Consider the following 68407-nt stretch of genomic DNA (forward strand, 5'->3'; position numbering starts at 1 on the left):
TGCCAGACCCCCAGACCCCCAGCACCCCTGCCTGCCATGTGCCTGGTGAACCCCAATAAAAAACCTGCAAAAACCACTGAGGACTCTGACTCCTCCTTTACCTGGTCTGCATGGGATCCTAGAAAACCTGCCCTGTGTCCGTTCCCGACCTTACACCTCCCCTCAGACACTAAGGAGAGGCAGAGGCAGGGGGGGCGGACGAGGGGCTGCGCGCATGACTTGGGCCCCACCTGCAGACGCGCGTGGTCTGGGAGAGGCAGAGCCTCTTGCTGCTGCTCGTGCCGGCTCTCCGCGGACCCCGCCGTGCTCACACCCCGCCTTTCTTCCAGGCCTGGCCAGCTGCCCAGGAGATAAATGTGGGCTTTGTCAGACGCTGAGCACAGGCAGGGCCTTTGGGCAAATATATTTTCTTACAGTCATGTTGGGAAGAACACAAGCACTTCGGAGTGATCTGTTCTGAGAACGGTTCACATTTCAGGTTTAAAAAGCTGGTGACAAACGCAAATCATCCAAAGAGGGGCGCCCCCCTCCCCCATTCAGGCTTAGCTTACATGTCTTTCTTCGGGAAAAGGCGATGACTTTCGGGACAGGAAGTGAGGCCCCAGGTGATGGTGGTTACAGGGAGACTCTGCGGGAAGGAGGCCTGGAGAGGGTTCCAGCTGGCACTTTGGTAAATAGCAACGAGCTGTGTGGTCGGGGCTGCTAACCTGCTCCCGGGGTGAGGCGTGTGCCACGGCTGACCAGCCCGTAGGGCCCTGCGGGGGAGGCAGGGGAGGTGTTGAGGCTGTCTCTCATTGCCGGGCAGATTCTGAGCCCCTCCAACTCTGTCAACCCCAGACCCAGGACGCCCCCAGGTGGGATTCCGTGGCCCTGGGTGCAGTGGGCCGGGACCCTGGTTGCGGCTCTTCACAGCCGCCCGCGGCGGTCTTCCCGCTGTGTGCTCACTCCCTCCAGCCGCTGCCGTCTCCCCCATGGGGACCCCGAGGACCCCTAATGCTTGTTAGTGACCCTCCTGGCTGGACTTTCCTCCCCCTCTGCACTGCGGACAAGCAGGGGGCCCGTTGCTGTCGGCCTGTGGGGTGGGCTGTTAGCTGATGGCTGCGTGTTCAGCTCTGGCCACAGACGCCAGGAAACCTCCACGAACCAGCCCTGGGGCTGCAGGCACGTTTTTTCCAGAGACTCCATGATCTTCCTCACCCGGTATCTGCTGGGCCCTGTGGGGCCAGCCTGAAATAGATTTTGTTTTAAGAGGACTCTTCTGGCTACAATGGAGGGGATCCCAGTGAAGCAGATGAGGTGGCAGGAAGGGTATAAACAAATCGGGCTTGGGTGGCACCAGCCTGCAGTAGCACCGGAGCAGCAGAACCTCCAGCCCGGAGCATCGAGACTCCGGCTCTTCAGACACTGGCACCCAAGTCTCCACCAGGTGACAGAGCAATTCTGGGGTTGACTAGGGCCCATCCCTCCCACCTTCGTCAGAGCCCCACGAGGTCCATTTACCTGTGCTCATGTGGCTGTGTGTTGGGGGGACACGGCCCCAAGCAGCTCCCACCCTCGGTGGCCCCACCTCCGGGCTAGTAATGGCTTGGGGCGTGGGCACCTGGGGCCCACAGGGAGGCAGGGAGAGGACACCTGGTCCAGTTCCCTCGCTCCTAGAGACACAAGCAAGAGATGGCCCTTCTGCTTCTGGATGTGACACCCGGACTCCATCTTGCAACCACAGGGAAGGGGTCTGCAAGGACCGCCCGCAGTGCGAGGAAGGAGGAGCTAAGAGAGCAGCATCCTGGGCCCGGCCCGGCTGTGGCGGCCCTGCAGCTGTTCTGCCACTGGACTCCACACGAGGCCGGGCCTGCTCGGGCGTGAGCTGTGGAGCTGGAGCTCTCAGTCCATCTGTAGTCGGGGAATCGTAGCTGATGCAAGGATATGAAACGTCCTTCAGTGAACTTTCCCCATGGCTCTGAAAATTCTGCCTCGCGTGTCACCCCTGTTGGGGATAATCAGAGGACAACTCCGAACCCAGAAGGGAATAAAGTCGGCAGCAGGGCACGAGAGAGATGGCCTCCTGCTGCCGGGCGCTGGGCACGGGGAGGTAAGGCCCCACGAGGAGCCCCTGGGAAAGGGAAAAAACGGGTTTAATGACATCAACAGCTTTTAAAAGCAGTGACAAAAAAGACAGAAATAATTTAAAAAGAGAAAAAAGCACTGACGTTTAGCTCGGATGGACACGGAGGGCAGCCCCTCCAGGGCAGCCCGAAAAGCAGAAGCAAAGCTGGTACCACGGCAGCGGGTTAGATGTGTCTGTGTGCTGGGGGGCTTGGGGGGGGGGGCTGCCGGAACTTTCCAGCCAGCGAGAGCCCAGGAGAGGCATGAGCAGATCTCCCACCCAGGCGGCCTCACTTTGGTGCACAAAACACCACTGTGCCTTTTACTTTACTGTGTTGTTTTATTTCAGCAAATAAAAAATATCACTAAGGGCGTTCGTAGGTTCCCGCGTGAGCGTTCCCTCGCTGGGCTGGCCGAGAGAGGTCTGCCCGGGGCTGTCCAGGGCTGTCCAGGACTGGTCACCAGGTCACCAGCTCCGAAACCTGTCGGCGACCCATGTGTCCCCAACATGGTTCGGTGAGGTCACTTTGGCATTTCGCTGAATGCTGTCCGGGGAGGACCCCTGGAACCCATGCCCGACAACTCCCACCCGCAGTGGCTAGTTCCAGCTGCGTCCTAACCCCCGCAGAGGGGCCTCACCCGCGAGGTTAGGGTCTCATGAGGCGCACCCGGAGGCTCCTAACTCCCCATCCCATTGTTTTCTTTTCATGTGGGGGGAGGTCAGAGTGGAGTTTGGCTTTTGGCTGAAGGAATGCTCCCCTCCTGCCTGCATCCAAGTAGTTACAGAAGCTTCCAGAAACTCCATGAGGGCGGAATAAGAGTGTGTGTTATTAGACTGGACATGTAGCTGGACCTGACACTTCCACGAGGCCCCCCTGAATCCTTCCAGCTCTGTGTTGGGGGCTGAGCCTTCAAGTCCGCCCTCCTGGGCTGCTGCCTGAGCCATGTCCTCAGCTCGGAGGCAGCTGTGGGGGCACCTGCGGTCACCTTTGTGGCACCTGGCCTGAGAGCTTCCTGTCAAAAGGTATAGAAATTGCGAGAACCGAGCATATCTGTGTATAATAATCCCCATTTACATCTACGCACACGAGATAAAGGAAGCCTAGGAAACAGGGGGGCACGGCCCCAGCCGGTGGGGGCGACGTGGGGCACGGCCCGGGCTACATGTCGTACAGCCTCAGCTGCTCCTGCACGTCGCCGTCCGACATCTCCCCGAACGTCTCCTTGTTGTCCTTCATCAGCTTGAAGATGGCGGCCAGCTGTTCCTTCTGCACTCTGTCGAGAAGAAAGGATAAAGAGGAAAAAGCTGCTCCCGTCCCAGGCGGGCGCCATGAGCCCTGGAGCCGGGCGCTCTGGTTGGGCCCCTGCTTGCTCTGGAAAGAAACCAAACCCCTCACTACGCAGCAGCTGGCTGGGCCTGAAAATGCCCCCCAGGGTCCTGAGTGTTGGGTTTACCCTGGAGATGTGGGGTGACGTTGTCACCCAGGCCTCTGGAGCCTCACACCCTCCCCCCACCTCCTTCAGTGCCGAGATGCTGCCCACCGCACCAGGGAAGCAGAGGGCCACCGAGAGAATGGCGCCCACGAAGAATCCGCAGAACCAGCCTCTGACTGGGGACGAGCCAAAAGCATAGAAGGATGCCTGGTTGGCTGGGAAATGGGCGCACGCAGATGTGCACCCCAGGGGCAAAGGTGGGGTTCCACTGCCTAGAGGAAGAGACGCTTTTTTCTGACTTGCACAGAGACCTTGTGGTCAGCAGGGCCTGGTCAGCCAGGCGGGAGCTGAGCTTGTGCCCCCTGACCTGGGTGGGGCAGCCGGACCCGGGCGGGGCAGCCGGACGTGGGTGAGTTCTGTTAGCTGCCATCCGAACCCCACGCAGCAACGCCCAGGAGTATAAACACGACAGGGTGGGGTGACATTGGCTGCACTAAGCAGGGAAGGGGTGGCGCTTGTTTGTTCCTCTCCAGTGTGGGGTGCTGCTCAGCGTGGCCCGGTGCCGAGGGCTGGCACCTGCACCCCGCTCAGTTCCTCCCTCCACGCCACCCACGGGCTTGGCACTGGCCCCTTCAGGGGACCTAAACCAGACCTCTGGGTTGCTCCCTGCAGCCAGGGGGATGGTCGCTGTGCGGCTCAGCACAGCGCTCCCTGCGGAGGGCACACGCCGCCCAGCCCGGGAGGGCGCCCAGCCTCTCCCAGTCCTGCTGACCCCTGCCCGCCCATCCTGCACACAGCTGCCTCTCAGAGCAGTAGGCTCCCGCCTTGGTCACCCCAGAAAGTGACCTCTACAGTCTATGTGCGTCCAGAGAGCAAGCACCTGTGACCAGCGCCTGGACCTGCAGCCTGAGAAGTGCTGTGGGCGGGAGGGGAGGGCTGGGCCCCTGCGAGATGCGCCAGCAGCGCCCCGGTGTGCCTCAGGGGTGGGCACTCGCCTCCTTCAAGAGGGTGGGCCTGGCTTGTGCTCCCCTGGGGGCAGAGGCATCCAGACCAGAGAAAGAACGCCCGTCTGAGTGCGTTCCAAGAGATGACGTTCAAAAACAAAAACAAAGCAAAACTGAAAAATCACAGAGTCACGGAGATCACCTACGCAGCGTTTATTGGACCGAACCAAGGCTGAACACGCAGATCCAGGCCTGGGGAGACGCGGGGCCGTGCCCAAGGCACATTCGGGAAGTTTCCAGAGAAACCTCGGGAATGAACCTGGAGGGGTCGCCCCTCACTGTCGGGAAGACGGGCCTGGACCAGGGCCCCGCTGGGGGCCGTGCCTCGTGGGAGCGTCCATCGCCCTCCCCCCGCCCCGCGTCTGCGTCTGCGTGGCCTGTTCTCAGCGCCTGAACCAGAGGAAAAGGTCCCCGGGAAGTGAGCCGCCCGGGGGCTGAACCGGGCATTTCCTGGCCTCCCAGTAAATGGAAAACATTCTCCATAAATGTACTGCTCAAAAAATGTTTCAGGAACACTAAGAACCAGAGGTTGTGGGTAGAAATCTTGTCAAGTATAAAATCCCAAGAAGCTAATCCGGGGCGGAGTGGACGGCGGGGCAGATTCGAGCCCATCCCTGACCCCGGCGGAAGGCCCGGCCAGGCAGGCCCTCGGCGGACACTCTTATTATTGCTTCTCCTAAGTGAAGGCGCAGGGTGGGCCGGGCTGGCGAGGACGGCTCGAGGCCTCCTAGTGATGAGGCTCCCCTACATGAAAACTCTGGGTGACGGAAGCTGCCGCCGGCACTGGGCCCAGGGGTCAGCGGGCGCCTCTCGCCCCACAGCCCAGGCAGCCACGGAGGAGGAGGGACGTGGCCCCCGGGCAGGAGGGCGGCGGCGCCCTGGCCAGTCGGGAGCACGGGGGCCGCCTCTTCGTCCTTCGACCTGTCTTTTGTGGTTGCTTCAGTGAAGGAAGGGGCAGGAAGGCTGGGCTGGAACTGGTTGGGAAACGACTACGTGCCAGCCTTGATGGCATCTACGCCATGAAGGGTGTGTGGGGAACAAGGTGAGTGATAAGAAAAAGTCTGGGGTGAGTGCAACCCCGAAAACCCCCCAGCTTAGCACCCAGAGGGACAGCCCAGGGCATCCCCAGAGGCCCAGCCGGGGGCTGCGGGCGGGGCTGGGTCCCAGCAGGTCTACGGGCGAGATGCACCCCGGAGCCAGCTGGGCTCCTCTGGGCGCTGCGCTTTCTGTCTCAAAGCTTTAAAGATGCCAAAAGGAAAAGCCTCCAGGAGGAAGCTAAGGCTAGCGCCATATTCTTCGGTTCTGTGAAGAGAAATAGGGAGAAAAGAGAATTGATGTCACTCGCGCCATCTTCCGCGCTGGGGGGACGGGGGCGAGGAAGGAGCATGTTTGGCGTTGCAGAAGCCGGGCTGGGCCCCGGGGCCTCGGCAGGGCAGTGGCTCTCACGGCAGCAGGACAGTCTCTCCACGGGCCTCCCACCGCCCGGTCAGGGGGTCAGGCAGAGGGCAGCCTGGTGCTCCCGGTCCCGGGCAGTGAGGCTGCGCTGGGGATGTCCCCCCACTGGGTGATTTCCTATTCTGCAGGCTGGGATTTGCCCCTGGGGGTCACTGGCCCCGAGGGTGGGGAGCCCATCACTGCCAAGCACCCACGGGAGTGCCCTCTGCCGGGCCCAGGCCCGAGAAGGCAGGCATCTGGCGTGCTTCTCTGGCGCCCTCTTCCGGATGTCAGGGTCAGAGCACCTTCTGGAAAACCACACCGGCCCTCCCGCAGGCCCCGGTCCAGTCTCCTCTTACCCTCGCCCATGATGCCGTGTGGACACCTTCTACCTAGTCATGTCCACGTCCAGAAAGGTCAGCCCCGAGCTGCGGACCTTCAGAGGAGTGGGTGCTGGGGCCCTGGGGCCTCAGTGGTCAGAGTGGGCCTGGTCGACCACCTGTGTTCCCTCTTCTCTGGACCAGAAGGTGGGAAGAACAGGGGGCAGAGAGGGGTGGACAAACTGCTTTTTCTTTTTCCTGCCCGACGAGAAGCCATCTGAGCTCGCCGCCTCACTAGCTCCAGGGGCCCGGGGACAGCCCGTGGCAGGGAGCACAACCACCAGCCTGCAAGCCCACCGCCCCAACCGCACCCTGAGCCAGAGGCGGCACCTCCCAGAGAAGCTGCGACAGAAGCCAAGGGCGCCCAGCCAGGCCCAGGCTACGCTGAGGACACGTGCTCTGGCTGCAGCCCAAGGGGAGCCCCCGGAGCCGCCCCAGAGCCGGGTCTTCCCTAAGCAGCAGCGAGCGGCCTCTGGGTTTACAGACCTCAGCACTTTCTGTGCGTCGGGCAGGAGCCTGACCTGGGAGCACCGGGAGGAAGCAGCTGGGCCTCGTACTTTCTGTCCTGCTGTCCTGCAAACGTGACTATGGCCTTTGAGGACGGTGTTTCCCTAAAGATCTAGATTCCAGACACTGGTACGTGGGCCAAGTTAATAAATCTGCGGTCGGGAATTCACAGCGTTTATCGAACTAGCTGCCACCTGACCGGGCCCCAGCGTCAGGACAGGCAGAGACGGTCGGAACGTCTCAGTTGTTGCTGGTGGTTTTAGCGAATGGACGATGACATACGTGTCCTTTCCCCACGACTCTGGGCATTATTGGGTGTCAGCTGCCCTGTCCCTGGGGAACTATCACGCCGTCGATGAAAGGACAAAGCCAAGCAGCCTCTGCAACCCCAAGCATCACCACGCAGGGACAGGAGGGGCCACGCAGGGGGCGGGCACCGCGCGGGCAGCACATGCAGGGGCGGGAGGCGTGAGATGACACAGGCAGGCATGCGGGATGGCCGCGGGGGGCATGCAGGGTGTGGGGGGGTGATGGAAATGGACATGGACTCCAGCGCCACCCGGTGACGACCACATCCTCAGCGGGGCCACACTGGCGACCACTGCAGCTGGCAGACGAGTAGGCGAGGACACCCCCTTCTCCCCAAGGGCAGTGCTTGGGCACTGTCTGGACCTCACAGCAAAGTGTGAATGGGGGATCTAGACACCCCAAAGATCCAGTAGGGAGAGGCCCCCTGGGCAATGCAGAGTCTACTGCTTTAAGTTGAACATAGAAGGGACATCCCCTCCTGGCTCTAGGGACACAGGCGGTCGACCCTGGCCCCAGCTGGTCCCCAGGCCTCCTGTCCCAATGGCGCTGCCCCTGAGAACTTGCCCCTGAGCTCAGAGTAAGCAGGTCTGGCCCTCTCCCCTCTAATGTGGGGGCTGTGAACTCTAAGACAGGAATAACTCAGGCCTGTGGGACAGACGGTGTCCATTGCAACTACTTGGTCGCTGCTGCAGATCACAGAAGCAACAAGAGCCCTGCCCCAGTCTCCTGGATGCGGAGAAGCAGGCGGCAGTGGCCAGATGGGGACCACGGGCTGGGCTGCCACTGCTGTCCTGCTTGTAGGCCCCAGTTTGGGAGCTCAGGGTTTCTGCCCTGCCTCGCCCGTGAGCTGCAACGGGTTCTGCCTGGGCCCCGAGTGCTGGAGCCGGAGCGGCTGGGTGGGATGGAGCAGCTGGGTGGGTTATGGAGGTGGTGATGGGGGCGGGACGCAGACCGTGTCAGTGTGCTGTGGACGCCCACAGACGGGAGGGGGAAGCGCCACTAGTCTAAGACGCCAATCTCCTTACCAAAAGGATTTGCAAGAATATTTGTGACTCGGGACCTAAGGAACTTGCTACAGGGAGGTGAGGTCAGAGGTCAGCTCAATCCTGAAATACAAAGGCAGCGTCATGGGCACCAGCTCCGGGGCGCCTGTCCCACACAGGGTCTTCCTCCCAGCTGTGCTGTGATCCCACCGCCTCTCCCTCCACCCCGGGTGGATAAGGCCCTGGCGGGGCTTGGAGCACATGCGGCCAGGAGGGGCCAGGAGCGGCCACGGGGTCAGGTGCAGCCTGGTGAGAGGCAGTGAGTGGGCATGAATGCTACATCCACAGTAACAGGCTCCGCCCTCCCTGACTCTACACCACTTCCAGAAAGGCCCTGTGGCTTCCAGAATGGAGTGGGCACTGGGGTCCGGCTGCTTTGCTGGAGCAGGCCTCCACAGGCCGACGGGTGGAGAGGAGGTGCCAAGGGAAGCCCACGGGTATTCGGTGGGGTGCAGCGTGGACAGGGGTGCAGGGAGTAGCCTGATTCTAGAGAAGCTGCGCAGCCGTGACTCCCCGAGCCCCGGAGCAAAGCGGACAGAAGTGGACAGTGCGGGGGGCGAGGGCAGCTGTGTGAGAAGGGGCCTGCGCTGGGGGGCTGCGTTTGGGGAGCGCGGCTGGGTCTGCTCCAGGTCTTCCCGGTGTCCTGCACTTTTTCCTTTAGGTGTGGGAGTGGCAAGGGCCGGGGTGAGGTTGGGTGGGGTACGGCAAGAAATGGGGCCCCCATGCCAGCCGAGTCCAGGGAGACTGTCTCCAGGGACTTGTGCCACAGGATGGGAAAGACGCCCCCAAGGGAAACAGGTGTGGGAGGCTCAGCCTGGCTCCGACCAGGACCATGAGGGGTTGGCCTGAGGGCCTGGAAGCAGGACGGGGTTGGGGGGGGTGCCTACCTCTGCTCCTCCTCCAATTCCTCCTGGCTCATCATCTTCCTGTACTGGCTCCCCCGCAGCTTCCCGGGGCTGTATCTGAAGGAGAAGGCCTCTCCCCCTGCGGGAGGGAGACTGGATCAGGGGGGCCAGAGGCTTGGGTGCTGGGAGCCTCTCCCCAAACTCAGAGTCCCTTCCCTTTATTAGTTTCAAAAGAAACATCGTGGCCAGAGGCCCCCTGTAGGGTAAAAAAATTATCACGCTTTCCCGCCCTCCCGCCGCGAGCACTCATGAGGGATCCCTGCGGGCCTGCGTGGCGCCTGAGCATGGGGCCGGGCCTGGGGAGTGTGCACGCCTGAGCCTGCAGGCCAGGGCTGTAAAGACGACTCCGGGAGGACGCCAGAGAGAGCCCAGAGAAAGAGTAAAGAATCCTGGGGGCTGGGGAGTCGGCTGCCTGCCTGCCTGCCTCCCAGCCGGCCCCCCCAGCCTGGCCTGGGCCTGCCTCCCCGCCTGTGTACCTGGTTCCCTGAGAGCATTAAAGCGTGAAAAGTCCACCGAGGGCTCTGGACCCGGAGCTCGTCTGCCTGAGTCGAGAGAGAACCAGCCCTGGGCCCGCTGGCACTGGAGCGGGGTACACGGGCACGGGCCTTCCTCCCCTCCACCTGGCCCTCCTCCCACACCCCTTCCCTTAAGTCCTGCATCAACGGGGGGACAGAAAGGGGGACACAATGAAAATGGGACGGCCCCCTCTACGCACAGCCCCACGCCCAGACCACAGTGCCCACCCTGTTCTGAGCGGAGCCTTTCCTGGGTGCCCATCTAGGAAGCCAGGCTGCTCTCCCTGCCCCTGAGGCTGAGGCCCAGGGCCGCGGGGGCAGGAGCTGCAGGTGGAGGGGCTCATCTCTGGGAAGCAGGTTGCATTGGGGCGTCAGGGACCCCGCCAAGCTCCTGGGGACCTGTGCAGCAGCGTGAAGGCAGGTGCTGGGCACAGAAGCCAGAGGAGCACCCTGGGGGAGGCTGGGCTGTGCGTCTGGGGGGTGGCCCTTCATTCCCCCCAGGGGCAGAGAGGACAGGCTGGGGACAGAGGCGCAGTGGCCTGTCTTATCTAATTTTCTCGACTTCTTTCCCAGTTCTGCCCTAGACTGTCCACCCCTCTGTCACTCAGACACCCCACGCCTGGCCCCAGGAGGCCGCGCCACGTGCCTGCCCGGCTGATGTGGGCTCCAGGGGAGGAGAGGGCCTCAGCCGCTCAGCTTCAGGGTCTCTGGGCCACAGGAAGGAGATTCGGGATGCAACTCCAGAACCCAACGAGTTGGGGTGTGTTTGTGGGGATGGGGGCGGGGAAGCTGGCTGGGTCCCTGCCCTGCTCTCCCCAGCCAAAGCCCAGCTGCCTCCTGAGGAAGCTGTCACTGGCTCCCATTCACTCAACACTCAGCGAGCCCGCGAAGTGCTGGGCCGAGCTGCAAATAAATCACACGGCTGTGGCGCAAGCAGGGCTAAGTAACTGGGGCACAGACGAGGCCCAGGAGAAAGGGCCGAGAGGGGGCGGGGCTGCGGGAAGTTTGACAGGACCGCGAGGCAGTGAGGCTGGGGGCGAGGAGCAAAGGGACCGGAGGACAGGGGGGCGGGAGGGCCCCGTTGCCACGGAAGCTGGGGCTGGGGGTAGAGACAGTGAGTCCCCCTCCCCCTTCACTGGAGCCCCCTGCTCCCAGCAGCCCTGCCTGGAGTCAGGTGCCTGCGGCACAGGGTTCGGCTGAGTCTGGGGGTCTGGATGCTCTGAGGAAATCGGGGCTGCTGCCTCCCCGGAGGGGTTGGGGGCCCCATCCTGGGTTCCCAGATCAGGACAGCCTCAGCACGCACTGGCTCCTGGGCCTCAAAGAGGCATCAGGCAAAGGACACCCCTGAACCCCAGAGCTGGGGACATGTAGGCATATTTAGAAAAAGGGAACATGGCGCCTCCGGGCAGCTGGGCCGCCCCAGGTTTCCCTACGGGCCGGGTTTGATGAGCCTGGTGTTTCCAAGCCCGAGCGAACAGCGGCTGGAACCACTTGCACTGAGGCTCACGGGCTGGGCCGGGCGCTCAGCCAAGGTCAGCCAAGGCCAATTGTGCTGGCCTGGGGGTCCGCACCGCGGGGAGGGGCCTCCGCTTCCAGGAAAGGCCTCTCCGCGGCTCTAATCGATTTGCCTCAGCCCAGTGGCGGAGGGGCTCGGGCAGCTCACGTGTTCTGACAGCTGGGGGCACACTCTCCTCCCTGGAGGCAGCAGGGGGTGGGGCTGTGCAGGGGCGGGCGGCCATAGAGAAGGGGGGGCCAGGGAAAAGGCATGGGAGGGTGGGGGTGGGGCTCGGCAGCGTGCGCTCCAGGCCTGCCTCCCACTCCTTGGGCAGCTGACAGCATCCTGCACCCAGCACACCTGCGGGCATCTCTGGCCACTTGGCAGGGGCAGCACCAGGGCCACAGTCCCTGCAGCTCAGAGGGAGAGCGAGGGGCCTCCCGGAAGGGTTGGTGTCCAGGCGGCCGGGCCTGTCCCCGCCCGTGCCCCTACACCCACCCTCCCTGCTCTGCGGGCAGCCTGGCCCGGGCACTCACAGCCCCAGGCCGTTGCTGCATCCCCGCAGGCCTCGCTCCGCCGTGCCCGCCAGCAGGCCACTCGGTCACAGCTACAGTCTTGCTCTTTAGAAGTTATGAAATATTTCAAGCGTACAGGAGAGCACAGCGAGGAACAGTGCTCCGCGTACTCGCCATATAGATTTAACAAATGTTGACATTTGCTATTTTTGCTTCAGTTTTTTTTTTTTAAGAAATGAAACATGAAGCTACAGCAGGAGTCTCCCCTGTGCGGTCCCGCCTGTCATCTGGGGCGCCCAGGGCCGACACCCGGCTCCCACCCAAGGCGCAGCGGGTCGCTCCCTTCTCTCTTGCCGCCCCCCCGAGTCTGGGGTTCCGCAGCCAGGAGCCGCCGAGTCAGCTGCAGAGCTCAGGCATCAGCGCCTCTCCTGGGGCCTTTATCCTGCAGTGCACGGGGCAGCAGCTGTGAGCAGCTCGGTCTCCGTAAACAGGCCAGAGACACGGAGGGAAACATGGAAAGCACAGTGCGGTGGGTGGCGGGGGGGCGCCAGGGCCTTGGCAGCGGGGTGCCCAGGGCGTTTGCTGTCCTCACGAGAGTGCCTGCCTGGGTTTACGGAGACCCAAAGCTCCACAGAGGCAGACAGGGTACGGGAGAGGGCCGAGCCCTCTCCCCACTTGTCAGCCTCCAGCCCCTCCCTGGTCTGTGTGCCCTCTGGGACCGGGGCACCCTGCCTCCAGGGCCGTGAAGCCAGTCTACTCACCGTCCTCTTCCATGGGCCCTGCTGGAGGTAGGCCCTGCCCTCTGGCCAGCTCTGGCTCCTCTTCCTGCAAGACAGGGAAGGAGGTCAGGCGGGCACACGGGCAGGGCTGGCACGAGACCACGCACAGCCCTAGGTGTCAACCCCAGGGGCCCTGGCCCTTGCTGTGACGGCCTCTCTCCAGACTTGATGGCACCAGCACTGCCTGGAAAAGCCGGCTTGGGTCCGCAAGGGTGTCCAGGCACCTGAGCCCACTCAGCCAGCATGACAGATCTCGCGGGGGCTCAGAAGAGGAAATACCCCCTTTGGCGCTGCAACCCCACCGCCAGGGGTCTGTTCCAGATGGGAAAATCAGTGGTCTGTTGGGTTTTCATAAAGATGGCTGTGTGTGGCTGAAAACAGGACAAACTGACAATGACTAGACGTGTGCAGAAGCGAGCGCTCTCTACTGTGTGTGCGGGAGCCGGTGGGTTAACGCCGCAGTGACAGGCCCCACGCAGCTCCGGTCCTGGGGACAGCGCACGAGGGTGGGGGCAAAGGGACTAACAAGAGGCGGCACTGGGAGGCGCAGTCTTCACCTGGGTCAGAGGCGAATGGCAGCAAAGGCAGAGAAAAGGCTTCTGGAAGGGGCCTCCCCTGGTGGCGCAGCGGTTGAGCCCTGGGCTGCGAAGCTGCCCACAGACTCTGCAGTGCTGGTTCGATCCCCAGCCACCGGAGAGGATCCCACGTGGCACAACAGACCCCTCCTGCCACCCGCTGCTCCCCTCAGCAGTGTCCTTCGGTCCTTCTGCCTGCTCTGCTCCCTGCTCTGGCTCTGGTGAATTCTCTCACCCTCCCGCGCTTCTGACTGTACCCAGTGCTTGTAGAAATAAATAAATAAATCTTTAAAAAAGAAAAGGCTTCTGGAAGGACACGGAAGTGTGGGCAGCGGCTACCTCGGGGAGGGGAGCTGGGGGGCTGCCTTTCATCTCCCATTTCAGCATAATTTGGAGTTTCTGGAAATAGACAGGTACTTCTCTTGATATGTTCTAAAAGGCTATCCAGGGGGCCTCCCCTGTGGCGCAGCAGTTGAGAGCTGGGCTGAGAAGCTGCCCGCGGCCTCTGCGGCACCAGTTCGATCCCCGGCTGCTCCCCGGCCACCAGAGGAGGGTCCCGCATGGCGCGCAGACCCCTCCTGCCGCCCGCTGCTCCCCTCAGCAGTGTACTTCGGTCCTTCTGCCTGCTCTGCTCCCCGCTCTGGCTCTGGTGAATCCTCTCACCCTCCCGCGCTTCTGACTGTACCCAGTGCTTGTAGAAATAAATAAATTAATTAAAAAAAAAAAAAGGCAATCCAGGGGCCCTGGGACAGCGAGAGGGACTCTGCCCGCCTCCCCTTTACCTTTGGAAGAAAGAATGAGCGGGAAGGCGGGAGGAGGGAGGAGAGAGAACAGAGCATCAGCCTGTTCTGGGCTGGACCCCAAAATAAGCCCGTTGAGACCAGACACCAGGCCAATTCTCCTGTTACGGGCAAAGCACAGATGGAGAGAAAACCCCCAAGCCGGCGCGCCCCCTTTCTCCAGAACCTCCTGGGCCAGGACCCAGGGGCCGCCGCCGGCTGGCCCCGCAGAGGCTGGGAGAATCAGGAGTTTGCACTTTTCAAGTCTGGTGCTTTGCCCACGGCTGTGACTCCCGGGGTGGCTGTGAAAGCAATTTCGAGGCAGCTACTGGTGTCTAACACACCGTGTAGCCGAAGTCTTAGCGTGGGTTTGAACTTTAATAATTTCAAAAGCAGAATTTACTTATCTGAAAGGTTACTTATTTACATTTTAAATATGTGGAAGCTTCTGATTCCAATTCACCTGATGGCCGTTCTAGCTCATCTTCGAACCTTGCAAAGGCAGGTCAGGCCGATGGCCAGGGACTGGGGGGCCTGTGCGAGTCCAGCCTTTGGGTCTTTCCAGGATCTGATGCAACCAGGACAGTTGGGACATGACCTAAAGGGAGGTGGCCAGTCTCAGAGGTGCCCTGGGGAGAAGACGCGTATCCCCAACTCTCAGCTGGTCCAGAAGCAAAGAATTGAAATGAAAAAAACCCCAGCATTCAAATGTCAAGAAACTAAGCGTAACAGGAATTTAAATAAGTAAATATCCAACTGATGTGTTTTGTGGGTTTGTAGCATTTACACTTCTTAGGTTACGAAAACTTCAAATTGCACCAAGACTTTGGGGGCAACCCCAGACCCCAGAATTAAATTCAAGATAAACAGTGCATTGTGTGTACAGCAGCGCTCGCTTCATAAGCGCCCTGGCGTGGCTCTGCACCTTGTTATTTGGGGATGCAAGTTCAAGTACCTTCTGATTGTGAACGTAACGAAGTTTAAGACACGGAAGGGCCACTGGCTGTTTCCTGCCTACAGAAACCTCGCTCTTGAGAAGACGCGGGGTGAGAACAGCCGGCCAGTGTCCACCACCCCCCGCCCAGGTGCCGTCATGGCCCCCGCACACTGGACCTGGAGTCCCGGAGCTGCTTGGGGTCCCCGGGGGAGAGGCCCTGGCTATGGCTGCCCCGAGGCCATCCCACTGCACCCTAAATTCGAACAACTGAACTCTGGCTTCTGCGTGAGCTGACGCGCGAGGCTACTGTCACCGGCAGCCCGAGTCCTGGCGGCGAGAACTCTTAGAGGGGCCCGGAGGCAAGGCGGGACGTGCGGGGGCTAAAGGGCTCTGGCGTCCGCACGTGTTTGTCGCATGACCACATGAAGGACCGGCCGCAGCTGGCCCGAGGCATGCATGTGCGCCCCACTCTCAAGCTGGCACCCCCGTGGCGCAAGCAGGACGATGCCTGGAGCTCAGGAGGCTCTGCAGACCCCTGGGGACCCCAGGAGAGGCCGCGGCTGCAGGGTCCGTGGCCAACCTTGCAAAGAGCCGCCCCCGCTGCTCTCCTGTCCACGCCGGGCCCTGAGAGGCTGCACAGTCCCGTGTGTAAGGGGCTGGTTTCGTGCCCCAAGACCCTAGTCCTGCGCGCCTCAGACGGTCACTGCCTGGAGAGGGTGTTTACAAAAGCAATGATGTTGAGATGAGGTTGTCAGGCGGGTCCTCCCCAGCCCGACCGCGGTCCCTCTCCGGGGGCCCTGCACACACGCTGAGCAGAGGCCGGCGGGACACAGCGAGAGGCAGCGTCTGCCAGCGGGGAGAGAGGCCGGGAGACGCTGCCCGCCCGCCTTCGGCCTTTCAGTTCTGGAGAAAACCTTTTCTGCTTTTCGGGCCGCCCAGAGCGTGGGCCTTCGTCCGGGCAGCCGAGCGAGGAGAGCCCTGCGCAGCTGCCCTCACAGGGGCTGGTGTCGCCGCGGCCGGGCCCCATGATGTCCAGTCCGGCCGACCCGCGTCTCCCCACCCCAGTACTGGACAGACGCCAAGTCTTAGCTGCGTGCGGCCCGGGAGGCTTTTCTGATTCAGCTTTTTCCTCCACCCCTGTGGGAGGGGGTGCTCCGGGGAGTCCCAGCCTGGGGCAGAGGGCCAGGACAACGCTCCTGGCAGGAGCCCACAGCCCGCTGGACCGTCTGCGGCAGTCCAGGGCCACCTCCAACGTGTGCCTGCCTGCTTTACTTGGCCCTCGGTACCCCCAAATATCTCCTGGGGGGGGACCTCCGGGGCCTGAACAGTGCCAGGAGCCCCAGAGCCAGAGAGCACCAAGAGGCGAGGGGGCGGTGGCAGTGGGGATGGGCAGGTGGCTGTGGGGCTGGAAGGGGCGCAGAGGGGGGCTGGGGGCACATTCCCCTTTGTGGTGCCCCGGCTGGTGTGGCCTGGAGGCACAGTGATGGGGAGGCTGCGCAGGGAGGGGAGCAGCTGGAGGCAGAGACAGAGGGGCCTGTGGGGGAGGGGAAGGCAGAGACAGAGAGAAGGACGCGGCAGGGAGAGGGGTCACACAGTCTGTCTGTCTGTCTGCCAGGGAGCTGGTTCTGCCCTGGCGTCCTGCTAACTGCACTGCTGGGACGCGTGATCGGCCACCAGGGCCACCTCCTCCTGCGACGGTACCTGCCCTCCTGGTTGATCTGGCATGATCTTGGCAGAACTGCAGCTCCACCGGGTAGGCCCGAGGGACGCCCATCCCTCCCTCCCTGCAGCTGCAACAGCGATAACAGGCAGCTCTGGAATGGGCTGCCCTTCCCCCAGAAGAGATGGGGAGGCCAGGGAGGCGCCTGGCTGCCTCCTGGCTCCCCCTGCGGGCCTGAGAGGCTCCCACTCCTTCCAGAGGCTTCCATCAGGCAGCCAGGTGGAGCAGAGTTTGCCTTCAGAGGGGCGTGCGGACGGCAGCCATGGCCACAGCGTCTGGGGCTGGCAGGGGCAGGTGGAAGAGGGGCAGTTGCTCTCCTCTGCTGGCCCACCCAAGCCCGCGGGACCTGTGCTTTCTCCTCCCCTCAGGACCAGAGCCCTGGAGCCGCAGCTCCAAGGAGGGGAGGAGGGGGCTGCCCCCCACCTGCGTCCCGCCCCCCCACCCCAGGGCAGCTCTGCTCTTGCACTGTCCCCAGATGCCAAGTAAGGCCGAGGCAGGTACACGTATCCTCTGCTTTAAAACCTGTTAGAAGTGTTAGGGGGAACAGGCTGTCCTAAAGCTCATTCCATGCAGGCTTCGTGGACTCCACCCCCACCCCAGGCCAAAGCCAAAGACACTGGGAACTCCACATCCCATCCCCACCCAAGGGAAGGTGGCTGGGACCTGAGGGTGGGGTTAAGCAGCCAAGTGAGTATAAAGACAGACATGTGGCCTTTGGGGGGGGGCCCCCCCATTTTGGCTCTCCACCAGCTCGCAGCGTCCGGCCAGCTCGGAGAGTGACTTTGGGTTTCCAGGTCGTCGGATCGGGTAGGACGCATGAAAGACTTTTTTCCCTATTTTCTCCCTGAGTTGTCCATTTTCCTTATTTCCTTTTCCCTTGTCAATAAACCTTTCATGAACCTTTTGTGTGTCCTGCCGTGGAGTATTCATAAGACCCTTGTAAGCGCGCGGGTGAGGACCCACAGCCAGGAACCCGTCCAATATCGGGGCTGCCCTGTAACAGAAGGACCCAGAAGTGACCTCAGTGCCGCGTGTAGGGCCTGGATCGAGAAGTCGTGATCTGTCCCAACCAAGAGGCCCCACTCGGCACAGGAAAGACCAAAGGCGCCGTGCCCGGCCACACGGGGGGGAATTAGATGCAGGAAAGCAAGTCGGAATGACCAGGACACGACGGACCTTTGCACAGAGACGCCGGCCACGGCGGATGCTGACCGAGCCAGCAGGCGTGAACAAACGCTGCGAGCACGCTGGGGTCCCGAGGCTGAAGAAACGGGGTGGGCTGGAGGGGTGGAGGCGGTGGTGGGGAAATAACATCGCCAAAGTAGAAACACAAAACCACAAAACCCCAAACTCATAGAAAGCCGCTGCGCTCACGCGGCTTCTGCCCAGTACGCGGCGAAACTTTGCTGACTCCGAGGCTGGCCAGACGCAGCAGCAGCGGAGCAGTCGCCTCCTGGGGTGCCAGCGCCCAGCTCTGGAGTGGGCAGGGACGGCGAGGCCCTGGCTCACGCCTGGGGCAGGACCACGAGTCAACCTTGTGTTTCTTTCCATTCTGCCGCTGCTGCGACGCAGCCGCTCCACAACCGGTGCTGCCGGCGCGACCCTGCTCCCTGGGCTGACACACGGCGGCTGACAATGCACAGGGAAATCAAGGGTGACCTCACGCTGTCTGAGTGCCACGAAGAAACCAGACTTGGGGGGCGCCCACGGCCACGAACCCGTGAAGGACCCTCAGACTTGGAAGGTCAGGAGGAAAGATGCCGTGACGAGCCTGTGTGGAGGGTCTGCCGGGGGCAGCTCGGCCAGGAGGCGAGCCAGGGGGGCCACCGAGGGCTGTGGGGAGCACTGGCAGTTGCTGGTGCCAAGTCCGGACAGTAAAACCTTCCACCGCCTGAGGCGCCCTCAGGCCGCCGCCCGGGCCGGAGCCCCGGGGCCCGATCAGATCTCCAGCGCTGCCGGGATGGATTTGGTTTTTAGCGGAAGCCACTGGCGGCCGCGAGCAGGAGGCGATGGCAGCAGTTCCCAAGATCCCGCCGGTGGCCGGGCGTGGCGTGGGTGGGCAGCAGGGAGGGTGGGACGTTCCAGAAGAGCCCGGACTAGCCAGGCCTCCAGTGGAAGCCGGAGCGGGGAGCGGCCAGCGCCTGGATTCTGGGCGCCGGGACGCGGGACGCAGTGAGTGCGACCGGCGGCCCGGCCTGGGCTTTTGGTCCAAACATTTGGGGGAGCAGTGGCAGATCTCCGAAGGCGGGGGGGGGGGGGGGCAGCCAGAGGGTGGCTCGAGAGGGAGACGGAGACCGCTCGCCAGGCGCATGGGTCTGAGGGCCTCCTGAGGGGCCCAGGTGGTCAAGGGGAAGTGCCTGGCGGGTGCTGGGCATCTGAGGAGGCGTGCAGGGGTTGGGGGGCCGTTCGCCTGGGCCTCACGGGCTACTGACCGCGGGTGGGGGCTCAGTCGGGTCCCTGGCAGCAGCCGCGGCAGGCGGGCTCCAGCAAGAAGGCTGCCCTGATACTGGGCACAAGGAGTGAAGGGAGACGGCGGGTCGCCGCGGACCCCAGAAGCAGGGGAGGGGGAGCAGAGGCTTAGCACAGCCCAGGCCAGGGCAGCAGGCAGCCGGCTCATCCGCTCCGGGGCGCAGGCACCGCCGGGCCACACTGGCTCTGGCTCGGCCGATGGGGCGAGCCCCAGTCAGCCCTTCAGAGGGACAGCGCTTGGTTCTGTCCCTGCAGGGAGGATTCGAGGACATCAAAGCTTCCTCGAACACCCCAGCGCACAAGCTGCGCCCCACCCAGCTGCTCCCCGGCCACGGAGTGGGGGAGGATGGGAAGAGAACTCAGGTGTGGACAAGATCAGGTCTAAGGGGGTTGAAGAAAAGGAAACGGCCGGCTGGGTCTGCCCTGCCGCACGCTGGGCCCCGGTTCTGAGTGATCCGGGCTCTGGGTCCGTCCCGCGTGCCCTGCCCTCGCCAGCCCCTTGCCACAGCGTCCTCGGCAAGTTGCAGAGCCCGGCCTTCCCGGCGGGATCTCGGAGCCAGCGAGGCCGGGGCCTTCTTCCCCACCAGCCGGACCGTCGAGGGGTCAGCCTGGCCCCGCGTTCCGTTCTCTGGGCTGCTTTGCTCTGACCTCGTGTTGGAGAAACTTCAAACCCTTGGACAAAGGGGGCGAACGACCCAATAAACCCCCTTCACGGAGCGGCAGCAGCTGTTCATGCTCTGCCAGATGTGCTCTCGCCTCCTCTCTCCACACACACACACCACCCCACACCCCCCACCCCATACACACACACACACACCCGTGCACACACCACACCCCACGTGCCACACGCCCCATGCACACTCCACACAGCTCCCCCCCACACCCCACAACACACACACTCCACAACCCACATGCCACACATACACACACACGTACGTGCACACACACGCCGCGACTTGACGGGGAGGATGAGAACATGCCGAGACATCTCCAGACGCGCCGGGCTCTTCCTCAAAGCAAGGACACTTTCTACCCAACAGCCCCGTCCCGGCGGGAGACAGAGCAACGCACGCAGCCAGTGACGCCTTTGGAAACAGGCCCTGCGAGCCCCAAACATGCCTCAGCGCCCACCCCTCCCGGGGCCAGGCTCCAGCCAAGGACCCAACTAGCCTTTGTGCCGAGGCTCCGGCTTCCTTCGGTCCGGAAGACTCTCCTCTGCCTGCTGGGGCCTGGTGACACCGGCCGGTGTCCCGACTGCGCTTAGAGCCGGGACCCTGGCGCCGCCTGCTCTAAGGCCGCAGCTGCGTGGGCGCCTCGACCCTCGGCCGCCGCGGCCGTCTGGTGTCCTGCGAGGCCGCCTTGCTGGCGCCAGCCCCCCCATGAGGACCTGCGGTCCTAGGACCCAGCCTGCGCCCCGCGCTGGGGCTGCCTCCTGGCCTTCCAGGCGACAGGCTCTGTTCTTGCCCCCTGATGGCCCATAATTCTTTCGGGGGAGGCCGGTGGGAAGCCTGTCGGGCGTCCCTGGCTGTCCACACCCGCTCTCATCCCTAGGAGAGAAATGAAAAGCGGTTCTAACAATATACCCTGCCTTCTGCTCTGCCGCCCGCCCGGGCCCGGTGGGTGCCTCCCCCCCATTTCTCAGGCCCTCGGGGCCCCCTTCACCCGCTAGATTCCCCGGCACGGAGTGACCCCAGCTGCAGGGAGGGCTGCTTCCCGGCTCCGGGTCCTTCTCAATAATCAGCTTTGTGAGCCGGAGCAGCAGCTGCGGCCTCCCAGGGAAGGAGGGAGCCGCTAATGGGAGAGGAGGGGCGGGGAGGTGAGCCCTGGCCCTCCCTGCTCTCTGGGGGCCCACGCTCAGCAGCTGGGCAGCCTGCCCGCCCGCGCCTGCCGCCCCCCTGCGCCACCCCAGTGTCCGGGAGCCTGAGTCGTCTCCCCAGCCTCCTTCCCACCTGCCCCCCAGCACGGGCAGTGCAAGAAGCAGAGAAAGCCCTGGACCCGCTCGCGGGAAGGCCCCAGCCCATCGAGACACTCTCCTCACGGCTTCCTCGGGGGTGATGCCACCTGGCAAGGGGGGTGTGCGTGGCAGTGGGGCCGCGGATAGAGGTGTGCGCCCCCCACGCCTGTCCCCAGGTTACCTTAGGCCCCCACCCGTCCAGAGAGGCCCCGGGACTGGAACCCAGACGGGAAGGGCCAGAGCCGCGCAGGGGAACCAGAGCACACGCGGGTCTCGAGTCTGTGGGGGGCCTCCTGGGAAGGGGGCGCACAGTCTCAAGGCAGCCGCCGGGCAGCTGGCCTGTGCGGGGCGCCGAGCGGTGCCTGGCCCATGAACCAAGCGGCTGCCTTGGCCTTCGACGGCCGCTGGCCCTCCCGGGACACGCATTCTTCAGGCCAGAGACAGACGAGCCGCGCTCCGTACACCGCAGCACTGACCCCGCTCTCGCGCACGTCCCATCGCTGGGAGGGCTGGAGAAAGTTCTCTTCAGAAGTGCTGTGACCCCCAGGCTGGAGAAGTGATGGGCTCCAGCGAGGGCTGATGGAGAGCGAGGGGCGGTGTGGAAACAGCCCCGGCGCCTCTCCTCTTCCCAAGGGGCCGAGTGTGGGCAGCAGCCCCAGATGCGGGAGCAGCCCTGCCTGATCAGCACGCAGACCCCGGCCCCCTTCAACCCGCGTGGGCGAGCGAGAAGGCGGCCCCCGTGCTCCCCGGGACGCACACGCCAGGCCCGGCGGGCTGGGCAGAAGCCACTCCAATGACACAATTAGTCACCCACTCGTCAAGCTCAGCGCCTGCCCGGAGGGGGCTGGCACGCACTCAGCAGAGAGCAGGGCCGCTGCCCGGCCCCAGCGTTTGTCCATTGTGTCCGCAAGGACGCGTGGGCACCCCAGGACCTTGCTCCAGGCTTCTACCTCCCCGCAGCCCCCCAAGAAAAGGGGCTGGGGAGTAGGAACAGGACAGTGGGGGCAGGCTGGCCTGGCTGGCCTGGACAGGCCAACGATGCTGAAGTCCTGGACTGCGGCCTCCCCGCGGGCGGGCGGTTTCCATGCAGAGAGGCCCTGGGAGGAGCCTGGGGGTTGGGTGCCGGGCGCTCAGGTCCCTCCGTAGGGCCAGGAGCCAGACAGCAGTGAGGACCGGCCGGGGCTCGGGGTGGAGGTTTGGGGCGCTCCGCTAGGAGCCACGTTTGGGGTGCTCGGGGCCAGGTTTGGGGTGCCCCGCTAAGAGCGAGGCCAGGTTATCCACAGCCCCGGGAGTCGCGCCGAAGCCCAGAGCAGTCTGCAAACGACAATGGCGATCGCGGGGCCTTCTGCCAGCCTCACCCCTGGGCTTCCCGAGCGGTGACATCACTGCCTGGCCTCCGGATGTCAGACTGATCCAGAAACGGCAACGTCCCCCGCCCCCCTTAAACAACATTGTTACTATCAAGGCAACTCTCCGCAGGCCCCGAGGGGGCCGCGCGCACGTGGTCGGGGCGCGGGGGGGCGCGGCGAGCAGGACGCCCCAGCACAACTCGGCCGGGGTGTCCGGCGACACTTTCGGGGGCGGGGGGCGAGTTGGCTCCACGGACCGCCCTCCCTGCGGGCGCGGCGCGGCGCGGCGGGGCAGAATCCTGCGCGGGGCGCGGGGCGCGGGCCGGGGGCGCGGGGCGCGGGCCGGGGCGCGGGGCGCGGGGGGGGGGGCGGGTGCGTACCTGCCTGGCCTCGGGGGGCGCCTGCTCCTCCGCCTCGGCCTCCGGCGGCCCCGCGGGCTCTCCCGGCCCTGCGGGCGCGGCCGCGGGCTCCGGGGCGCCGGGGCCGGGCGGCGCGGGGGTCCCGCCGGGGGGCCGGGGCGCGGGCTCCGGGGACGCGCCGGCGGGGCCGGGGCTCGCGGCCGGCGCGCGCCGCACCAGCAGCCAGGCGAGCAGCAGCGCCAGCGCGGTGGCCAGCGCGGGCAGCGCCGCCAGCAGCTCGGCGGGCGCCTCCATCGCGCCGCGGCCGCCCGAGTGCCGGCCGCCGGGGACCCCGCGGGAGCCCGCCGCGCCCCGCCCCGGCCCGCCCCGGGGCGGAGCCCCCCGCGCGCCCCGCCCCCCGCGCCCCGCGGCGGCTCGCGGGCGGGGACCCAGCCCCGACCCCCGGGGGCGCGCGGCGGGGCGGGCGCGCGGGACGCGGGGCGCGCGGCGGCTTCGGAGCCCCCACCCAGGCGCCCGGCCCGGCCCGGCGCGGCCCCTCCGGGTCTTCTTGGGGCGTCGGGAAATATTAGCGGATGCCCCGGGCCGGCTCGGAGGGGGCGCCGGACCGCCCGCCAGTGAGAGCCGAGCACCAGCCCCCCTCACGGCCAGCGCTGTCCAGAGCGCCCCGAGGTCGCCACTGGCACAAAGAGGCCATTGCCGGGTGGCCGCGGGCGCCCTGCGGGGAGGCGCCTTCCCAGCACAGGCCTGCTGGGTGGGCGCTGGGCTTCCCTCCCTCGCTGACCTCTTGGCACAGTTCTGGAAGGAAGGGGGTGGGTGTGAGGGCGGCTGGAATGGGGAGGAGTCCGGGTTGCTGGCCCCCCAGATCCTCCAGATCCTTCCAGGGTCCGCCGCTGAGCTAGTTGTCCGCGGCGGTGACCAAAAACATTCCCCTGCCACGCCCAACCCCCGTTCGTTGCTGTGGACACGCAGGGTGGGCAGAGATGGCCAGACACAGGCTGGGGTTGAAGACGCGGGCCGTGTTGGCTGAGGCTGCATTTAACGCTGCTTTGGGGCGCCAGCGCCTGGACTGACGTGGAGTCCGCCAAGCTGGCTGAAGTTCTTCTTTGGAAGTGGGAGGTGCCCGCAGGCCCTCAGGCCCCCTCACCAGCTCCAGCTGAAGCCTGCTGCCCCCGTCATGTTAGGGGCAAGGCGAGGGGTTCCAGTGATGGGAGACGATGCCCCACAACTGCTCGTGTGGAAATGGGCTTATCTCCCAGGGAGTGGGGGCCACGGGACCCCTGCCAGTGTCTGGGCCGAAGTTTTGTTCCCTGTCCCCTCGGGTAAAGTGCTTTTAAGAGGCCCTGCTGTGCAGGAAACTTCAGTTATACCCCGTTGGCTTTCTGGATGACGCAAAAAGCCAGACTCCATACTCAAGCCGCTTTACTTAAAATGCTGAACAGGCCCGTCGAGTGGCAGGCCCACAGATCAGCGGTGGGCCCAGTCTCACCTGGACACTGCTCGGTGTCCCCCAGCGAGTACGGGAGGGTGGGGTCCTTGCAGAAGGTCCAGGTCCCTCGTAGCAGCAGGTAGCAGGCCGGGGCCAGTTCTCTGGACACTCAGTGGGGCAGATGGTCCAAGTTTCTGAACCAATGAGACAAAGCTGAGCGCCACCCACGGGCACCTGCCCTCAGGCTCTGTAGCACAGACGTGACTTTAGGGTAACACCCTGGCAGAAGCTGGGGAGGGGGTGTGAAGGAGAAACCAGAGTCCATGTGGCACCAGCAGCCGTGACGGGGACACACGTGACATACAGCTTATTTGTGGAAATGCTACACACGACTCCAAGACCCACAGCAGCGGGGCACACGCCCACCCCCAGACAGCTCCTCGCAGCACGTAACGGAGACGCCTGCTCCCTGCATGCGTCTCTGAAGTCCTAAACCCCAGGGAGGCTGGGCAGCACGCCTGCAACGCACCCGCCCCTGCAGCTGTACTGCGGACCCCGTGGACGCCTTGTGTGGGTTCACAAGGGAGCCGCCTGCCAGGTTCAAGATCCAGTGACCACGCGAGTCCTGTCCTCCCACGGAGAGCCCTCCACCCGGCGCTGGCCGAGGCCCCGGCTTGCTCTCCGGGGGTGAAGACAGGGGTCCCGACCAGGACAGTGACGACGGGACACCGTCCACCAGGGCCCGGCGCCCAGAGGCGGGTTGAATGCTTGAAAGGTGAATAAATGACACCTGCCGGCGTGAATAATGCCCCTGTTCTCAGTGGCTCTTCCCTGAACATCGCCATGCTACTGAGTCTGGAGGCGAGCCTCTGGCGCCCATTTCTTCTGATGCCCTGCCCTGGGGCCCCCATACTTGCCTCGCCCAGCCTGCCCCCTGCTCTGTAGTGGCCACTCTAAGCCCCCTCTGCCAGGCACCAGCTATGGTCTCGGGAGAATGACCCCCAGTGAGTGTGAGGTGGCCGTCCCCTCCCCACTGTGGCCGCCAGTCAGGAGTGGGGGCCCTCATGACTCCTTTCTCAAGGCTTCCCCACGTTGCCCCTGCTCTGCCTCCAGCACGGTGCGGCCCAGTGACTGTGCGAGGGGCTGGGCGTCTGCCCCGGCTACACCAAGCAAGGACAGTCACACTGGGCCGGCAGGTCATGGGCATCATCCTGAGGCTTCGAGGAGAGGGGACTTGGGGCTGGACCTCGTCTCTCTGGAGACTGTTCCCCACACAGGAGTCCCCCAGAGCGTGCGGGGAAGGTGCACTGGATGGGGGATCTCAGGCGGCGCCTTGCCCCGTCCCACCACGCCCCCTGGCGGCGGACAGCCCCGCTGCGCCGGCACTTGGCAGCTGCCTGCAGGTTTGAGGGGCAGGTGAGTGTGAGGGCCCCTAACGGGGAGACACAAAGGCTTTTAGAAGAAGGCAAAAAAGGAAAAAGGAGACGGAGGAGGAACACCACTCAGACAGGAACCCCAACAGCCGCACCTCAGAGCTTGCCCCTCCTCACCCGCGGAGCTCTCCAGCCAGCCGCCCCCCACTGCAGGCACAAGGCGCCCTGAGGAAGGCAGGGGGGCTGTTCTCCGCCCACCCGCACGCCTGCCTGTCGGCACCTTAGGAGGGGAGCAGAGTGGACTCGGACAACGCCCGGGACCAGCCTCCTGGAAGAAAGCGGCTGGACCACGCCGGGCCAGCAGAGGCTCGCCTCTGTGCAACAGTGACGTTGCCAAAGGGGCGCTGGTTCTCGTTCCCCCGCCCCTTTCCAGGGGGAGTGAGGCAACAGCATATGCTCCCAGAGCGGCTGCCCGCGCCCGTACTTACCTCACAACCCAGATCATCCTCGACGAGCCCCTCTTATTTTTACTAATGTTTAGTTGAATTTAGGGACGGATGAAGGAAAGCAGGTAAATCAAGAGAGCAAGAGGTGGAACCTGCTAGTCAACCCCAAAGTCTTCACCCCGGGATGATCTAGAAGCCTCGCCAGCGACAAGAAACACCGTCTGAATGTACCTGACGGAGCGCAAGCCACCGCCACAGCGAGACCCGTCACGTCTCTCACAGAGCAGGAGCGGCTCACTTAGGGGTCACGTGAAGGGGCGGAAGGGGACCACGTGTTACCATGTGGTCCCCGTTTATGATTTATGTTCTGTGACGAGAACCAGCAACACCTTGCCCACTGTCTATAAAGCCCCGGATGTGCCATCCCTCCCGAGAATACACCACACCAAACACCCCTGGCCTCCGGTCATGGAGAAAGGGGTGCTGGGCGGTGGGTGGTGCTGCTGGACTGGGCTGGATGAACAGTGACAGGCAGGAAGTGGCTCAGAGAGCTTCACACCCCCAGGCCCACTCAACCTCTCTGCCGGCGCACAGGCAGCTCTGTGGACAGAAGCCACAGACACCCAGAGGTCCCAGCCTCACACACAGTCGATCGGCGTGGCTTTGCAGGAGACGGCCCAGAATCTTCTTAGCCACCGTCAGGCCGGCCTGCGGTGTTTCTATTTCACTGTTAACTTCCTGACGATCTAGTCTTAGTAAGCAGCACACACAGCATTTGACCGAAGGTAGAAGCTTGGACCAAGAAGGTCTGTCCCAATTCAGAGAAGACAAAGGGAGAAGCAGACGTGAAAGGGAGCCACCGCGGGGGTCTGCGCTTGCTCAGGGGTGAGCCCAGCCTCCGCACGTGTCCCTAATCCTGCCAAGACAGTACGGCTGCCTGCAACCAACGTGCGGCGCACGGCAGAGCCAGGCCCCAGGCCACGGCAGAGCTCTCGCCACCCGTTCACCCTGCAGGTGGCCAGGCCACACGTCGCGGGCAGACATACGCTTCTAATGACAGAAACAACTCAAAAGGCCACGAGAGAAATGTCAGCGTGGCTGGGAAAGGACAGCTCGGCTGAGACACGCACGTTCTGGTCTGACACATGCCGCAGAGACGCGTGCCCGCCCCGGGGAACTCCTGGTCCACAGAGACGAGGCTCGGACGGGGGACACGTGGCTCCTGAACTTGTGCCCGTGAAGAAAGCAGCTGCTCGGACTCGGGGAACCTGGGCAGGAACGTCGCCTGCGGTGGTCAGGGCTTGAGATCCTTAGGGCCCCGCCCCCAGCGCTCACTCTCCCGCCTGCACTGCCAGAGACCCTGGCCACACAGGGACTGGCGCCCCCGAGGGCGGGTGTCCTAGGTGGTCACCTTAGGGACGCGTAGGCTTTAACTTAACCAGCGGACTCACTGCTTCCCCCAAGACCACAGGGGCGGGTCCTGAATTCTCAAAGGAAAACACTTCAAGGCTGTAAAATGGGCTCACATTTTATTAAATAACGTAAAGGGATTCCTTGGCACCTTCCACAGAGATTCCTGCTTTGACGCGTCACACAAGCCCCGCTCCTCAGCGGCGGGAGCAGAGCGAAAGCCACCGCAGCCAAAGCTAAGAGAAGGGACTCGCGACCGGCCACCCTGGCCTCTGGCTCTGCCGTGCCCTCCCCGGGTGTGCAGGGGCCGGCGGGCCGCCCTCCGGGGACGTCCTTCCACACAGGCCACGGCGCGCAGGGTCACCTGGAGGAGCTGCGCTCTTTGCTGACACAGTCGTCCTGGGAGGTGGTGTCGCCGTTGCCCATCATGCCACACGTGCGCCTCTTCTTCCTGCGGTGCGTCGTGCCGTCCCCCTCGGACCCGGACTCGCACTGGACGCGGAGGGAAAAAACAGGATTTGACTCAAAGCCACCGCTTCCCTCGCCACACAGCCCACAGCCCTCAGGAGACGACGCTCGCCGTCTGCCTTCCCCCAGGACGACGCCAGCTTGAGTGCCAGGCAGCGCCACATGCCCGAGACGCCCGGCCTCCCTCGGGGCTCTGTCACGACAACCCCTCTCGGGTCACCTCGCAGCCCACGCTCGGTGGGGACGGGCGCTCTGCTGCACTAAGGCGGGCCTGACCCGGGACTTGTGTTGCGTGACGCTCTCCACGTCCCCAGCGAAGCCCGACTCCCCAGATCCCATGAAGTTCCAGGCAGAAGTCGCATCTCCTGCGAGCATGGGCCTCTCACCCTCTCACCCAACGCTACTTCAGCTTTAGCAAGTCACTGAAGTTCTAGCTGAGTTTCCAGGAAACGCTGAACCCAGACGCTAAGCCTGAGGCTGCCGCCGCTGTCGGCTAGCTGCGACCCTGCTCCACCTGACAACCCCCCGGACACCGCCTCCTCCTCTGGAGATCACGTAACGACTCACAAACAAAAAGCACACAACGGGCAAAATTCACCCCCAGCAGCAGAGGCGGCTGCTGTTGTTCTCGAAAGTCCAAGTGCATCTGTCTCTCTCCTCCTGGATAGGAAGCGGGGGAGCCCCTTCTGATCTTATGGGGTGACGCGGCCTGGCGAGCCCAAGGGGTCTCACCTCTGAGTCCGAGTCGGAGGAGCTGGAGCTGGAGGAACTGGAGGAGTCGCTGGAGCTGTCGGACGCGATCCCCGTGGACTCCTGCAGGTCCACGGAGTCGGCCAGGACGGCCAACTCAGGGTGCTCTTGCTTCAAGATCCTGAGAAACAAGAAAGGTGGCTTGCAGCGCCGGGACAGGCCACGGCATCCACCACAACACCCCAGACGCAAAGCTGACATCGGCCCGAGTAGTGCGAGGAATGCCGGGCGCCCCGGTTCGGAACGGGTGCTGGAGAGAGGTGAGGCCGGGCGCGTGCACAGGCCGGGAGCCGGAGCCCGACATGCGCGGGCGTCTCTGAAAGGAAAACCAGCTCCCGGTTCACGGACGCCTGCGTGACAGCCCCTTGCGCCGCCGCCGGCGAGGCCACGTTTCCTCGCCTGAGTCTTAGTCTCGTCCCCTGGGAGATGGGGTCCCGCTTCCTTGCCTTGCCCTGAGTCTCCTCTAGCTGATTATTTTCTAGCCTTTTCTTTCCACGGCGCAGCACTTAATGAGCAGAGCTGGGCTTGCTTCAATCCCATTGGTAAGAGAAGAAATAACCAGGCTTGTGCGGAGTGAGAGTCAAGTCGCGAGAGGGTTCCCCTCTCTGAGAAGCTAAAACTGAAGTGGACTTTCAGGGGCTGGAGCCCCAAGGAACCTGATCTGGCGTCCTGTGTAACCAGGGACAAAAGACCTGCTGCGGGGCAAGGCCTTTGTGGCGACCAAACACAGCACGCAGCGGCCTACGGGATGGGGTGAGCTGGCCTCAGGTGCCCCGGGCGTCCGGGAGAACGCAGCCACCACCCTTGCCGGCCCTCTCAGCAGGGAGGCTGAGCACTGAGCAAGCCGGAGTCCCTCTCTTACCCCGACAGCTGGTCCCTCCAGGTCAGGGTTGGGCTACAGTGGCACGGGGTGGCTGGGGGTGGCGTGCACTGCCGCTGCCCGTGCTGTATCTGTTCTGTGGATAAACAGAGGAGCTAAGTCTCCAGGGCAGTGACCTCACTCCCAAGAACTGAAGGTATTAAGTCCAAAAGGGAATAACGCTTCGGGGTGAGAAAAAGAAACGACCAAAATAAAACCCAAATCAAACGGCCTCTTCAACCGGCGTTAGCTTTGGGAAAAATCAAAACAACAAAAGACAAACGGAAACGAGAAACGATCCCAAGGACGACGTGTTGTGACTGACTCGCTCCGAGCAAACATGCAGACTCTACCCTGTCACCTGGAGGCTGGCGGGCGCCCTGAGACCTAGCCCTGACCTCGGGCCCACTCTCCTGCGCCCCTGAGGTCCGCAGCCCCAGCTCTGCCCAGACGGTTTTGCGGCCGCGGGGCCTTCCACTTCCTCTCTGGGGTGGAAATTGAAAGAAAGCAAATAATAGGAAAAAGAAAGTCTCTCACCTATACCATTTCCTCGATAACTTTGGTCTCCCTCTTACCGTCTTGTGCCACACAACCGGGAAGTTGGTGCTGCTAGCAAAATTTTGGGTGATGGCGATGGTGGTGTCAAGGTTGAGGACGACGTGCCACCAGCCTCCTGCAACCCAACGAACAGCAGACGGGTTAGGGCCCACGCGGCTGCCATGCGCGTAGGCCTCAGAGGTGGGGGTGCCGAGCCACTAAGGAGAGCCCGAGAGACGCAGAGCCCGGAGAGGGGACCCCGCTCATTCATGGATGGGACCATCGGCAGCCGTTCTCCTGCCCTGGACAGAGGTGGGCCGCTGCAAGAGACCACCCGGCTGCGGGAGACCGCCAGGCTGTGGCGGGGGCGGTGTTTACTCTCTACGTGTAAGTTCGTGGAGCCGTTAACCCAAAGCTGCGCGCACAACTGCAAAGGCAGCAAGTTCCTTAGCTCCTAGGAGGAGGACACCTACCCCAACACACCCTTTCTCCCGACACGTGACCCAGCCCAGCACAGTGCAGTTCTCAGGCGGGGGTTTCCTGCCTCTTGCCTGCAAGTCACTTTGCTGACTCGGCCCAGTCAGTGCCCCCCGAACCAAAACCCAGCTCGCTGACCAGGCCCGAGCCCCTGCCCACATGGACCCGGCGCTGCCTCCGTGTGGCTGGGCTTCAGAGGAACACGCTCACGGGCCACTTTCCACACAGGCCACAAGAAACGTGGCGAGCGGCTCCCTAAGCACCTGCCGACTCAGCGACGCTGTTGCCGCCAGAGGTGGGCCCCGGTCAGTGCGGTCAGCGTGCCAGGGGCTTCTCTGACTCGTTCTCTACATCCTTCTGCTCCAAAATGACACATCACGCGAGTGAAAGAATTTACTTCCTTCCCGTTCATCTGTACCTGGCACAAACACAGTCTCTCCTGGCTTTTGCAAGATTTCCAGGGGCTTGAATTCCGGCGGCCAGGTTGGAAGCTGTGTCCGTGGATGGATGATGTTAAACCAGGTAATGGCTTCGTCTTGCTGGTTCCCTCCTTCTTCACGGGTCACCTTGATGAGCTCCCTGGGCGTGTTGGTTGGGAACAGGCACCAGCGCTTGTGGCCCTGAACTAAGGCATTCCAGGCGCTGGTTCCCAGAGGATCGATGTGGATTCCGGTTCCAGAGCGCGGCGGCCCCATCACAAACCACCTAAAGGATGGAGACATCCAAGATGTGAAGGAAGATTTAACCACACACACACATCACAGGGGTGCGCGTTTTCAGTTTATACAACAGACGATGCTATTTTTATTCCAGACACATCACGGGCCCTGGTCTGCAGAGACAACGAATTGCACACGGACTGGCCCTGACAGGGAAGAGCAATCACTCAGTGGCTTGCTGCTGGGCTTCCTACACTCCTCTTACAGGCCAGCAGTTCAACCTCGGTCACTGTTTGAACCATCTGGGGAGCTTTCAGAAATCTGGATACCTAGACGGCACCCCGGCCAGTGGGAACTGTGTGGCAGCGGGACCCCGGCAGGCATCAACAGCCCCCCCAAGTGAGTTCCAAGTGCAGTCAAGGGCAAATCCCTCTGGTTTGTTAGCTGTTTTGGGAAGAGGTTAGCTGGCTCCGGGGCATACACCGCTGTAGAGCAGACCGGAACGGCTTCCCTGCCCGGCACTTTACCTGTACGGGGGTCTGCGCTTCTCCCCAGCATACTGGAAAAGGTCGTCGGTGAAAAACTTGGGCACCTTGTAGTCTTCCAGAAGTTTCCTTCTCTTGGGGTGTTCGCCGTAGCTGCTGTCGAAGATGTAAAGGGGGCTGTCGTCCCGAGTGCTCTCCATGTACTCGATGTAGTATTTCATCTTCATCTTCACGGAGTAGCCGTCGTTATCCTCGCCACACTTGAACTTCTGGTTCCGGTACTTCCTTTTCAGGCGCTCCAGAGTCCACTTCTCCTGCGCGGACCAGCCCTCCTGGGCATTCAGCAGGACCACGGGCTTGTAAGGTCTCTCGTAGCGCTCCACAAATTCCTCCACGGAGAGCTGCAACGCGTCCGCCCTCTCCACGTTATCCTGAAGGAATCGGGAGAGAGGAACCCGGTTTAAGACAAGCCAAGGAAACCCCAGCAGGCGGATGAGGTGTCCCGGGGGGGGGGAGCAGGAGCCGCACGCGGGCGGGCGGGCGGGCACGCGGCACCCAGCGCCCCCGCCGGGGCCGGGGCTTCGCGGGTCCCACCCGTGGCCCTGACAGCCGGGCCCGAGGCCGGCGCCTGCGGTTGTCCGGCCTCCGGAGGGAGGGGGCCCGCCCGGAACCCGGGCCCCGAGGCCCCCGCCGGGCGCGGGCGAGCCCCGGGAGAAGCCGCCCCGCCGGCCCGCTCCGCCCGCCCGGCCCGCTCCGCCCGGCCCGCCCGGCCCGCTCACCGCCACGGCCCGCCCGCCCGGCCCGCCCCGCCCGGCCCGCTCACCGCCACGGCCGCGGGGCTCAGCGAGAAGCTCTCGTAGTAATTGTGCCGCGTCCAGTCCAGCGAGTCCTTCAGCTCCGGCCGCGCGCTGCGCTTGGCCTCGCGGATCCGCTTCTTGCTCTTGTGGTTCATCCTGCGCGTCCCGCCGGCCCGCGGCGACCCCGGCGCGCCCGACCCCCGGCGGCCGCGGCCCCGAAACGCCCCGCGCGCTGGCCCGGCGCCTTTAAAGGCGCCTTCCAGAAGCTTCACTCCCAACCTCCGCCCGAGCCTCGGGTTGGACGCGCCACGTCCGCCCGCCCCGCCCCGCCCCGCCCCGCCCCCGGCCGCCGCGGCCGGCCATTGGCCTCGGAGCCGCCGGGCCCGCCCGCGCACGCGCCGGGCCGCCGCCATCTTGGGAAGGTCGGGCCCCCGGCGGCCGCCTCGCGCGACCCCGCCCCGTCCGCTTCCGGCACGTCGCTTCCGGCGGCGCCCGCTCCCGCGGCCAGTTTCCGGCAGGCGGCGGCCCGGCGTGGCTGGTGGGGCCGTCGGGGCTGGGGGCCGAGCGCGACCGGGCTGCGCTGCCTCTTCCTCCGGGCCGCAGGGGCCCGACGCGGCGGGGAGCGCCCCCGGCAGCCCGGGGCTCCGGCGCGCGCAGCCTGGCAGCCCGGCCGCCTCCGCTGCGCGCGGCCGACTCGGCCGCCGGGCCCCCTCCGGGCGAACACGGCCTCCGAGGGCAAGCGGCCCGGGCCCGGGGGTTTCGGTTTTCGGGGGAGCCGGGCCTGGGGGATCAGGGGGCCGAGCTGGAGGTCCGCGTCCCGCAGGTGCGTGCGGCGGCCGTCCCGGGGGGCGCCTCCCGCGGGGTGGGGTCTCGGTCGACCCGGGGCGGGGGTGGGGGGACGGCTGGGGTGAGGATGAGCGGGACGCGCGCAGCGTCCTCCCGTAGCACGGCCACGGAGCGAAGAGGTCGGGTGTGATTCCTTCGGCAGACAATAAATGTTACAGCAAGATGTTCAGGGATTCCAACAGGAGAGGGCCTTCACAGCGGTCTGTCCTGCCAGAGTGACACCCGGGACATCTGGTAGATTCTTGGCTCTAGAAGGGCTTCTTCCTTCACCTTTGTTTGGGATCAGGGGTTCCGGTCAGCGCTGAAATAAAGCTTTTTGGTTTGCAGCTTCCTATGAGCTCACGGCTGCTCCAAAAAATTGAGTTTTGCTGTGTATACGCTGGGTTTCTTGAGCTGCTTTCATGTTGCAGTATCTCATTTGTTTTTAACCCGATTAACAACCCCCTTGGTTGTGAGTAGGCATTAGTAATGGTTTAAAAATGAAAAACAGCTTCAGAGGACTTACAAGCTGGAGTGCAGCCCATTTGATAGCTTCTCAGCGCCTTCGCCTTGAAATGACATGCGTGTCTCCCTGAATTTAAAGGGTGAGGGTGGGCCCTGTGAGCATAGAGGCTCCTTTACAGCCCAGTTTGCATAATTCAAAATCGTCTGAAATCCTTCATTGTACTCCTGCGTAAAACCCACCAGTGGGGACTTTTTTTGGTCCCTCATTCACCCCCACCGGCACTTAGAAGGGTACCTAGCTTTTATTTCAGTCACCAATATTTTTGTTGAGTTAATTTGAGCGAACTTCAGTTCCCTCACCTTTAATACCTGCACCTCTACAGCCTTCTTTTCTACCACACCTCACTCACTAGGGGCACCTTTTGCTCTAGAAAACAAGTATTCGGCCATTTTACAGTTTGCTAATAACTAGCTTTGTAGGCTTACTGTGCGCCTGGCACTGTGTGAGTAGTTCCCATTAAAATTCCTCCTTCTACTGTGCAGTTGAGGAAACAAGCACAGAAGATTCAGTAACTCCAGGGCATACAATTGGTAAATGACAGATGGAGTTTGAATTCAGGCCCATTCATTTGAGGGTTAGGAGATGTTACCTTGCTGCTTTAAATACTATGCTCGCTTAAAATTCTGTGCATTTCCAAAGTACTGGGGCTTCCCAACTCCAGTATTCAGCTCCACTCAAACCTTTTTTGGAAGGTCTTCCTGGGACCATGCTGTTTCTAATTAGCACACTTAAGTTGTGCCTGTGCTTTCATTAAAATCTTGCAATATCTTAACTGCACTTACAAGATAAACTGAACTGTGGCCTGTGAGACCCCAAAGACCTGGTTCCGGCAGGGCTCTGTGGCCCAGCCAGAGATTTTAGTTCTAACTTTGGACCCCCCCCCCATTATCTCCTTATCTAGACCAGCCACCTGTGGCCTAGGCCCTCCTACCCTCATTATTCTCGTCACCAACAGAAAATAATGGCTGTTGCCTCTCTCCTTAGTAGCTATAGCCTCAGCCTGGAGTATATGCCCCCTAACTCAAACCCTGGGAAAAGGCTCGTGGGGTCTATGAAGAGTGTTTATCACATGGTATTGCAACTTTTATTACCCATCCATTGTGGGAGCTGTCATTTCTGTAACAGCGGTGCTGAGTAATCCCCATGTATTTCCAGCATGAGTGGTGACATGCCAAAAAATTCTTTTCAGGTTCTGCATCTCCAATATGGAATGTACATTTGGCCTTGTGCCGTGGTCCTGGCTCAGTACCTGTGGTTTCACAGAAGATCTCTGCGGGGCAAGGCTGTCTTGGAGGTACAGATGCCCTTGAGTTTCCCAGAAATCCTAGGCTATGTTCAGGTTTAGATCTACCCCTATTCTAACTGAAACTCACAGATTTTAGTTTGTGGAGTCATGTGGATGGAAGGAAACTAAGACCACCTCTAGGGTGTTCTGCCAGAGTTGCCATTTCAGGCCTTACTAGAACTCAGGCTTTCTCATCCAAAGACAAACGACAAGCCCAACTTTTTGCAAAACCACACCAATTAAGGGTCAGGCAAGCAAATGGGGGGGCTTAGCTCAATTCTTAAGGACTTGTGGAAGTCATCCATTGGTTGTATCCCTTACCATGTTTTCAAGACCCAATTGGAAAATTCTCTTGAATGTTTTGCACACCCATCAGTTTAGCCACATTACAGTATGCCAGTTGCAGGACCCTTAAATGTTTTAAATGGGACTTTAGCTACCCTTTGACCTAGTCAGCTGTCACAAGCACCGTCATAGCCATTTAAAACCGTCATAGCCATTTAAAACCGATAGCTTCATGTGGACATAAGCCCAAGCATTTACTTAGCACGTTCACCCTTCAAGAATGAAATGGGAAACTGTCACCTAAAAATCCCAGATCCACTGCAAGTTCAAGGGAAACCCTTGGCTTTTTGGTAGATTGGAGCTGGAGTGAGCCTTCCAGGAATTGTCGCTGCAAAATGTGGTGCTGAAGTAACACTGTCAGACAGTTCGGAGCTGCCTCACTGCCTAGCCATCTGCCGGCTGAGTTGCCAAATGAACAACCTGCCACAGGTGCGTGTTGTAGGAATAACATGGGGCCACGTGTGTCGGGAACTTCTGGCTCTTCCACCACAAGATATTATTCTTGCATCTGATGTCTTCTTTGAACCAGAAGGTAAGCCTCTTTTGCTCTTCTGAACAAATACTCATAGATGCACCCTAAGTTAAAAGCACTAAAAAGCCCTTTTCCCCCAGACTTTGAAGACATTTTAACGACAATATACTTTTTGATGCAAAAGAACCCTAAAGTCCAGTTGTGGTCTACTTACCAAGTAAGAAGGTGAGTCTGAACAATCCTGGTTTACTCCCAATTTTATTAAAAATTAACTTACATCTTATACAATGTCTAGTTAAGGATAAAATGAAAAATTTGTTAAGTCAAACAAGAAAGCTTCATTTTTTTTTTTTTTAAAAACAAGTTTTTTCCCCCCCAGTGCTGACTGGTCACTTGAAGCTTTGCTTTACAAGTGGGATATGAAATGTGTCCACATTCCTCTGGAATCTTTTGATGCAGACAAGGAAGATATAGCAGAATCTGCCCTTCCAGGAAGACATACTGTTGAAATGTTGGTCATTTCCTTTGCAAAAAGGACAGTCTCTGAATCATACCTATGAGCCGTTTGGGGACATTAATACTGAATAGCAACCTGGCATGTAAACTAAAATTTCAGGTCTTTGCAGTGTTTGAAGATGATCAGATCTGTTGGCCTTAAGATTGTGATGGGTTACAGAGCCGTGAACACAAAATTAAAATAACTCAAAGAAAAAGAATTTGGATTGTCCCTTAATCATCAAAACAGGACATAAATTAGGTGAGGAGGATACCCACAACCTCAAAGTGCTATACACAGCATTGATTTTAGGGACATGGGTGCTGAAACTAAAAAAAAACAAAAAACAAACAAAAAAAAAAAAACAAAAAACCTTCAGCTTTCACACTATAATCAATAGCAGTCACAAGGTAATTGCACAGGTCTTCCAAATTAATGGGAAAAAAAGACCAAGACATATTCTGAGAAAAGCTAACACCAAGAAAATGTTTTAATTAAACTACAGAAACAATGGTTATAGTACAGAATATTCATGAGCAAAAGATACACCATGTTATAAGTACTTACAAAGTTACAAACCATGTTTCCTTAACATTTTCCATATTAAGTTCATACAGAGATAATGAGATTTACCATTCTCTTTTGGATGGGGTGGGGGGAGAGGGGGAAAAAAGGTGTATTTATCATCAGCTAGATGTGCTCACTGTATGCTCCGTTATTTATATGCAAGGCCCGGGTGACTGGAAGTGCAGTTGTCAGGCATTTTAATAAACTGGACAGCCATTTGTTTCTGCACGACAAGGCATCTTTACACAGGAGCAATCAGGAGAAAACAGGAAACAGCCAAGCACTCTGCACTGCAACACGCCACCTTAACAGCTAACCAGCATTACTCAACTGCTACACAACTGCGCCTAGTGCACAAAAATACATAAGAGAAGAGATTAGAATTGTGTTTGGTAAACAATCCTTTCAAAAAAAAAATCAAGTCTTTTCACCTGAAGTCTTTATACAAATTTGGATTCAGATTACCATTTAGATCTGAAGGTAAATAACATATACAAATTTACACCAACTTTTGTAGGTTTATAATTTTAAGGAATGAAGGCAATGTTGAGTCAATCAATCTCTTGACAGCTTTAGGCTGTGTGAGTAATGGCTGCACAGGGTTTCCTTAAAAGTCAGGAGGCCACAAATTAGAGGTTACCAATCTGTTCAATTTCAAACAAAAAAAGTCAGCACTATATAAACAAAAAGGAAATTTTACCTCAAATATCCAAGTCAATAATGAAATCTGAAGTCGTTCACCTCACTAAATTACAAGAAATTTGAATAACAGCAACAAAATGGCACATAAAATGGAAGTTTGCCATCTGAGGCAAAGCTTAAAACAAGTAAAAAGTTAGACAAAATGTTACAAAATAACCTTTTCAATAGCCAGTTGCTTGTTCCAAGGACTCTTGGATGGACTGAGTATGTGGTCCTCGGCCCCCAAGTCTTCCATTATGGTGCTCGTCGGTACATCTAGGTTTGAAAAGAAATGAGTTCAGTTTACCTTCCATCAGTGTCAAGTCAGTAAATGTGCACATGGTTTCAATGGCAGGCACGTACTTACTAAAGGCTCTGGTGAAACGGTAGGTTACAGAAAGGTTCCACCAGCCATAGTTTTTAAAGGCCCAATGTTTTATTTTCTTTTTTTTTTAAGTTCACAAAGGCTACCGTCAGCATTTACAAATCTGTTTCTGTAACCTCGGCCAAAAAACCAAGGTGAAAAAAGGTAAGGGGAGGGGGGAAAAGAAAAAGAAAAAAGAAAAAGGGCTGTATCCAAACAAAAACTTGAAACCAGAAAATTAGTCTAGGTATTAAGATACGATTTTAGTTCTCAAATGAAACATCTGGCGATGGAAAATAATGCTTTATTTAATATCTGAGCTACTTAGGGCCCTTTCCTTTTAAAAAATAGGACCAAACAATTTGAGAGTTAAAGACACACTATCCTTTCCCCACCCAGCGCAATACCTGTTCAACTTTTGGGGGTTCCAAAAGGTCATTGCTTCTTACTGCAAATCGCTTGCCACATCCACTAGAGTGTGAAGTCCCCGCCAGAACAACAATAGTTGAACTGAGCGTCTCTCTAAGAGGATAGTGCATCTTTAACGTTTAAAGACAAACCTGCTCCAATACACGCCCACAGAAACTGGTCCCTGGAGGATCAGCCAAATCAGTTAAAATCTGCAAAACTGGCCAATATTCTTTTATCAAACAGGAGACCGCAGCTTTAAAGGGGAAAATGCAGACGTTGGATAAAAACAGCAAGAAATAGTCATTTGCATTCACAGGTCTCAAACGCTCCCGACAGCCACCTCAAGTCAGCGCACACGCATCCTCTGCAGACCAGACCCTCGTCCCCCGCGCGGGGCCGCCCGTCACGCGGCGCCTCGCTCGCTCCGCACCCCGCGCTGGGCCGGGCGCCCCGGCCCGGCCGACATTACCATTCGCTCACGAGGACACGGCTCCTTCCTCTTCCGGAGACTTGGGGGGGCTCTTGGAGCGCGAGCGCGACTTGGACTCCCTCTTGGACACGGGCGGCGGGCTCCGGGACCGCGACCGCGACCGCGAGCGCGAGCGGGATCTGGACACGGACGAGGACTTGGACTTGGACCTGCGCGCCGACCGGGACTTGGACGTGGAGCGCGACCTCGAGCGCGTGCGGGAGCGGGACTTGGAGCGGCTGTAGCGGGAGCGGCTGCGGGAGCGGGAGCGGCTGCGGCTCCGCGAGCGGCTGCGGCGGCGGCGCCTCGGGCTGCGGGCGGGGCGCGCGCGTCAGGGTGCGGGCCGGCCCCGCCCGCGGCCCCGCCGCCCGCCCCGCCGCCATTATCTCGGCGCCGGCCGCCATTTCCCGGCGCGCCGCCGCGGCCCTCCCGGCCCACGTGCCCCGCCCGCGGGCGCCCCCTTACCTGCGGCTCCGGCGCCCGTAGCCGCCACCCCCGTACCTGCGGGGCGGCGGGCCCCGGCGGCTGTGGTGCGAGTCGGGCGGGCGGCCGTAGCGCGCCATCTGCACGCGCAGCTCGCGGCCGTCCAGCACGGCGCCGTCCATGGCGTCCATGGCGTCCTCCGCGTCGCGCTTGTCGTGGAAGCGCACGAAGGCGAAGCCGCGGGACTCCTTGGTGTAGCGGTCCCGCGGGATGTACACGTCGCCGACGCGCCCGTACTTCTCGAACACGCGCCGCAGCGTGTCGGGCGAGGTGCGGTAGGTCAGGTTGTCCACCTTGAGGGAGGTCATGCCCTCCACGTCGGGGGGCGGGCGGCCGTAGCTCATGGCCCTGGACGGTCGGCCCGAGGCCCGCGGCGGCGCGCCGGCTGACTAACGCCCGGGGAGGGCCGCGCGCTCGGCGGGGGAAGCGGCGGCGGCCGCCTCAGGCTGGCTCGGCTCGACGCCGCGCCGCCTCAGTGGCAGTTGGCTCCCGCGTGGAGGCGTCTCGGGAAGGCCGGGCGGAGGAGGCGGGCGGGAGCGACGCACGACCGGCCCCACCAGAGAAACGACTGGGCGGGCGGGCGGCCCCGGCGCCTACTTATAGCCCTCCTCGCAAAATGGCGCCCGCGCCACCCGGAAATGAATCCTCTGATTGGCTCGGCCCGCCCCTTCCCATGACGTCGCGGCCGCGGGCCCCGCCCCAGTCCGGCGCGCTTGCGCAGAGCCCGGCGGGCGGGCCGAAAAGCGCGGAGTCACGGTTGCCGGGCGGGGGGAGCGGAATCTGAGGGCAGTTGGAAAGCCCGCGAAAGGCTCCTTCCGGCGGGGCAGCGAGCGCGCACGCCCGGGCGGGAGGAAGAGGAGGCGCTCCCCCCCGAGCCCCGCCTCCTTCCCCATGCCAATATGCGGGCTCCACGCGGCTTTTCTGCTCGCGCTTCAGTCCCGCCTCCGGCCGAGGCGCTGCCCCTCCTCTCGCCGGCGTGCGACCCGCGGCCTCCCCAGACCCGCCTCCGTCCCCGCCAGCCCCCCCCCCCCCCGCTGCCCTCCTCCCAGCGCCCCTGGCGGGACCCGCCGCTGCGGCCCCGCGCTCCTCGGCGCACGCGCATCCCCCGGCGCGCCTGCGCGGCCCGGGCCGCCCGGAACTACATTTCCCGGCGGGCCCGGCGGCCGGGGCCGCGGTCAGCTGACCCGCCGCCTGACCCGCCGCCTGACCCGCGGTGAGTCGGCGCGGGCGGGGCGCGCCCGCTGCTGCAGCGGCTCGCCCTTGGCCCCTGTCCCCCGCGCGGGCCCCCCAACCTGGGGCAGCCGCTCCCTGGGCGCGTCTCCGGGTGTCGGGCTCCTCCCCGCTCGGCTGGTAGCCGGGGAGCGCCCTGACTGTGGCCGTGGGGGACGCGCCCCCGAAACCCGGGGCTCTGATCCAGACCTGGAAGCTGACCCCGGCCGGGCCGCCGCCCCTCGCCTCGTCTCCCCCAGGCCTGTGGCGGGCGCGCCCCGCGGACCGCCGAGCGCCCGGGGCTGCTGCTGACCTCCGGCAGGCCGGAGCCACCATGTCCCCGGAATGTAAAAAGCTCTACAACATCATTATTTTAGGAGTTGCCTTCATGTTCATGTTCACCGCCTTTCAAACTTGCGGAAATGTGGAGGTGAGTGGGGAGCTGGCCTCCCTCCTTCAGGCCGCCTGTCGGGACGCCCCCGAAGATGGCAGCGAGACCTTAATGATACCAAACAGCGGGCTTAAATTGCACCTCCTGTTTCCTTACCTGTTCTTCCTTGGGTTTTCTATCATCAGGTTTGACTTCATGCGTCACACATTCCTTCTTAATACACGGGGTGCTCAGCGTTTACATACGTGCCTCTGATTTGATTTGGGGTTTGGGTGTCGTTCTGTGTGTTTTGTTTCTTGTCTGTGTTACGCTGTGCGTTAGTACTTGGAGCGTTAAGGGGGAAAAAGCCCCAGGGCAGCGTTACAGCTGGTCCCCTCTCCCTGTCTCCCCCACATTCCCGCCATTGCCTTCTGTGGTCCTTTCCTTAATCTCGTAATCTACTCAGTGTTCAGCATCGTAAATTTTCAATTTATTCTAAGTATTTGCAGACAAGCTGTCCAGGAGAGAGGGAGATGGTGAAACGTTTTTGTTGATTAGTTTTCTCTTCCACGCAGCAAACTGTCATCAGGAGCTTAAACAGCACAGATTTTCACGGCAGTGGATATACCAGGTATTGTATTTCGCAGCTGGTTTTGTTTTACATGTAGCAGTAGTTACTTAAATCCCATCCAAACCACGGGCAATACAATCTTGCGATCTTCGAGGGATTGTTGTTTTTTTTTTTTTCTCTTCTCTCTCTCTGGGAGATATTAATACAATAAAGGTGACGGATGGGTTTTAGATTTCATGTACAATTGGACACCAGCCTTGGAATCCTGGCTTTACAGTTTAATTGGCAGGTTATCTTGGGCTTCTATGAGCCCAGTTTCCTTGCTCAGATAGTGCTTGTAAAATGCTTGGCCTGGTGCCTAGCATTTAATAAAGACGCAGATAATGTCGTAATTACATTTTCCCAATCCTAAACACAGAATGTTTTGTGGGGTTCTTGAAAAGTTTGTCATTTCATAGTGATTATTATATCGTCATCACGTTCTCTTAGATTTTTGTTAAGGTCTTGTTTAGTCCCAGTTTTACATATGGAGAAAATGAAATGATAAGACCTTAAGTACATAGAAAGGTAACGTATGTGTGTATATATTCACAAGCAAGTTTCTTAATTTTTTTGTAGCGAGATATTAGATCATTGCCAACACCCGGCATTTCTCCCTAATTCTTTCTAGGTTCTTTAGTTTATGTACCCTGAAACTGACTGTATATGATTTTGCAAGTAAAGTGATGTTAATGTCCATGTTCCTAAGTGATTAATAACACTACAACCTTTTTTGTAGTGCTTTGTCTTTATGTGTATTTTAAAGAGCAAATGAAGGAACATTTAGTGTGTGAGAGTCATAAAAGCCCAAGACTCATTTACTTTGCATTTATGTAATTAGCAGCTAGTAAGTGAATTCAGAACCCTTGAAATGCTTATGGTCACATTTTGCTATAAGAGACATGTACCAAGGTTGGGTCTGTAGTAACTGAATAATGTTCAAGTGAGACTATTAGGCTGAGTTGAATAAATTCTGGTTTGGACAACTTCTACCTCTGTGGCTATCATTTATAGCAGGGATATGTCCTGCAGTTGTCAGGAGTTGTAGGCTAAGTTTGTAGAGCAGACTGGTTGACTAGGAGCTCAGGAGTCAATTACTGGTGGGGTTGGGGTTGGGGGGAATCCTGCCTCCACCATTCACCAGCTGTGCAGGTGGACTTTTGGTAAGTTACTTAACCCCTCTGTGTTTCAATTTTTTGTAAAATGAGGATAAAATGATCCCTTCTTCATAGAGCTGTTGGGACTAAAAATATGTGTGAAAGTACTTGCTTCCCAGTGCTTGCATGTCATATGTTAGCTGTTTCTGTAAATCATCAGTACTTTGAAAGCCTTCTGACCAAGGCAGGCTAGCTGAATGAGACGTCAGTATTTTTTACAAGTGAAAACTTGAACGAGGCATTCAGGTTGAGGAGCAACTACTAAGTTTTGACCAAAGATGATAAATGCTAAAATCCGTAGACTGAGTTGATTTGAAAAAAATGACCTTTGAGACCGTGGTGCTTTAAGAGTTTTATCTTGTCTCCCCCCTTTGCATGCAGCATGGCGATAATTTACGGAGTGTTCTCTGCTTCAAATCTGATCACGCCATCAGTGGTTGCCATCGTGGGGCCTCAGCTGTCCATGCTTGCCAGTGGCTTATTTTACAGGTGAGTAGTGACCAGGTCTTAGGACCCCTGAGCGTCTTTCCGGAAGATAGTGAACTTGTAACAAGAACTTGAAGTTGACTCAACTTGGCTTGAGCGGAGCACAGGCGGGAGTCTGGAGACTTGGCTCCTCTGTTGCTCAGGGGTGAGCATGAGGAGACGCTTGTGGGTTTGCTTTTGTTATATTATTAATAAAAATATTATTCAAAAGTCTGTCCATCAGAGTTGAAAAGAACTTTCCATGAACTAATCTCATTTACATGAAGCAGACAAATGGGGATTCAGATGAAATAGCGGAACTTTTTTCCTGCGCTGTGGAATGACAGCCTAGTCACCTGCTAAAACCCCAAAGTAAAACCCCCCATTCAGTGTCAGATTTTACAAATCTTTGACAACGTAAATTTAGAAGCAAGCAAGTCACATTTATTCCTTTTCTTTTCAACATGGGGGCGGGGGAGTCCTTTACAGGTTGAATTTTAAAAGAAGCGAGCCCTGAGAATTGATCCCCAGAAGGCGTACGTAGCGTTCTGTTTCAGGTATTGTTTGACCGTAACGCGTTGCCCTGTTACATTTTAGCATGTACATTGCCGTTTTTATCCAGCCTTTCACGTGGTCCTTCTACACTGCCTCCGTTTTCATCGGAATGGCTGCTGCTGGTAAGTGTTTGGATGTTTATTTTCTGTCTTGTTGGGGGCTCATCTGACAGTGTCATTATGTGTTTGGTGTGTGAAGCTCAGTCATTTCCTCCCCTTGAGAAACCTTTGGCTTGGATTGTAGTGCTTTGGACAGCACAAGGGAGCTGCCTGACGATGAATTCTGATGAGCTCACGATCGGAAGAAACAGTGGAATTTTCTGGGCCCTCCTACAGTCTAGGTACTGATCCTTTTGGTGCTTGGTGATTGTTGTTGTGGTTTTTGTTTGTTTGTTTTTTGGCAAACCATTTTTTTTTAGATCTGTGTTGAAAACTCAGATCTGCCATTTTGTAGCCTGGCTGCCCAGCATGGAGGCTGAGAGCTTTATAGAAATGCTACCAACCTCCTTGGAACTTGGGATTAGTTGGTAGAAGGTGATACAGGCTACAGCATATTTAGATTTCTTCTGTCGCAGGCACTGTTGAGTGGAGTGGTCCTCACAGCCTTGTGGGCTAAGAAGGCATTCTTTCTGTTTCATAGATGAGAACAGAGACTTAAAGGTTGAGTGATCAATTAAAATCATTCTTATTTGGAGTCCCAAGGCCACATTTCTGCCAGCAGGCCTCACTACCTCCTGGCTGCAAACAAATATAGTAAAATTCGAACGTGAGACTAATCATCTCAACCCTGAATTCACAAGGTGAATAAATCACCTTGTGATTTATTCCTTAAGTAAAAAGCAGCAGTGTTAGTCTGTAATGGAATTTGTCCTGCGGATATGCTCCTGTGGCTATTTAAAATATGGGTGCCGTGAAGCTTCACAAATGCACATGTTTAGTTTTGAGGGGTTGTATCTTAAGAACCCACAGCGTGAGTGAGCGAGCCCTTCTCGAGAGTATGCTAAATAAGGTATCTATAAGGCGCAGGTAACCGAATCAGGGTTTTTTTTTAAATACTGGACTTCAGAAATAGTGTAATTTAGTTTCCCAGGAGTCATTTCCAGAGCTCCAGTAAATCACGTGTGTCAAAGTGAGTCAAGTCTTCTTTGAAGGGCAGTTCTGAATCAGGTTACTGTCATGTGGGGGGAGACGTGAAGTCCATCTGGGTCAGTTAGGTCTTTCACAGCCAGGGTGGAGGTGGTACTTTTAAAATGACCCAGGACAGCGGGAGCATAAAATTCTCTGTATTTTCTCTAACAAGTAATGAAAAATTATTTGTGAAAACCCTACAAATATGAAAACAGTTTTGTGACATTCCCTTCTCCCTTCTCTTCCCAGCTTGTTCTTTGGAAATCTCTACATTTATTTTGCTTGGCAAGGGAAAACCCAGATATCAGGTTTGTTTTACTTGGTTTACTTTATTCAGATCTGCTCAAGGCACCGTAGCAGTTACACAAAAATTACTGCCTTGTTCACATTGTTCTTATGACCCTTGGGACCTTAAATCCTCTGAGCATTCACTTTTAGTAACCTTTTCTCTGGGTGATATGCTCAAACTAGGACTGTAGCATGTGCTTGCGTTCCACTGGCATCCGGAGAGGGCTGCACGGTGGACAGGCGTGCTAGTGACCTCGGACTAATGAAGTCTGCACTGTTTTGTCTTTATAGTTCTTTGATTAAAAGAATGTGATTAAGTTCCTTTGCTGGTCTTTTTCAGCTTTTTAAATATTTTTCTAACTGAAAGACAAAGGTCGATGTGTCTTATTCATTTCCTTCTGGGTTTTTGCTGTTGCGTTAAAGGAAAATTTTAAGGAGGAAGTGTTTGACAGTTTCAGATGCTCTTTCAACATAGTGTTAACTCTGGAATTGCTTGTACGGTCCGAGCTCTCATTTCCATCTCTTTCCTCCCTAGACAGTGACCGAAGGACAGTGTTTATCGCCCTGACAGTCATCAGCCTTGTGGGGACAGTTCTTTTCTTTCTCATTCGAAAACCAGATTCCGAGAATGTCCTGGGGGAAGAGGACCCTTCTGATGACCAGGACATGGAAGTCAGCGAGTAAGAAGTTGGAAACATTCCTTTTGATTTTCAGATATGTTTTAATGGAGCCGGTGTAGAGGTCACCGACCTTGGTATAGTCCTGACTTATTCCCGGCATTGGGCAAACAGGAGGGCAGAGTTTTAAAAATAAAAATAAGAAAAACATAAGGAGAGGAAAAGATTAAGGCGAAGCAAGGGGGAGGGCGAAGGAAAAGAAAGGTAGACAGAGGCAGGGGAGGGAGTGAAAAGCATTGAAAGGGGGTTTAGTGGGGCCCCGGGTGCCACTGAGGGGTGTGTGTGACCCTGGCCAGCTGCAGTAGCCCCCCGAGTTTCTCCTTACCTGTTTCCTCCCTCGGGTCAGCTGCCCTCCATGCGTTTTAATATGTAAGAACTCAGGCTTATAACGTTAAGTAGACGATAGCCTCTGCCCTCGGTTGCGGCTTCTCTGGCCGCTCGAAGGGCGGCTGCCGAGGCCCTGGCGGGCACCGCCATACACTCAGCCGGCGCAGTGGGCTGCTTGTTTTTTTCTTCAGTGCCTTGAGCGAGTTCCAGCTGGAGGGAAAGCTCCTGAACCATCCCCGACAACTTCTCTGCGGGTCCGGGCTAGATCTGTGGACAGGACAGTGAGAACTCCGTGGCACGCTCATTTCACTTCGGGAGTTAGGAGACTGTGAAGATGGCCTTGGCGCGCGCCATCTTGCTAAGACGTTTACACTGAGCAGCCTACGCTGCTTTGTTGATCCCCAGAGGCCTCAAGTTCTCTACTCATGGGCTCATTAAGCATTCAAAATTGGCCTGAAATTTACTTAAAGCAAGAGAGAGGGGCGTTCTCTGGGGTCTGCATGTACAGATGTACATAACGCGTGCACACGCACAACACAAACGAGCCATGTATGTGGATAGCATGCACATACATGTGTACACTTGACGTATTTTTTTAAGGGCAAACTGATACTGGGGGAGTCTGGGAAGGTGAATTCCACAGATCACGGGCTCCTCACCCAGCACTCTGCAGGGTCCAGAAGGAAAGCCACAGCCGGGCTCAGTCGTCTTAGCATCGCCTCCCCCCGCGCTGCCTTCCATGTCTATCCCACAGTAACTCTGCTGATGCACCAGTTCCCTCCTCAGCCTGAGGTGAACGCAGCAGGGCCCTGTTGTCCCGGGCCTGGCGCTCAGAGGGTCTGGTAGACAGGACACGTGTCGGGAAATCTCAGGTTAAGTGCTGAGAGGCAGGGGAAGGGCGACGGTAGAGCGAGGCTCCCTGAGACCTGGTGAGTGAAGGCGAAGGCCATGGGGCGGGGGCTGCCACAGCAGGACTGCACGGGGGAGGGGGGGACGGCTGGGGGGGGGGTGGACATTGGGCCTGCAGTGGCAGCATCAAGCTGGATAAGCTGGGTCAGGAGTTAGGGTTTTATTCTCCGTGTGGGTGCCGAGAAAGCTGTTGAAAGGATCCCCTTCGAGGCTGACCGGAGGTGAGGGGCATCCTGTCCTTCCGCCTGTGTCCTCTCGCTTGGCCTGCGTCTCTGAGCGCCTGCACACGGCCGGGAGCCTCGGGATTGCTTCCGTGGCAGCTGCCGCTCTCCTCTTCTCTCTCTAGACTTGAGTGTCTGGTATATTCCAGGTGTCGTTTGATGGGTGCTTAGCTGCAGGGACAGAGGGTCACGCATCCACTGGGCTTGCTCTATAATAAGAGAAAGAAAAGAGAAAGAAGAAAAACAGGATTTTAGCAGCTTTCGAGATGTCACTCATGCTGTGCAGTTGGCCGCTCACAATGTATGACTCGACGGCTTTTTGTGTCTTCCCGAGTTCTGTGCTCGCCACAGTGATGGGGCACTTCTGTTATTCCCCCAAAACATCCTGCACCCCTCCGCCATCCAGTATTTTCAAACGGAGGAAACCTTGGCGGGCACCGAGGGGAGGGACGCCAGAACCCCTTGCCAGCCCCGCGGAGGACAGGCTTTTGCAGGCCTGCGTGAAGATGGGATGGTTTTTGGTTCTCATTTCTATTTTTCAGGGTAAAATCTTCATTTTTTTTCTTTTCACTTTATCAGGCCTCCCCAGAACAACATGACAAAGGCAGTTGACGCATTTAGTAAGTATTTTCTCTCTCTGAAAAGCAAGAACTGTTCAGGAACAGCTTCAGCGTTTGCTTTTTTCCTTTTCCCTGGTAACTGGATTGATGGTCCACCCGCGTGTGCCTCTCCGAAACACTGTCGTCTTCCCTAGAAACAGCTGTGTGGGAAGGGGATGGGGGCGGGCGTGAGGGGCAGTCAAGTCCCACGGAGTGTGAGGGTGGTGTGTGGAGTTAGTTGGGCATTTGCGAGTTGCTGTCCTCCCTGGGACCGTCCGGCTGTGCTCCTCTGTTGAGAGTTCTTGCAGCCGAACCCTCCTTGTGTCTTGTCCTTGTTTTATTCTTTGAGTATCAGGTGGCATACACCTATCTTCTTCTTCATTTTCTAGAACAGCAGACTGAGCTTTAGAGAGTTTATTGCACCAGGGTGAGACAGCCAGCCCATGACTGGGCCGGGTTCCTTCAGAAACTCACGGCCATAGCTTCCGAGTCCAGTGAGGCCTGACCGGGGCCATTTTTTGCTTCTTCTGCAGTTCTCTCAGCTCTTTGTCTCCCCAGGTAGAGGATCTGGCTGAAGCAGGTACTCTCTAGTAGGGAACAGCCTTTTGGGGGCCACTTCCTGTCAGTACACCCTAGTAGGCCGCCGCACCTTATGCTGGCCAGCGGGTTCTCGGCTAGAGGGGAAATTCTCGACCTATACAGTGTGGCCAATGACAAAGAGAACTGACTTCCGGCTGGCGTCCCCGTAGCTTCTCTTAGGAATGGGCCTGTGGGCGTGGCTGTCTGAGCCTCGCACTGTGGTTTATCACTGTTTTATCAGACGTTTGTTCTGTGCGTGTCCTGTGTTGCAGAGACATGTTTGTAATTATAGTTGGGCCACATGTTATAATTAAAGAAGGTGTGACCTGTCTCTGTCTCGATGGCAGGTCCCCACAGTCAGAGTCTGGCTTTTGGCTTTGCAGGTCTAGAAACTCGTCCACCGGCTCACGGCAGCCAGACGGACTCTGAGAGCAGGGGTCAGCCGTGGCGAGTTTTTATTTTTCAGTGGCCCCTTCTGTGGCCATCCCCTTCTAGTTGTCAGGGTCCTAGAAAGCCACACGCAGGTAGGAAAGGAGGGCCTGATGACCTTCAGGCTCCCAGGGGCTTGCACCAGTAAGGAAAGCCGACAGCCCAGTAGGCAGCAGCCATTTTGTAAACATACAAAATAGTATAACTGAAGTACAGAAATGCAAGTTTAAAGGTTTTCTATCATGTTTCAAGTGGTGAATGATCGTCAGTATCCTGGGGTGTCCCTGCTGGTAAAGTAAGTGTGCTCTGGTATTACTCTCTGAAGACCAGGTTGGCAGAAAGATCGCGAGCCTTTAGTCTGCTTCCTGTCTCTCTAGATGGGCCATTTCGTGTGAAATGTGCCGTGTGTGCTTCCTGGCGGGTTTGTTTTAGCATAGGACCTTGGGCACTCATCCACATTCCAGTAGCCTGCTAGAAAGTTCGCTTCGTTTCTGCTTTTTACATCTTAGGAACAGTCGCTCTGTGAACGTTTGTCATAGGTCTTTGTCTCTTGGCAGTGGGGTTGCTGGATCACGTGCCACCTCGTGCTTAACCTCCACGGAGACCCCCAAGTCTGAGAGGCTGTGTCGTTTACGTTCCGGCCCCGGGGGGGCTGGTTGCTGTCTCCAATTCTTCTCTGTCCTGGAGAGGACGGTAACCATCCTCCCGGTGTAGAGCTGGGTCTTGTGGTTTGATTTTCATTTTCCTAGTGGCCGGTGGTGGCGAGCGGGTTTTCGTGGCCGGCAGACCATTTGCATCTCTTCTCTGGACCCCTCGCCCATTTTTAAGTTGGACAATTTATCCCTTGTTGGTGAGTCATGAGAGTTCTTTGTGTATTCTAGCAAAAGTGTATGCTCTGGTTTCTTCATGTCTTTTCATGGACTTTTCATGTACTGGCCGTATCTTGTGAAGCACATTTCGATCAACTCCGGCTTACCTGTTTTTTTTTCCTTTTCTAGTTGTGTGTACTTTTGGTGTTCTGAGACGCTTTGTCTGATCCCAGGTCACGAAGATTTAGGCCTATGTTTTCTTCTAAGGTGCTTAAGGTTCCAGGTCTTGCATCTGGGCCTGCCGTCCTCTCTGAATTCCTAGTGGGGTCTGTCGTGTGGCAGGACTCGCCGCCGCTTCCCCACATGGGGTACCCGGCTGTCTTGGCATCGTTAGCTGAGAAGACTCTTCTCCTCCAGTGACTGTTGGAAATCAATCGATTGTAAATTTGAGAGTTTATTTCTCGATCCCTTTGTCTGTCCCTTTGCCAGTATCATGCTGTTTATTGTACATTTCGAAGTTGCAAAGCATGAGTCCTTCAACGTTTTTTTTCAAGATGGTTCTGGCTGTTGGGGGTCCCTCCTGTTTCCATGTGAATTTTAAGATTAGCTTTCCAGATTCTGCAAGTAGATTACAATGTGTTTCTTTTTAAAAATGCAGTTGCAGTTTTAGGTTTACAGAAGCTTTGAGAGGAAGATGCAGAGATTTCTCCCGAGCACCCTGTCCTCCCCCCTCCCCCAGCCTCTCCCGTTACCAGCTCCCCCCACCAGAGTGGAACCTTTGTTGTGGCTGATGAGCCTACATTGACACACTGCATTACCCAAAGTCCAGAGTTGCCATTAGGGTCCCTCTTACTGCTGTGCCATCTGTGTGTTCGGGTGATGTGTGACAAGTATTCAGAGCGTACTGGATGATATTTAAAGTCTTTGTTTGCTAAGTTGGATTCAAAAACAAACTTGTTTTGCTAATGTAATTTTTAAATTAAAAATGCCGTTTTCCACTTTGTACTGAACACATGTTTTTTCCCAGAAGCATGCTGTGAAGGTAACTTAGTCTTGCTGCATTTCAGTGAGTTAGAGGAAAAAGTGTTGTATTGCACATGGAGAAACTCAGGGATTTAGGGTAGAATGTTATGTAAGTTTACAGACAGCAGTCAAATCAGAACTAACGTCTGGACCCTCTGTCGTTTAGTCTGCTAGATAACGGTCCTTACCTTTAAGATGTGAGTGGGCTCAGACAGTTAAAATGTGGGGTTTTTAGAAATATTACCCATCGCACGTCTAAATCGAACAGTGTGAAAAGCGAACTTTCAGGTGATCTCCAGCCAGTGCACAGGATGCTTCGGTCCTCAGGTGCAGAGGGCGAGGGGCTCAGGAAGTGGTGTCCCAGCTTCCTGCTGATTCTCAGCTTAAGTCTACTCTTAAAGCTGCTCCACATCTTAGGGCAGTTAGTGCTCTGGGTCCCTGCAAAACCTGACCTATAATGAAGTCTGTTGAAATAATCTGTTTTGCTTAGTCTATTTCACATTTTTTGTAAGTGCTGGAGAAGGTGTTGGGCAACGCCTGCCTCCAGGCTGTTACTAGAGCTGTTGAATAAGCATCTTACAGAGCAGATTTAGCTCTCACCTTCACATTCTAGCTGAAGTGTTAACCTCTGGCCAACGTGTGTTTACTGGCTTTGACAGAGTGGGGGTTTGGTGGAAGCAAGGTTTTAGGATTTTTGTTTGATTAATTAAATTCAAGTTAAATGCTGATACTGCCAACTTGTTTGCTTTTTTACAGAAAAGTCTCTTAAACTATGTGTCACCAAGGAGATGCTGCTTCTTAGTGTCACAACTGCGTACACAGGTAACGAAGGACTCGACGGCTGTGTGGGTTTTCTGTTGCTGTGTGCTGGCAGTGAGGTCTGGAGACAACAGCAGTTCTTATTCTCACAATCCTGGGCTAAGCTAAACAGTTCTGCTGGTCTCTGTGGCCCCTGTGAGAGCATGGCTGGGGCTGGAATTTCGAAGCTGGTTGCGTGTTTGCTACTTTGAGGTGGTGGGGACGGTGCCAGGCTGAGTGTCTCTCACACGCAGTCTTGGCTGCTGTCACATGGGTGCTTCCTGACCCAGCAAGACGGACAGGCTTTTTAGTTAGTGTCCAAGTTTCCAGAAGGGTCAGGAGAGACTAGGAAAAAAATTCATGACCAGCTCAGGCCTGACATCACTTCCCCTACATTCCTTTGGTAAAAGCAAACCACAGCCCAAGTCATTGTGGAAGAATTCCACACAAGGGCATGAAAGGGGGGGCTTGACTCCTCCTGCCGATGATTCCGGGTGACACGGAGCACCACAGAAGATAACAGGAGGCCTCGGTTGGACTGTGGGTTCCCGAGGAAGAGCAAAGATTCAGATGGGACGACAGGTGGCGCTCTCCGGGGTCTTAGGAAGATGGGGGGGTGGATCCACTTTCTTTTAAAGAATGTTGTCAGAGCTGGTGGTGACTCTGGCCTTTATGTGCCTTACAGGTATAAAAGCCTTTTTAGGAGAAATAGAATAAATACGAAACATCTTTAAAATCCAGTTAAGCTTTTGTTTCATTAGGAATCAGCTAATTTGCCCTTATTTTCTACCCTAAGCTTTAGAATTTCTTTTCCACAGAAAAAAGGGTTTAATTAAGACATTCTTATGCCTGTAAGCAAAAGAGTGTATGTGTGTGTGTTGGGGGCGGGGGTTCCCAAGCATCTGTTGCTGTTCTCGGAGAAGCTGCTCCCAGGGTCACGCGCTCTGGGGGCTCATACTCCTGTCCCCTGCGTTCAGAGTGGCCCCTTCTAACAGGAGAGACCTTTGCTCTTTGGACTCGTTTGTTCTTATCTAAAATATGTGGTGCCTAGGGCTCTGGCCAGTTTATCAGTCACGCAGCATGAAGTGCCCTTCCGGGGACGGACAGCTCAGCCTGAACAGCTTGTTTTCTTTGCTGCATACATGTTCTGTACGTATGTGGCTCCAGCATGAGTACTCGTGACGGAAAGCTGGGAAAGAGAGAATGTGACGTGTTTAATTAATTTTCCCTCAAGGTCTGGAGTTGACTTTCTTCTCTGGGGTGTATGGAACCTGCATCGGTGCTGTAAATAAATTTGGAATAGAAGAGAAAAGCCTCATTGGGCTTTCTGGCATTTTCATCGGCATCGGAGAAATTTTAGGTAGGTTTATGTGGACTTCTAGTGAGTCCTGGACCTGGGACGCGACGGTGAGGGAAATCGGACATAGGGGACTGTCATGTCCAGCATGCAGCAAATCTTTATTGTCTTAGTGCTCATTATATACTATTTCAATTGCAGCAGGTGTAACATCAAAGCATACCATATAATGATAACATAGGAATGATTTGTCTACTTTCTTACTATTATCTATTTACTTCAGACAGTAGGGTACCAGGTGGTTAGTTCTCACGCGCATAATCTTATCGCCCCCTAGCCAGAGCCTGGGAAGTCCGCTCATTATTTTTGTTATTCTCAGACTGTGGAGATGTAGAGGCAGGTCACTTTCCAGGCACTCAACACCAAGTCCTGTCACCCAGAGGTTTTGCTCCGAGACACATGTGTTTTCACATGTCTTAGGGACTCAGGTCAAGGCCCTTCTGCTCACTGCGCTGGGTCTCTCCCAACAGGTTTAAAAAGTTTTTTTGGCATTAGGTTGTGTCTTTAGAGTAGATTAGAAGTGTTAAGTGTATTTCACCTCTTTTTTTTTTTTTGAATTTGTAGTTTCCCTGCTCAAATTTTTACCTAAATGGGTCTGTCTTTTTTTTGTGTGTTACCACTATTCTAAGACAACTACATTTTAAAATATTTGCCAGATAGTTCACAGACAGAACTGTACAGCGGAGATCATATGGTTCTCACTCTTGTTGGCTTCTTGGGATGTGGGTGGTCTCTCCCAGCCCAAGGGGCAGATCCAGTTTAAGGAGGACAGCAACGTGGCTTTTCCTGCGGTGGCTTCTCCAGCTCTAGTGCAGTCACTTCACCCTGTGAACAAAACAGACAGGCATCGCTGTCTCTGTCGAGCTTAGATTCTCGGGGGGGAAAACGCAGCCAGCTGAGAGCACCGCGGGGATGCCGACCCGTGTCCTCCATCCCCTGCCTTGTTGCTAACACCTGGCACGTCTGTGCACGGGCCTGCATGTCCGCATGTCACATGTCCCTGGATCCAGGTGGAATAAGCTGCAGTGAGTGTGTTAGTGTCTTTTCTGCTCCTAACACCGGCTGGTCCCAGGGTGTTTCTCAAAACCTCGCTGAGCCGTCACTTGGGCTTCACGGGTCATGGTTTCTGGGGTGCAGGTCCGTGGTTTGGGCCTTTTCCCAGGATGGAGCAGCTGTCACCACAGGCTCGCTTTGGGAGATTTCTTCCCCATACCCCAGGCTGCTGCTGGTCTCTCCTTTCTCTGTGGGTCTCCTCCTGGGCCTCCGTGTCAGTAGGTCGTGCTTTGCTATGGGTGCGATTTATCAGCCTCGTCAGCCATGACTGCAGTGGGACTGCAGGGCAGGTGATGGGGTGTGTCCTTTCTGCCGCGGACCAGCACAGCGATGGACGATGAGACCGTCTCAGGGTTGAGAGATTGCGCAGGGTGGTCAGGGATTCGATGAATAAATGACACACAGACACACTTCAAGAGAGTGAAAATCTGAGTGCGTCTTTATTAAGTTAGTGGTCAGTATATATATGTTTTTTCTAAAAGCATCAAAGAGATCAGTTTGCTCATAAATTTAGTTAATTGACAGGGCAGTGATTTATGTCCGAAGTTACATCTAGCCTCATTCCTAATTGGATAGGCTATAAATTCTTTTTACTATTCTATATAATTATTTTCTAGTTGCACTAACTATCATAATTAATTGTCACGGGTGAATTTATTTTATAATGCAGTTAATATCAAAAGGTACTAAAGTTAAGCATATAATAGAAAGATTATTAAACTAACAATTCTATTATAACACAGTGTTTAGTAATGTTTCATTTGCATTAGCCTAATTATTAAATTAGGTATGTTTTTTAATTAGCAATCAATGACCAGAAAAAGGAAAGTTTTTAGAGAGACAGTTGTAGCAGAATAAAGTTTATGGGCCTTGAGAAAGCGAGATAAGGTTCCAAGTGGTCAGCATTTCTTTTAATCATCTTTGTGGCAGCTTCTGGTGGTCATTATTTCTTGACAGGCATTCGGCTTCTCTGCATCTTAGGGAGTTTGCTGTTCTCCCCCTGCGCGCATGGTTCCTTGCCCACGCCGGACCTCAGGGACCATGGCAACAGCCATTAGCCCTGAGGGTCACTGCAGGGGGAGGTGCAGCACCTTTCAGTTTCACTCTCTTACAAGCTGGAGGGCAACGAGCATAGGGTGGGGGGTCACTCATAGAGAAGGGGAGCGGAAACGTACGAGGCAGGGACATGAATAACGTTAAGGCTTCTGTCCCGAAAGCTGGTGTCTAGTCAGCATGTGTTGGCAGGAGCTGAGGTGGGGGGGGGGCCCTGAAGATGGTCAGCATCTGAGACCAGTGGTTCTTTGCCTCCTTGATTGACACTCAGGACCAGTGATGTCCTAAATGTTTCAATGCTGTGGGTGATTCCGCCACCTCGCTTTTACAGGTGGAAGCCTCTTCGGCCTGCTGAGCAAGAACAACCGTTTTGGTAGAAATCCAGTTGTGCTCTTGGGCATCCTGGTGCATTTTGTGGCTTTTTATTTAATATTTCTCAATATGCCCGGGGATGCCCCTGTCGCCCCTGCTGAAGGCACGGACAGCAACGCTTACATCAAATCCAGGTAGAGTGGCTGCTGGTTTTCTCGTCGGGTAAGAAAGGATGGGCGGTAACCAATGGTTGGAGGCGTGAGGTGGAACAGTTACTCCTTTCCTGAGAGCATGTTGCCTTTATAAGCTCCCTGTCCTGGACTTCTGGCACTTAAATAGGAATCCAGAGAGAATCCCAAGTTGTCTTTGTGAGTGTCAGTGTTACACTCTCCCCGTGAAGTCTTTTCCTTGATCTATGGTGAAAAGCCTATGCGTTATCTGACGTGAATTTTATGTCTCTGCTTTTTGAGCAGTGACATGTCCAGAGGGTAGGGCCAGAGGAGGAACAGTGAGGAGCCAGGGGTAACCTGCCAGCCGGGTAGGCCACTGAGTGCCTCCAGAGCACTTGTGTTGTGTTCTGAGGAACTTTCTCACTGCGCGCCCCCCTCGGGCTCACATAGCCAAGCTTGCTGAGTCTAGGCCCGCGGCCCGCCCACTGCCCCAGACGCAGCGCAGGTCGGGCAGGGCTTGCTGGGCTGCACAGGTGTGCCTGAGTTAAGTTCTTTGTCAGTTCTGGTATTTACTTTGTCTTGTTCCTTAGTGTTTAAAACTTGAAAGTAAAATGCTTTTCTGAGTGAGTTGCTTTTACATTTTAAATGGATCTAGCAACTATTGTTAATATCCATTCTTAATTGACTTTATTTTCTCCAGCAAAGAAGTGGCCATCTTCTGCAGCTTCCTGCTGGGCCTTGGCGATAGCTGCTTCAACACCCAGCTGCTCAGTATTCTAGGTTTTCTCTACTCTGAGGACAGCGCCCCAGCCTTTGCCGTCTTTAAGTTCGTTCAGGTAACCTTCTGCTCACGTGTGTTTATGGGCAGCTCTTCTTGTTTGTGCTTTGCCTGTATTTATTTGTTTTTTTTTTTTTTAATTTTTTTTTTTTCTTTTATAGAGGCATGTTTTATTTATTTATTTGTTTGTTTGTTCGTTTGTTTTGTTTATACATGCACTGGGTACAGTCAGAAGCGCGGGAGGGTGAGAGAATTCACCAGAGCCAGAGCAGGGAGCAGAGCAGGCAGAAGGACCGAAGTACACTGCTGAGGGGAGCAGCGGGCGGCAGGAGAGGTCTGCGCACCGTGTGGGACCCTCCTCTGGTGGCCGGGGAGCAGCCGGGAATCGAACCGGCGCTGCAGAGGCTGCGGGCAGCTTCGCAACCCAGCGCTCAACCGCTGCGCCACCGGGGAGGCCCTATTTATTTGGTTTTTAAATGCAAGTCAGGGGCAGCCTTTATAAGGACTTGTGACGGGAATTCAGCAGCCCTGTGTGGTTTTTGCCCCTCCCACATCTAGGAAACCCATTCTGGGCTCAGTCAGAGGCATCCTTCCCTGGACACTGGAACCCCTTGCAGTATATATAGACAAGGGCATTTCTCACTGTGAATGCCCATCATTACTCCAGGTGTTTGCAAAGCACTATGTATTTTTTTTAAAGATTTATTTATTTATACATGGAAGAACTGGGGTATAGGCCAGAGGTGCAGTGGCTGAGAGGACTCACCAGAGACAGAGTGGGTAGCAGAACAGGCAGATCAACTGAAACATAGCTGAGGGAAACAGCGGGGAGACAGGAGAGGTCTCTGCGCTGTGTGGTCAGCTCCCTAGCCAGGGATCGAACTCAGGCCGCAGTGGTGATAGTGCTGAGACTTCACCCCTAGGCCACCAGGGAGGCCCCCCAAAGTGCTATTTTAAGCAGCAGACGGAAGCTTGCTTGGTCAGTGCCAGGTCCCGGGTTGGTGCAGCCCACCAGGAGCAGAGGAGCAGAGCGCCTATCGGCCCATGGGGGTCGGGGGTGGGGCCGACAGCCACCGGGCACGCCCCTGACATGCTGTGTTGTCTGTCCTCAGTCCATTTGTGCGGCCACGGCCTTCTTCTACAGCAACTACCTGCTCCTTCACTGGCAGCTCCTGGTCATGGTGATACTCGGATTTTTGGGAACCATTTCCTTCTTCACTGTGGAGTGGGAAGCCGCTGCCATCGTGGCCCGGGGCTCTGACTACCGGAGTATCTGACAGACGCGGTGGTGCCGGGTGGCGGGCGCTGCAGACAGCGGCTAAGCGCGGGCCACGTGAGGAAGCCGCCCTTCGTCTCCTGACTCGAGGATGCACTTTGGTGTGGGGCACCTGAGACCTCAGGCTGCCGCGTCTGCGCGTTGTAGCCACGTTGACAGAGCGTTTCTACTTAAAGTCAAATCGAATAAGGGAACCTTGTCCTGTCGGTTATTGTTCGAAGATGCTTTGAACAACTTTGAATTGTTTGAATTCATCTGTCTCAAGTTCCATATGATCGTGTTGTGGGGTGTGAACGGTTTCTTCTCGCTCCTGTGCTCGGTGAAAGATTCCGCCTGGATGCCGCGCGCTGGGCTGTGTGTCCTGTGAAGGGTCTGGCTGGGTGCGGGGCGCGTGCTCCTTGTGATGACGGGAGCGCAGGCCGCTCCGCAGATGTGTCTGGGAGTGACATTCAATAAATCATGAAGTGCTGAAGTAGACTCGTCTCTTTGGAAAGGTGGGCCCCCTTCTTCAAATGCTGATGTCTCTCACCTTCCGGTTCATAGCAAGGAGTGACTAAGTATTATAAAACGAGGTACAAATGTCTTATGTCTTCAAAACTGAAGTCGAACATTTGTAAAGGAGCAAAAACATATAGAAAAAAACAGACACGTTTACTGGGGGAGCTTTTGTTAGGAATTTCCCTGCAATTTGCAGTACAAAAATAGTAACAGTTGCAGGGCCTGCTCTCGGGGGGCCACGCCACAGGCCCATCCCTGCACCCCCTGGCAAGGACCTAGGCGGTGTGGGCAGAGGGTAAGTGGAAACCCAACTCTCTTCTACAAGAACTCGCGTAGAATTTTTTTAAATTGACGTAATTCAGAGACCATAAAATTCACCACCGTACAGTGCGTGAGTTGGTGGGTTTTGAGTATGTTCGCAAGCCTGTCCAGCTGTCACCATCACCTAGTTCCGGGATACTTCATCCCCCCCAAAAGAAACCCCGAGCCTGGTGGGCCCCATCCCCCACCCGTCGCTGCCTGTTCTGGACACTTCGCAGACATGGGAGCGCTTGCTCGTAAACTTAGTTCTCACAGGAGAAGTTTCATGGCAAAGCAGATTTAGCAAGGAGGTAAAAATACCTGTTTTTCCCTTGTTTTTTAAAACCTTCTAGAAATTTAGAAATTTCATAGTCCGCTGAAGGAAAACAACGGTGCTCTTCAGGTTTGGTGGGGAGCATGGGGGACGCCCTGCCCATCCCCCGCTGCCACCTGGAGGAGCCCCGGCATGTGGAGAAAAGCACCTGGTGCTCTGCGGTTCGGTCCATTCAAGGTGACGTAAGCGCGGCTGTGTCGGCCTGGGTAAGTCACCGCTCCGTGCGTCAGGCCTGGTACGAAGCGCTTTACTGCTCCCCTGGGGTGTTCTATCACCATATACTAAACTGCCCCAAAACTTAGCCACTCAGGGCAACACTGTGTGGGTGAGGAATCTGGGCACAGGGCCCCTGGGGTCCTCGTTTCAGGGTCTGTTCTGAGGCTGTTGGCTGGGCTCGGCGGGGGAGGACCCACTCGGCTGCCCACCCACGCCCTGTTGGTGGGAGGCAGTTCTTTGCAGGCTGTGGGTCGAGGGTCACAGAGCTGTCCTTGGGCACCGACAACGTGTCGGCGAGACACAAGTATCGTCGTGACTTCATCCTCAAGTGGCCTCTGTTGGACGAAGTCACTGTCCCGGCCCATTCAAGGGCGTGAGCAACATGAGGCCGGCGCTTCGGGACCACCACACAGACTTTGGGGGTCAGAAAGTCCAGCACGGGGGAAGGCTTTGAAGTGGGCTCTGAGTTCATTGTCAGCATTTCTTTAGGGGCACAGTCCTCAGGGTGGGCCTCTGTTCTCGAGAGCTCTGGACTTCACTAGGCGGGAATCTCCGTCTTCACCCTTCTGAGACTTCCCTTGAGGGCTTTTTAGGAGTGAAACCTACAATTGACCCTAAGGATGACGATATCCCCAAACCCGTTTCTGGTTTCTGTGGACCAGTGTCAAAGGCCCGGAGAGCAGGGATTTGCGTGCTTCTGGAAACTCACTGCTGTTCTTAGAGTAGGTCAGATCATGAATTAAATCACTTAAATAGAGCGTGTGTGTCCTTATTTTCTCAAATTGAGAGATTTCTTATGTCGTAGAAAATATTCTTTGCAATGTGGCTAAGTGTTCACTTCTGTTGTTTTGGTTTTCCAAGAGCATGGAAAGAAATCGGATGGTGTCCCGGCCATAGAGCGGGGTACGGTCCGCCTCTGGGTCTTCGTTGCATGTCCAGCAGCGAACGATCCTGAATGTGGCTCACGGCTTTGACTGTGAGGGCATCAGATTTGAAACACTAATGTCTCATTAAAATCTCTACCACTTGGAACTTGTTTGCTCGGGTTCTTTTGGTTTCCGGCAAGTGAAATACAGCCAGACGACTCTGCTTTACTACTCGTAGCTCTTCAGAGTAAGCTCCATGTTCTTGAAGAGACATGAGGCATGTTCCATGGACATACTCTTGCTTGATTTTTTTGGTTGGTTCTTTCAAGCCCTTTTATTGAATGTTAAAAGAACCAACTATCTTTTTAGTTTTTTAAAAACAGACTTTATTTCTTAGAGCAGTTTTGGGTTCATAGTAAAATGGAAAGTCCAGGGCCTCCCTGGTGGCGCAGGGGTTAAGTCTCAGCACTATGAAGCTATCGCCAGCCACCGCAGCACGAGTTAGATCCCTAGCCAGGGAGCCACCCACATGGCACAGCAGACCTCTCCTGTCTTGCCCGCTGCTCTCCTCAGCCGTGTACTTCAGTCAACCTGCCTGTTCTGCTCCCCGCTCTGTCTTGGTGACTCCTCTCACCCCCCACACCTCTGGCCTGTACCCCAGCTCTTCTACGCATAAATCTTAAAAAAAAGAAAAAGAAAAATGGAAAGTCCAGAGTTCCCATGTAGCTGCTGCCACCCTTCTCTGTTATCAGCCCCCCCCCCCCCGCCCGCCACCAGAGTTGTCACCGGGATGAGCCTACGTTAGCACAATAGTGCACGTTCTCAGTGTTGTGCATTCGAGAGGTTTGGACAAGTATGTAGTGACATGTGGCCCCTTTATAAAGCCACACAGAGTGATTTCACTGCCTAAAAATCCTCTCTGCTCTGCCTGCCCCTCCTCCCTCCCTGCCAGCTCCTGCAGCCACTGATGTCTTTATTGTCCCCATGCCTTTTTTTGCCTTTTCTAGAATGTCATACGGTTGGAATCATACAGTGTATTGGTCCTTCCGACTGACGTCTCCCACTTACCAGTATTCACTTAAGATCCTCCGTGTCTTCTCATGGCTTAGAAGCTCGTTTCTCCTTAGTATTGATCACTGTTCCTTCGCGCGATGCCCCAGTTTGCTCACCTACCAAAGGAAGCCTTGGTTACCTCCGGGTTTTTGGCAGTTACGAATACAGCTGCTGTAAACATCTGTGCGGGTTTCTCCTCTGGGTAAACCCCAAGGCGTGTGGTTGCCGCGTCATCTGGTAAGAACGTTTAGTTTCAGAAGAAACTGCCAAACTGCCTTCCAAAGTCACTGCTTAGCATCTGCCAAGCAACGGACGGGACTCCTGATGCTCCCCAACCTGACCCGCTGGGGTGGCTCTGCTTTCGGGGCTCGGCCATCCTGATGGACACGTAGCGTGTCCCGTGGTTTTGATTTGCATGGAGCGATGACGTGATGCAGAACATCTCGTGCTTATTTTAAGCCACCTCTACATTTTGGCTGAGATGTCTGTTAGAATCTTTGTTTTTTGTGTGTGTTTTGGATAACAGCACTCTGTCGTGGGCTTATTTTACCAATATTTAGCTCAGTCTCTGGCTTTTCTTATTCTCTGGAGTGATTTCTCTCCGTCCATTCCCAACACGGTGCTGCAGACACTTCCTGGTGCATCTGTCGTGGCTGCTGGTTTTCTGAGCTGCTACGAAATCTGGAAGGTTTAGGGTTTTTATCACAAGTAGTTTTGTCCTAATTCCGCATGAACTGAGATGAAGAACTTGCAGGAAAAGGTGGCTGCAGTTTTAAAGACAGCTAGTCCAGGCTGCTCACGTGGGCCTGTCTCTCTCGGCCTCCGATTCAATTCATAGTCCCTCCTTTTTTCTTTTCTTCCTTCAACTGTTGTCAGAGATTCCACGTTCCTTAGTCTTCTTTGTTTATGTTCCAAGTCTGACGTTTATGTGATCAGTTTCATTCTCTCCTTCGCATTTCAAAGGGAATCTTTGGGGCAACTGTCATGTGAACCGAAAGCAGAGTTCGTGACAGCTTGTCCACACGTTGAGTGTGAAGTGACGGGAAAGCGGGGGTTTCCCTCTGCTGCTTGTGTGTGTTATGGCCACTCAAATACTGCTGGAGCCTGGCGGGGCTTTCTGTCTGGAGCTGATGGTGCTGTCGGGCTGTGCCGGCGAGGGCCTGGCATTTTCCTGCAGGCGCCTGGGCCAGGGCCGGAGCTCAGCGGTGTCTGCCCTGCATTCAGGGCACTGGTTGGTTCTGCATCCAAAGCTGCCCCCTTTTTAGCAGAGCAAAAGGCGTCGTGCGGGTTTCCTCCTGGCTAGTGAAAGGTGACTGGCCCAGGCGGGGCGCTGCTCCTGTGTATTCGCCTTGAATTCGTCACCAGCCAGGTGAGGCCCCCCCCCGTCCCCCGCCCCCACAGCACCCCTTCCAGGGCCCCCATTCCAAGGCTGATCTTGGTGTGTGGACTGCACTGGGGTACAGCAGGTGCGCCACCTGTGCCCGGCACGCCAGCATCTTACACATGTCTGTTAGGTGCCCTTACAGTACCCAACTCTCACATGAGAAAATCAGAGAAAAGGCACAGAGAGGTCAAGGAAAATACCAAGATGGCAGCACGAGGCAGAGACGCAGTGACTGAGACGCCAGGCGTCTGTTCTAGGACCCACACCACTCGTAGCCCCAGCGGTGCACAGCGGACGTCAGCATTGTCACCGCCACGGCAACGTGGACTGTGGGGAGTGGGGTGCTGGGTAGAATGAGGCCCCTCCCCCCAGTATGCCGCGCCCTAATCACTAGAACCTGTGCTGCTGTGTGGACCCCCCTCCCCAGGGTCAGCTAGGTTCTTCTCCGTTGACCTCTGGTCACCTTGGTCTGGGAACTAGAGGTTGGGCAAAGATATTTTATTATTATTGCTTTTTTAAAGATTTCTTTTGTTTGTTTATGAGCAAGAGACACCCATCACCCAGGAAGTTCCAGGGACCTTAGGAGCTCTGTGCCAGCAGCCAGCAGCAAAGACCAAAAGCATTTTTTATGTAACAGCTAGTGTTTAGATCCCAGCTGCGAGGTGACTTGGTGGGTAGTCAGCGGCTGGGCAGCTGCTGTCCTCTTATGATTGTGAGATTTAGAAATTGTCGTGTCAGCAAGGCCCAGAGCAGGAGCTCTGTGATCCGAGCAGACGGGGAAAGGAGAGTCCTGGAGCCCTTCATGGCTTTTTCAGGCTTTTATTGAGCTTTTACCAGGCACATGGCAGGCAGGGGGCTGGGGGGCCGGCAGCCCCCTCCCTCCCGCCCCCCTCGCGAATCTTCACTCTTTCTGGACTCTGGCGCTGTCTCGCGGTCTCTGCTTCTCCTTCGCTGCTCTGCTGGCTCTGCCCGCTTCTGGCTCCGTTCTGCTGGCGTCCCCGACGCCGCCCTTGTCAGCGCAGTCTCAGCCCAGGTGCGCCCACCTCTCAGCCCACACCCCACTCCAGGGGCCGCCATCAGGCACGCAGGGCTGCAGGGATCCATCAGTCATGCTAATGGTGGGAAGGCAGAAAAGCCTGATGCTTTTTCACTTCCTCTATAGAGATGGAGTGGATTTGGACCGGCAGCTCTGGGATCTGAAGGTGGAGACGTGGAAGGAACCTCTGAGAACGTTTAAGGTTTAGGCACATCACCACCGAGAGCCGACAGGCCCTGAGTCAGTGCAGGGCCCTCAGGTGGGGGCAGACAGAATGCTCGGCTGGGTAGAAAGGAGTGAAAATAAAACACCGGGCCCAGTAAACGCGTCCTTATGTTTTATAAATACACCGGGTGGCTTCAGAAACAAAATAAAAGGTCTTCTTGGAATTAAAATACTGAAAGGAGGGAGGGCCTTAAGGAGGGCGAGGCTTGGAAGCGGCTCGCGTGTCTGGGCAGAGAGCACTCTGTGTGAGCAGCGAGGGGCATTGTCTTCCGCGCAGGCTGAGCCCTCCCCAGCTGCGCGGGCTTTGCGCTCGCCTCTGAATTGGCTGTGCGTGACGGGCGACACGCGGTGGCTTGTTGCTGCTGTTTGTCTTTTTCTTAAGAAAGAAAATGACAGACATAATAACTGGGTTGAGAAGACCCTCCCTGGCCCATCATTATCTGTTTTCTGGCTGCTGAGCTGCCAGGCCCTGGACGGCCGCCTCTGCGCTCACCCGGCCGCTGCAGGGCCGCCCTCTGTCTTGCAGTCGCCCGAGATGGTTTGTAAGTTGCAGCGAAGGTGTTAAACAACAGAGTCCTCCAAGTAAGTGTGAAGATCTGCTGGGCTTTATGAAAGGATTCTTGAATTGGGCGGTGCAGGGTACGTGAGCTAATCGGGCCTTTTGCCCCACTGGGCTCTGCGGCCATCACCTGCGGCCTTGGTCGTGGTGACGCAGGACGTGCTTGGGAGCGTGGGTGCGGGGGCACGCGGGCCTGATGGTGGCACCTGAGCGTGGGCCTGCGTGAGTGCACACACCTGAGCCTGGAGCCCAGGGCTGTGAGGGCTGCGTCTCTTGGAGATGGATGGCTTGGGAGGACATGCTGTGTGACCACAGAAGCGGGGACCCCACGAGGGAACCCACAGAGCGACTGCAGGATACAGCGCTAAGGTTCTGTGGGGGCTGGGGGGCTTGGTTGCTGCCCGCCTCCCCTCCCCCTTGCACTGGTTGCCCCACAATGGGCAGCACCCCATTGGACAAGGAAAAGGTCTACAGCAACTTGGACACAATGAAGGTCTTGTAGCCCAGAGGGTGGGACAAGAGGAGATGATTTCAGGCCAGGCTGCTGCCTGCGGGAAGGGGGTTCCGTCACATGCCTCCCCTGCGCTGCCCGGGCAACTCAGCAGCCAGGAAACAGGTGATGATGGGCCAGGGAGGGTCTTCTCAACCCAGTTATGTCTGTCATTTTCTTTCTTGAGAAGAAGATGACTAGCAGCAACAACCCAACGTGCGTCACCCATCACCCACAGGTGAACGGCCCAGGTCAGCCCAGTCAAGGTCAGGTTTGGGTGGTGGCCACTCCCTGGAATTCTCTGTATGTCAGGTATCCTCTGTTGCCTGTGGCTTTGAGTCAAAATAATTCTCCTGCAGCCTTGCCTGTAGAATAAGAGTTCACAGTTCTAGAACTTGACTTTGCATCATCCTTTCAAGAATAATCCGACTTGAGTCTTCTAAGTGCTTAGGATAGAAATGAGGAGGGAGGAATTTGTATCCTGATATCATGACCCAGAACTGAATGTGGACGTGGGGGCTTAGCCAGGAGGACAGGATGATGTCATGGCTTGTCAGAACAGGTGCCTCTGCCCAGGTGCTCAGTAAATGCCTGGATTAACTAGGATTCTAGAAGTTGGATTCAACATGCAGCGCCTTTTTCCTTTGAGCCAGTCCAAGAGAACTGAGTTCCTGAGCACGTGGGTGAAGCTTTTGGAAGCCTTGCCGCGTCAGGATGTGGGGCGCTAGCCCTAGAGGGAAGCCTGTTTTTATTGAAGGTCCTTTAGAGTTTGGGGTTAATATCTCCCAAAGAGGTGTGAACAAGGCCTCTCTGGTGGCCTAGGGGTTAAGTCTCAGGCTGTCCCCGCTGCAGGCTGAGTTCGATCCCCGGCCTGGAGCTGACCCACAGGGTGCAGCAGACCTCTCCTGTCTCCCCGCTGCTCCCCTCAGCAGTGTATTTCAGTAGATCCGCCTGTTCTGTTCCCCGCTCTGTCTCTGGCGAATCCTCTCACCCTCACACCTCTGGCCTCCACCCCAGCTCTTGTGTGCATAAATAAATAAAATCTTTAAAAAAAGAAAAAAGAGTTGTGAACATATTGGGAATGTTCTGGGCACACACACCACCACCACCCACCCCCCCCCAGCAGATAAGAGAGCAAAACTATCTGCGTAGACTTGAAGTCTGTGAAACAACTGCAAAAATCTGCTGCAAATCAGACTTTCTAGCCCTGTTAATGACCAAGGAACTGAGGGGGCCCCGGCCATCATCTCCACTGTGGATTCTTCAGAGACCAGAGGAGTGATGAACCCCAACCTTTGCCCTCCTCTGTGTGTAGATCGGGTCCTGCACAGTAACAAATCTTTTTTTTTTTTAAAGATGTATTTATTTATGCAAGAACTGGGGTGTGGCCAGAGGTGTGTGTTTTGGGGTGGGGGTGGTAAGAGGATCCACTAGAGACAGAGTGGGGAGCAGCACAGGCGGATCTCCTGAAATCCACTGCTGAGGGGAGCAGTGGTGAGGCGGGAGAGGTCTGCTGCGCCCTGTGGGTAGCTCCCTGGCCCGGGAGTGAACTTGTGCTGCAGTGGCTGCAGGTGGCTTCATAATGCTGACACTTAACCCCTTGCACCGCCAGGGAGGCCCCCAGTAACAACAGAACTTTAGGTCAGGGCCTCCCCTGGGGGCGCAGCGGTTGATCGCTGGGCTGTGAGGCTGCCCACAGCCTCTGCAGCGCCGGTTCGATCCCCGGCCGCTGGCGAGGGTCCCACCAAAAAAAAAAAAAAAAGAACTTTAGGTCAAAACTTAGGACCAGAAGTCCCCCCCAACCCACCCCAAGAATAATTACATTTCCAATACCAAGGACTCCCTGGTCCTCCCTGTGTAAACAGAGCCTACGCTGGTGCTTGCAGGAGCAGCCTGCACAGAGTAAACTCTGCCAGACGGCTGCCCAGCCTGCATCCTCGCTGTGATGATGGAACGACCCCGGGTCTGTCACTGAGGCTTCCGTCCCAGGTCTCACAGGAGGTTGGGTTAGGAAGCTGAGGAAGGAGTGAGTCGGGTCAGTGACAGCGGCACTGAGCCGCTCAGGGGTGCCTCGGCCTTGGGGGTGGCTGGTGGGGTGGCGGCGGGTCCTGCGTTTGCTGACTCAGCCTCCTTCTCTGTCGCCAAAAATCATGCCTTTCTGTGCAGACTGTGTTTTTCCCCACTTATCTGTCTGTGTTATTGGAAACTGCAAGGTGTCCCCAGCAAAGCCAATTTAAAGCCAGTGGAGCTGCAAGTATTAACACTTATGCTTGAAAATGGGAAAAGTGACAGAGCCGCCCGAGAAGGGTTTCGCTGCTCTCTTTATCGGTGTCGCCAGGGGTGAGGAGATGAAAAATGACCTCAGGGGGTTGCAGAGTGAATTTCATTTCATGCAAAGAAAAATGAGATTAAAAATAGTTCAAGGCAATAAGGTACCACCAGGTGTCTGCTCTGGACAAACCAACCTGCCGGCACAGACATGGGGGTGGGGGCCGCCGCTGGGTGGGGGAGCGGAGTGCCCCGGCCTCTGGTGAAGTGTCTTCTGGGTGGGGGAGCTGCCTTGGGGTCTCTGGGGGCCCTGCCAGGCTGTCCCTGTCACTCTGAAACGAGTTCCTCCGTCCAGTGTGGTAGCTTTCCTCCCCGCTTGCGGCCTGGGGGGTCCCTCCCTGTCCTAGAGCAGCTTTCTCAGCCTCCGCCTTGATCTTTCTCTTTTGGGGGCACCACAGGGGCCCGGCAGCCCTGGCCTGCTAATGCCAGAGCCCTCCCCTCCTCCGAGAACATCTCCAGGCACTGCCCAGTGCCCCCCAGAGGCACAGTCATCCCACCCCAGGAGAGGACCCTGCTCTGGGAGGCAGGAGGGGCTGAGGCCCAGCTTCGGTGGCACGGGGCGCTGGAGGCCAGCCCCGTCGGGGTGGGGCTCGTGATCTCCGAGGGAAGGTGTTTCCCTGTGACTCAGCACCAACGTGGTAGACAGGATGGCGGTTCCTAAAGGTGCTTGTCTCTTGATCCCCAGAATCTGTGACTCTGTCGCCTCACCTGGCAAAGGGGATTCGTGGCTCTGAGGACGTTAAGGACCTTGAGATGGGAGATGAGCCACCTGGATGACCCCGGTGGGCCCTGGGTGATCACAGGCCCTGTAGGGGAGGCAGGAGGGCGGGAGGCAGAGAAGGTGAGACGATGAAGCGGAGGAGGGAAGAGGGAGGAGCAGGGAGGGAGGAGGGAGACAGGTGAAGAAGCCACTGCCGGGGACCAGCACAGCAGTAGACGATGAGGCCACCTCAGGGTTGAGAGAAGCGTGCAGGGTGGTCAGGGCGTCGGCGAAAGAAATGACACACAGACACACTTCAAGAGTGAAAATCTGAGGGGCCTCCCCAGTGGCGCAGCGGTTGAGCGCTGGGTTGCGAAGCTGCCCGCGGCCTCTGCGGCGCCGGTTCGATCCCCGGTTGCTCCTCGGCCACCGGAGGAGGGTCCCACATGGCGCGCAGACCTCTCCTGCCGCCCGCTGCTCCCCTCAGCAGTGTACTTCGGTCCTTCTGCCTGCTCTGCTCCCCGCTCTGGCTCTGGTGAATTCTCTCACCCTCCCGCGCTTCTGACTGTACCCAGTGCATGTATAAACAAAAAACAAACAAACCAGCAAAACAAATAAATAAAGCATGCCTCTATAAAAAAAAAAAAAAAAAAAAAAAAAAAAAAGAGTGAAAATCTGAGTGTAATTTTCTTTGAGTTTGTGACCAGTATATATATGTTTTCTAAAAGCACAGGAATAAATATCAAAGAAATTAGCTTGCTCGTGGGCTCAGTCCATCACCATCAGGGCGGTGATCTACATAACAAGCAATGACCATTATAGAAGAAAGAAGGAAGTTTAGAAAGACAAATAAGGGATTAAAGTTTGTAGTTCTAGGAAGAGGGATAAGATTTTTAGCATTCTTGTAGTGGTTCCTGGTGGTCGTTATCTTTTGATAAGCTTCTGCCTTTTCAGGGAACTTCCGCTGCACTTCCTCTGCTTCAGGCTGTTCTCCCCCCACGCGCTGGTTGCCCAGCCGGACCTAGGGACGGTTAGCCCTAAAGGTCACTGCAGGGGGAGGTGCAGCAAGCCACGCAGCTGGCCTGGGAGAT

The 68407-nt window shown here is 57.1% G+C and overlaps 5 protein-coding genes across 8 annotated transcripts; 2 read left to right on the forward strand and 3 right to left on the reverse strand.

Moving 5' to 3' along the window:
• Nucleotides 1–3263: 3263 nt before the first annotated feature.
• MXRA7 (matrix remodeling associated 7) lies at nt 3264–22859 on the reverse strand (the record flags this gene model as incomplete). Its single annotated transcript, XM_084238425.1, has 4 exons — nt 3264–3378; nt 9102–9198; nt 12406–12469; nt 22587–22859. The coding sequence occupies 4 exons, from the start codon at nt 22857–22859 to the stop codon at nt 3264–3266; spliced, it is 549 nt and encodes a 182-aa protein (XP_084094551.1).
• Nucleotides 22860–26689: 3830 nt separating this feature from the next.
• On the reverse strand, nt 26690–32407 carry JMJD6 (jumonji domain containing 6, arginine demethylase and lysine hydroxylase; the record flags this gene model as incomplete). 3 transcript variants are annotated; one of them, XM_084236524.1, is made up of 7 exons in its annotated part: nt 26690–26726; nt 27585–27712; nt 28421–28559; nt 29835–29970; nt 30730–31016; nt 31498–31886; nt 32279–32407. In XM_084236524.1, the coding sequence occupies 7 exons, from the start codon at nt 32405–32407 to the stop codon at nt 26690–26692; spliced, it is 1245 nt and encodes a 414-aa protein (XP_084092650.1). The 3 variants fall into 3 exon arrangements, with proteins under 3 accessions (XP_084092650.1, XP_084092651.1, XP_084092652.1); XM_084236525.1 differs by lacking the exon at nt 26690–26726 and adding an exon at nt 29301–29389 and having other exon boundaries at nt 27441–27712; nt 29873–29970; XM_084236526.1 differs by lacking the exon at nt 26690–26726 and having other exon boundaries at nt 27441–27712.
• Nucleotides 32408–33015: 608 nt separating this feature from the next.
• METTL23 (methyltransferase 23, arginine) lies at nt 33016–36265 on the forward strand (the record flags this gene model as incomplete). The annotated part of the gene is made up of 5 exons (XM_084238090.1): nt 33016–33075; nt 34793–34897; nt 35528–35765; nt 35846–35930; nt 36085–36265. Exons 2-5 carry the CDS (start codon nt 34814–34816, stop codon nt 36263–36265), a joined length of 588 nt encoding a protein of 195 aa, XP_084094216.1. The 5' UTR covers nt 33016–33075; nt 34793–34813.
• Nucleotides 36266–38700: 2435 nt separating this feature from the next.
• Nucleotides 38701–39520, reverse strand: SRSF2 (serine and arginine rich splicing factor 2; the record flags this gene model as incomplete). Its single annotated transcript, XM_084237410.1, has 2 exons — nt 38701–39004; nt 39159–39520. 2 exons carry the CDS (start codon nt 39518–39520, stop codon nt 38701–38703), a joined length of 666 nt encoding a protein of 221 aa, XP_084093536.1.
• A 1199-nt stretch (nt 39521–40719) lies between these two features.
• On the forward strand, nt 40720–57954 carry MFSD11 (major facilitator superfamily domain containing 11; the record flags this gene model as incomplete). 2 transcript variants are annotated; one of them, XM_084239445.1, is made up of 13 exons in its annotated part: nt 40720–40815; nt 41331–41386; nt 42904–43011; nt 43585–43664; nt 43786–43882; nt 44919–44977; nt 45493–45637; nt 47671–47711; nt 51287–51352; nt 52563–52688; nt 55123–55297; nt 55974–56109; nt 57164–57954. In XM_084239445.1, 13 exons carry the CDS (start codon nt 40720–40722, stop codon nt 57326–57328), a joined length of 1350 nt encoding a protein of 449 aa, XP_084095571.1. In that variant the 3' UTR covers nt 57329–57954. The 2 variants fall into 2 exon arrangements, with proteins under 2 accessions (XP_084095571.1, XP_084095572.1); XM_084239446.1 differs by lacking the exons at nt 43786–43882; nt 44919–44977.
• Between the last annotated feature and the right edge of the window lie 10453 nt (nt 57955–68407).

This window comes from Talpa europaea (assembly GCF_964194135.1).
Source record: "Talpa europaea genome assembly, chromosome: 7".
In the NCBI taxonomy this organism is placed as follows: Eukaryota; Metazoa; Chordata; class Mammalia; order Eulipotyphla; family Talpidae; genus Talpa; species Talpa europaea.